Here is a 72,089-nt window from a genome sequence, read left to right on the forward strand (position 1 = left end):
AGGTTGCAGATGAGGGATAAAGTGGAGGGTGATAGGGGTGTGGGGGGTAAGGGAGAGGTTGCAGATGATGGATAAGGTGGAGGGTGATAGGGGTGTGGGAGGTGAGGGATAAGCTGGTGGGTGAGGGAAAGATGAAAGAGATGAGGAATGAGGTGGAGGGTGAGGGAGAGATGACGGAGATGAGGGATGAGGTGAGGGAGATGAGGGATGAAGTGGACTGGAGGGTGAGAAAGAGGTGAGGGTGATGAGGGTGGGGAGGGCGAGGTGGAGTTTGAGAGAGATGAGGGACAGGATGGAGGAAAGAGGAGAGGGAGGAGGGCAGAAAGAAGGGGAAGAGGTGTCAGTGTTACAGGTAACGAGGAGGTTTGTGAAATATTGAATAGAAAAAGCACAAGAACTCTTTATTATATGTATAAATTACCGAGCTCAGATGAAATAATTCCAGACCGTTACAGGGAGCAAGTTCGGAATTCTGCTAAGATTTAAAAGCCAATCTGACAGAAGACGCAAAAGTGGATGAGATTGTAAGCCTAGATGGTGTAAATAGAAAGGCTCCATTTCCCACAGAGAGGGGCACAAACTAGTCGCATAAATGCAAAGAAGTCGGACAGGAGAAAAATATCGTCAGCCGACGGGAGCTGACTGCCAGAGACTGTGGTCTCGTTTAAACGGGTGCGGGGAAGAAAGGTGAGCCGGGTTCCGGACCGAGTGCGAAGTGGGGAGCATTTCTCCCACCCGCACCGACAGGCTGCGCTTCTGGGTGTAAAACTGAAGTAGCAGCAGGAAATTCAAACGGAAAAGGAAGCGAGTACCACTGTCTCTGTAAGTTGTGGCACCGAGCGAGTTGGGAGCGCAGTCCATTGGAAGGAGTACTCGGGCTGTGCGCTACTCGCCTGCCTCTGCGCGGCTGTGCGTTAAATCCGGCGTCCATGTATCGTCCAAAGGGGTTTCGCCTCTGTCTCCTGCTCCTGAACAGTCTCCATGCCTTATCTGCGGAGCCGAGCTACCGGTTTGAGACTGACACCAATAACATCGCAGTGAGCGCCAGCGACGGCGGCAGGGTGTATGTGGCCACCGACAACTCTCTGTACCAGTTCAACCGGAGCCTGGCGCTGGAGATGAGGGTGAGCACCGGGCCGCGGTTGGACGGGCCGTGTGCGCACAGTGCACACTGCTGCGTCCCCTGGAGGTACACCACCAACGTGAACAGGATCCTGGTGGTGGACGAGAAGAACAAACATCTGCTCACCTGTGGCACGGTAAGGTGGGGCGCCTGCGAGTTGCGTCAACTGGGCAACATCAGCGACTTCAAGGAGGACATTATGGGCCGAGTGGCCACGCAAGATCTCCGAGCCTCCACCGTCGCTTTCCCAGTCAAAATCGGTGGAAAGTCTTACGTGCTGACGGCCGTCACGGCCACCGGCGAGGGTAGCAAGTTTGTCCCCAAAAGCTGCGTGGACAATAGCAGTTACTACGCGATAGAGAAAACGCAGGTCTTTCTGAGATTACTGGAGGGATCGGACTTTCTTTATTATGACATCAATTTTGAAGAACCGATTGCCTCTCTTCCGCCTTCCGTGGAGCACCAATTTGTCCAGGGTTTCTTTTGGAGCAACCGTTTCTACATTTCGCTCAATACCAACACCTCCGGCCCCCAGATTTTCTTCGCGGAAGCTCCTCTGTTACGGTCCGACGCCGTGGTCAATGTATTCTGCCGACTGACCGGGAATGGAAATCTTCAGGTTCTATCATCCGCCCATATCCGGACCCCTCTCTCCCAGTCCTTCATGGCTGTAGTCTTCTCTCGGCAGAAACGAACCCAGCACAATGCCCTCTGCATTTACAACTTGGAGCAGCTTAGCCGATACAAAGGCGCAGAGAAGGTAAGTTTGCTCTTGGTCATAATTTAACCCAGGTCCCACGGTTAACATGTCGAATTAAGGGCAAATAAATCACTAAAACAGAGTATTTCCTTGGCGTACACCAGCATTTGTCAAATAAATTTCCTGAATCCCAAGAGCACTCTGCTCATTTGAGCAGTGAGACCTGATGGACCGGTCAAGTGTGAGTAAATGGACAACAGATTAGCAGGCAGGCTTCGCGATAAAATCAGCTCACTAACTCACTGCAGAGACCCACATTAATGGTCCAAGATTACGGCCACTAGACCATGCGACAGAGTGCAGAATTAGGGCATTCGTCCCATCGAGTCTGCTTTGCCATTCCATTGTGACTGATTTATTTTCTCTATCAACCTCGTTCTCCTGCCTTCTCCCCTTTGATACCCTGACTAATCAAGAACCAATCAACCTGTTTTAAATAGACCCTATGATTTAGCCTCTGCTTCTGTCTGTGGCAACGAATTCAAATCTTGGTTGGGCGCTGAGGAATTTAACTTGATTTAATTAAATCAGGACTATCAACAGAGACGTTAATACTTGGTCATTATTTGGACCCGCTGTGGCACTGTGATTTCACTGATTTAATTAGGAGAGAGAAAAGGGGAAGTTTTAGTTCTGGGCCCTGTGAAGATTGTGAAACTTACAGGCAAAATAAGGAAGTTTTTTACAGAACCAAGAATGCAAGGCAGCAGAAAACCTGGTTCAGCGTGGAAGGGGCTGGAGTGACATGAAAAAAAATTAGGAAGGCAATGAGGGTGCAAGAGAAATGTTAGAGGGCACATAAAAGAGACCGTCAGGCCTTGGAAGGAGAGGGGATTAGAGGGATGGTGCTGGTAAAAACAAAATGAGAGAATGCACTCACACAATCTTTTTCCTGTAACTGGGAAAGCTAACTGTTTCATATTGTTTAACAGAAGCAGAAGTTTTGATTTACAGGGAGCTCAGGCTAAAACAATATAAAATTCATTTGGACAAAGCTAGAATTCCTTGTACAGTTCTGGGCACTAAAGTTCAGGAAGGACTGAAAGCACCACATGAGACAGTTTGTGAGAATTTTGCCAAGATTAATGAATGCTGGTTTGGCAGAAAAAGACAATTAGACTGAGACAGTTTGCCTTTGAACACAGCTTCTGAGGGGAGAACCTCCTGAGGTTTGTAATATAATGAGAGGCCCAGATAGTATGCATAGGAGGGGCCAAGTTCCCTCAGCAGGGAGGTCTATCAAAGGGGGCATCAAACTAAATTAATTGTTGGAAGTTGTTCCCAACCGTCCCGGAGGTGCCACCTCAACCCTCCACTGAAAATTCGGAGTAAGGATACTAAGGTCCAGAAATTGGGTTTGAATTTTAACGCTAAGAAGAGGCTCACACTTGGGAACAGTGTGTAGAAGAGGATGCATAGGTGTGTTTAAGAAGGATAAGAAAAATTCATTTGTGCATTATGTATGATGTGTGTGATCATGGTCTTTCCATGACCATGATTGTTCTCGGCAAACTTTTCTATAGAAGCAGTTTGCCATTGCCACCTTCTGGGCAGTGTCTTTACAAGCTGGGTGACTACAACCATTATCAATACTCTTCTGAGATTGCATGCCTGCTGTCAGTTGTCACATGACCGGACTTGTGATATACACCAGCTGCTCCTATGGCTTCATGTGACCCTGATCGACGGGGGTGGAGGGCTAAGCGGGTGCTACACTTTGCCCAAGAGTGACCCGCAGGCTGCAGAGGGAAGGAGTGCCTCACACCTCCTTTGGTCAAGATGTGTCTCCACCCCACCGCTCCAGAAAAGGTAGTGAAGATATAATCGAGTTCAACATTCAGTGTCCTTTTGCAAGAAATGCTGAACTGAACCTTCATCTCCTATTTCAGGAATGTATTAGATCTCACGGCATAATTGCAGGGCAGTTATTATTATGAGTGTCCTTGACAATACTTCTCCCACAGCAAAAGCCATTAACAGAGACGAGGTGCTTTCTTTGGTTTAGGAGTGCCTTGATTTTACTAGAGAGAAACATTGAAGGACATCAGCAGTCTCCCAGGTCAAAACATTTACAAGTTCCAAGTTGTCTTCAGAATCTGAATCTCAATCAGATTTAATATCACTGACATGTCATGAAATTTGTTGTTGTTTTGTTGCAGCAGTACAGCACAACACATATAAACACTATAAATTACGGTAAGAAATATTGTATCTATAATAAAATAAATAGGGCATAAAGAGAGCAAACACAGTGAGGTAGTGCTCAGGGGTTCATTATCCAGTCAGAAATCTAATGGCAGAAGGAAAAGTTTGTTCCTAAAATATTGAGTGTGTGTCTTCAGGCTCCTGTACCTCCTCTCTGATGGTAGTGATGTTCTGGGTGATGGGGGTCCTGAATGATGGATGCTTCCTTTCTGAGGTATCACCTTTTGAGGGTCTCCTTGGTGCTGGGAGGTCTGTGCCCATGATGGAGCTGGCTGAGTTTGCAAACTTCTGCAGCCTTTTCTGATCTTGTGCAGTGGCCCCTCCAAACCAGTTGGCGATACAATCAGAATGTTTTCTATGGTACATCTGTAGAAATTTACTAGCGTCATTGTGACATACCAATCTCTTCAAACATGTGATGAGATATAGCCACTGGCATATTTACTCCACATTCTTTTCTGAGAAGATGTGGAAATGTTTGGATTTGAATATCAGTGCAGTCAGGACTTATCTCTGCAGCAGTGGCAGAATATCTGTAAATCATAGAATGGATGGAAGGACATTCCAAAGGATGGCACAATAGGTAGCGCTTAGCACAGCACACCAGCTTTAAGATTGAGGTTCCACTCTTACCACTGTCTGTTAGGAGTTTTATGTGTTTGTGTGGGATTTCTCCAATACTCCAGTTTCTTCCTACATGCCAAAAATGTATGGGGCTCAGACACACAGTCCTGGTGAAGAGTATTGGCCCGAAATGTCAATTGTTTATTCCCCTCCATAGGTACTGCCTGAAGTACTGAGTTCCTTTAGCATTTTATGTGCGTTGCTCTGGATTTCCAGCATCTTCAGAATCTCTTGTGTTTCCCAAAGATATATGGGTGAGGGTCAGGAACCTGAAGGCACATTACGTTGATGCTGGAAACACAGTGACACTCGCAGTCTGTCTCCAGCACGTCCCTGGTGCAAGTGACACATTTTACTGTATGTTTCAATGTCTCGATGTACATGTGACAAATAAATCCAATCTTTAATCTCTTTCTCATTTCACCAAATCAAGATCAAGAAGGAAATAGTATTCGATCTCTTGAAGAGCATTAAGGTGGATAGGTACCCAGGACCTGATGCAATAAACCCCAGGTTATTGAGAAAGGCAAGCGATGAGATTGCTGGGGCCTTGACTGATACCTTTGTGTCCTTTCTAGCCACAGAGAAGGTCCTGGAGGACTTGCAAGTACCTAATGTTCTAGTATTCAACGAGGGAAAGAGGGATAATGCTGGGAACTATAGACTGCTGGGTCTCATGTCAGTGTTTGGAAAGATACTGGAGAGAATTCTAAGGATAGAAGTAATGAGCATTTGGAAAACCATTGCCTAATTAGGGAGATCCCGTGTGGCTTTGTGCAGGGCAAGTCGTGTTTTATAACTTGTTTGAGTTTTTTGAGGAGGTAATGAAGGTAGAGCTGTAGATGTTGTCTACATTGATGTTTGAGAAGATTCCTCATGGGAGGTCTGCAGAAGATTACGAGTCATGGGATTGTTGGTGAATTGGCCATCTGGATTCAGAACTTGCTTGCCCATAGAAGTCTGAGGGTAGTGGTTGATAGGACTCATTCTAGCTGGAGGTCAATGATTAGTGATGTTCTACAGTGATCTACACTGAGATCTCAGCTGTATGTGATATATATCAATGACCTGGTTGAAAATGTAGATATCTGAGTTAGTTACAGATCATGGACAGATTGGTGGTGGAGTGGGTAGCAGAGAAGATTGAGAAAGGATACAGTGGTTTAAAGATCAATTGTCTATTTATTTATTTAGAGATACAGTGCAGAATAGACTTTACCAGCCCAACGAGCCAAACTGCCCAACAACCCACTGATTAACCCTAGCCTGATCATGGAACAATTTACAATGACCAATTACCCTAGTTAACTGGTACGTCTTTGGCCTGTGGGGGGGGGCACTAGAGAGCCAGAGAAAACCCACGTGTACAGGGGAAGAAGGTGCAAACCTTCTTACAGGGGACACTGGAATTGAACTCTGAACTCTGATATAATAGCACCATGCTCTCTGCTATGCTAACGTGGGCAATGTGGGTGGAGAAATGAAACATAAGATAATTGATTGCATAAGTATTCACCTCCTCCCCCACCCCCTTTAATATGACACACCCAGTCATCACTTGTGCAGCCAATGGGTTTTGGAAGTCACACGATTAGTTAAATGGAGATCTGTTTTTGGAGACCTGCGTGCAGTCAAGGTGTTTTAATTGATTGTAGTAAAAATACACCTGTATTTGGAAGGTCCAACTGCTGTTGAGTCAGTATCCTTGCCAAACGTACATCATGCAGGTAAAAGAACACTCCAAGCAACTCTGCAAAAAGGTTATTGAAAAGCACAAGTCAGGAGATAGATACAAGAAAACTTCCGAGTCACTAAATACCCCTTGGAGTACAGTTAAGTCGATCATCAAGAAATGGAAAGAATATGACACAGCTGTAAATCTGCCTAGAGCAGGCTGCCCTCAAAAACTGAGTGACCACCTCGTGCAAGTAGAGGACGAGTGAGGGAGGCCACCAAGAGGCCTATGACAACTCTGGAGGAGTTACAAGATTCAGTGGCTGAGATGGGAGAGACTGCACATACAACAACTGTTTATCAGGTGCTTCACCAGTCGCAGCTTTATGGGAGAGTGACAATACGTGCAAGAAATAGAATGATACGTGCAGGAAATAGAGTGATAGGTGCAGGATATAGAATGATAGGTACATTATGTAGGCAGAAGGGATTAGTTTAGTCAGGGATTTTGATGACTATTTTAATTAGTTGGGCACAACATCATGGACCAAAAGGCCTGTTACTGTTCTATGTTCTATGAAGGGCAGCACAGTAGTGTAGTCGTTAGCATAATGTGTTACATTACCCGCGACCGGAGTTCAATTCCTGCCACGGCCTGTAAGGAGTTTCCACATTCATCCTGTGACTGTGTGGGTTTCCTCCAACAGTCCAAAGACCTACTGGTTGGTAGGTTAATTGGTCATTGTAAATTTTCCCGTGATTAGGCTAGGATTAAATTGGGGGATTGCTGGGCAGCATGGCTCAAAGGGCCTGTTCTGCGCTGTATTTCAATAAATAAATAAATAAATAAATAAATTTCCGACTCTCTTGTTCAGGGACTGGCCCTGGACCCACAGTGGGGTGGGAGAGAGGTATTTGGGGTTGCTAGAGGCCACATGCACAGGCATCTGATCCCAATTTATTCTGTGCTTCTGTGAAATTACCTCAAGAAAAGAGCTCTAGAAAATTACAAGAGTGCCAGAAAGGAGCTCAGGAATGAAATTAGGAGAGTGAGAGAGGGCCATGAGAAAGCCTTGGCGAGCAGGATTAAGGAAAACCCCAAGGCATTCTACAAGTATGTGAAGAGAAAGAGGATGAGCCATGTGAGAATAGGACCAATCAGGAGTGAGAGTGGAAACGTGCATGGAGCTGGAGGAGATAGCAGAGGTACTTAATGAATATTTTGCTTCAGTATTCACCAGTGAAAAGGACCTCGGCAATTGTGGGGATGACTTAAAGCGGACTGAAATACTTGAGTGTATGGACATCAAGAAAGAGGATGTGCTGGAACTTTTGAAAGGTATTAAGTTAGATAAGTCACCAGGACCGGATGAGATATACCCCAGGCTACTGTGGAAAATGAGGGAGGAGATAGCTGAGCCTCTGGCAATGATCTTTGCATCATCAACAGGTTGAGTACCAGAGGATTGGAGGGTTGCAAACGTTGTTCCCTTGTTCAAGAAAGGGAGTAGAGATAACCGAGGAAATTATAGACCAGTGAGTCTTATTTCAGTGGTGGGCAAGTTGATGGAGAAGATCCTGAGAGGTGAGATTTATGAGCATTTGGAGAGGCATAATCTGATTAGGCATAGTCAGAATGGCTTTGTCAAGGGCAGGTCGTGCCTTATGAACCTGACTGAATTCTTTGAGGATGTAACAAAACACATTGATGAAGGTACAGCAGTGGATGTAGTGTATATGGCTTTCACTTTCATAAGGCATTTCATAAGGTTCCTCATGTGAGGCTCATTCAGAAAGTAATGAGGTATGGGATCCAAGGAGACCTTGCTTTGTGGATCCAGAAGGCAAAGGGTGATTGTGGATGTTTTGTATTCTGCATGGAGGACAGTGACCAGTGGTGTTCTGCAGGGATCTGTTCTGGGATCCCTGCTCTTTGTGATTTTTATAAATGACCTGGTTGAGGAAGTAGAAGGATGGGTTAGTTAGTTTGTGGATGATACAAAAGTTAAGGGTGTTGTGGATAGGCTGGAGGGTTGTCAGAGTTTAAAGTGGGACATCGATAGGATGCAGAACTGGGTTGAGAAATGGCAGATGGCGTTCAACCCAGATAAGTGTGAAGTGGTTCATTTTGGTAGGTCAAATTTGAAGACAGAATTAATGGTAAGACTCTTGGCAATGTGGAGGATCAGCAAGATCTTGGGGTCCATCTCCATATGACACGCAAAACTGCTGCACCAGGTTGACGGTGTTGTTAAAAAGGCGTATGATCTGTTGGGCTTGTTACGTACCCTGTAACTGGGTTGCCAAACCAGCAGAAATGGATCACTCAGTTGGAGTCTGGATTACTAGAACTAAGAAAGTTTTATTAAAGAAACAAGCAGCACAGTACTCTAATCAAAAGGATAATGAATGCAACAGTTCAGCAATGATAAACACACATGTACACAGAATTAAGATAACAGGATCAATCAAGCTCTTATCCTTGTCTAGGGGTAAATGACCAGTTTCAAAGTGACGCAAAGTTCAGTTCAATTTAGTTCAGTTCAGTTCGCAGTAATCGCTGCCGTGGCGATGGACAGTGGGGGGAAGGAGAGAAAGAGCAAAACGAATGAATATTCAAGGCTTCCACACAGACCTTCGCAGTCAGCTTTCGGGCAAGTCCTTTGTGATGTCATCTGAGGTCACCGACCGTGACCCCTCCGTTTCCAGATACGATCATTTCTCTGCTGTGAATCTGGCACCCAGGCAAGGGTGGACACACACCAGGTTCCCACCGATCGTGCCTTTCCACCCTGAGCGTCTATGGCTTGATCCCGCGACCAGCCGTCCAAAAGCTTCCCACCGACTTGTGAGAGGCGCACCGCTTCCAGGGTCTCGTTACCTCGGGTGTCGTGTGTGTGCTGCCTTAGCGAACCTGTCCCTTTTTATCCCCCTGCTGGGGTATCGCCTGTCTATCACTTCAAACAGTTCAGGGTTCAAAGGGGGAGCCGATCTTGACAGCTCTCCTTCCGTTACTCTCTCCTGTACCTTCATTAACATCTCCAAATGCTGCTCCATTGTTTTCCTTATCTCTCTCTCTCCTGAAGACAGGTGGCAGACCAACTGTTGATCCCACTGGTGCCAGCACAGGACAGCTACATCTTAATCTATGTGTATTCTTGTCACACTTCCCCCCTTTAATGATTTTTACCGGGGGTATAAATTACAAACATGAATACATTATTTGATACACACAAATATACATCTTTATCAGCTATTTGGCTAATACAGCGAGTTTGAAGTTGTCAACACCTGACAGACAGTCAGTCATCACATTTTCTGTTCCTTTTATATGTGTTATTAATAATCCCTTAGACCAGGCTCCAACTTAGCAAACTTCGTAGTGGCCAAAAACACTGATGAATTGCGATCAATGTAACCTCTCATTGGGTTTCGTCCTGGACCACAATAACAATGGTCGTCCCATTCAGACTTAGTTTTCTCTCGCAAGGGCTTAGTAGGAGGAGGAGGGGTAGTAACCGCAGAGTTATTGCAAAGCTTCCTACAGTACCCCACCATCTCCAAGAGCCTTCTGAGGGCCCTCTTGTCTGTTGGGGTTGGGATGTCAGCGATAGCCTGCACTTTAGCTTGCATCGCTGCCAGCTGCCCCTGTGTCACCACAGTTCCCAGGTAAGTGACCTTGGTGTGGCCGAACTCATTTTTTTCAAGGTTCACTATCAAGCTGGCTTCAGACAGCCGTATTAAATTGCCAATACACACCTCTGTGTTCGTCAGCCCCCTTTTGTCACTGAATTACTCATTCTATATGGCTGTTGCTCGCTAGGCTGCCTCGCTAGTGTAACAGACACCTCCCAACGTCCCAGTTATTTGCATCGCCTCGGGACAATCAAACACACGTGTGCAAGTCGTTTAATTAATTCTCCTAAAGAGTCGCTTTGTTCGGGGATTAAGGGAGAGACCTTATCAGCAGAGCTGGCCAAAACAATAGCCTTCTCCCATCTGGTCGATACCATACTCATCTTTTCAATATGGTTTTTTTCTCTTATCAGGGGGACCCTAGCTTCATTGATTTCCGCGCTAACACCGACTAGGTTTGTTAGCATATCAAAAGCCTGTGACCGTCTCAGTTCGCGTCGGTCATAATCAATAACACCCTTCCTCCTGTGCAGCCAGTATACCTCTTTCATGATTCCACCAACTGTTTCCTCCAGCACCGCAAAATGTCCACCAGGGGGTACCTTGTGGGCCAGGTTAAAAATCTCATCCTCATAACTCTTTTGCACCACCCCCCATTCCTCATCTGTGGGTACGGTACTTGGTCTCCCTTTCTTCCTTAGCACTTCCTCCTCCGCACAATAGCCTACTAGTTCCCTTGTTAATTGTGTCAGAGAGAGCTGTCTCTGCCAAAACCATCAGCCCCTCGTCTCGCTCCTGCGCCTGCACAAATTCTTTCCTGGCTAATGCTAAGTCTGTCTCAGCTCCCCCACTACCTCTTGTTTCACTACACTCCTTCTTTTCACTTTCTACCCCCTTCTCGTACAAGGCTGGCAGAAACGTCTCAGCTAAATTTACTACCGCAGTCCCGTGATGAACCTGTGAGTCCATGGGCGGGGCCACAATGCTGGCAGGCTGACCTGTCAATCTCACTGCTTCGAACACAATTCCCCCGGTGAGGTCATTACCGAGCAAGACTTCCACGCCTTTCATTGGTAATTCGGGCCTCACCCCAATCGTGACTAGTCCAGAGACCAGGTTGCTTTGTGAGTGTATCTGGTGCAAAGGCACGGCTTCCGTCCCTTTTCCAATGCCTTTGACCTTGACCTCCCCAGTCTGGGTCTCTGAGCTAAACTCTAATACACTCTTCAGTATTAGTGACTGACACGCTCCCGTGTCTCTCCAGATCCGCACTGGAACTGGTTTTAACCCCTCCTTCACCGACACCAATCTGGCCGAGATAAACCTCTCGTGCCCTTCCTGAACTTTGGCAGACCTGTCCCATCCTAGCGGTTCATTTACCAGCTCGATACAGCCAGTCAAAATCACCGTTTTTCCTTTTCCCTTCTCCTTCTTTGGGGCAAAGCACCTGGACGCAAAGTGTCCGACTTTCCCGCAATTATAACAGACAACCCCAGGAGACTTCCTACCAGACTGCTCCTGGTCTACCTTATCCTTCTCACTAGTCCCCGGCTTACTTTCTAACTTTTCCGGCGGACTCTCCCCGCCGTCCTGACTACCCTTCTGGTAGCCTTTACTCGGGGCAAACTTCATTTTATGCGTCAACGCGTACTCATCCGCTAACTTAGCAGTTGCGGCTAACGTGGCTGCCTCTTTCTCATCTAGGTAGGGTCTCATACCCTCAGGGACACAACCTTTAAACTGCTCAATCAGGATCAGCTGTAGCAGTCTGTAAAAATCCCCCTCTACCCCCTTCGAGGCGCACCAATGCTCACAATATGTCTGCATTTCACGGACAAACTCTAAATACGTGCGGTCCCACTGCTTCCTCGCATTCCGGAACCTCTGCCGGTATGCCTCCGGGACCAACTCATAAATCCTGAGGATGGCCTCTTTCACCACCTCATACCTCTGGGCATCTTCTGTGGACAAAGCTGAGTAAGCTTGTTGGGCTTTCCCTTTCAGTACACTCTGAAGCAAAACAGCCCACTTATCCCTCGGCCAGTCCTGACTTGTAGCAACTTTTTCGAAATGGAGAAAGTACCAATTCACGTCGGTATCGTCAAATGGGGGAACCAGCCTAATCTCCTGGGTCGCCCGGAACCCTCCACCTTGGTTCGGCATGGGCCCCTGCTCTGCCCTTATCCTTAACTTCTCCAGCTCGAATTCCCTTTCCCTCTGTTTCTCCAACTGCCTCTCTTCTCGTTACAACTGCCCCTGTCTCTCTTTCTCCCGCCTTTCTAACTCTCTCTCTTGCCTTTCTAACTCTCTCCCTTGACTTTCTAACTCTCTCTCTTTCTCTTGCCTTTCTAACTTTCTCTCCTTCTCTTCTCGCTCCAACTGCCGTACCCGGAACTCGTGTTCAAGTCTCAGTTTTTCAAGCTGCACCTGTACCGCGTCTCCGGCAGGTTTTTCAATAGACACCACCTCCAGCTCGCCTTGGGGAAACACGCCTTTAGATACATAGTGCTATATGATAGCTCTGTGTATCTCCTCTCTCCTCATTATCGACTTCCCCTTAGCAAGATTCAACCATTTGGCCACAGCTACCAATTCCAATTTCCTGGCATCCTCTAATGCCTCCAAGGTCGGCACCTTTATAATTTCCTCAGCCTCCATTTCTGCTGTTTGTCTTTTCTTTCTTTTGGGAATTTTGACCCAATCAATTTACTCCGTCCCAAATTTAGCGTTCAAAATCCCGGACCAGCCCCCACTTATGTTATGTACCCCGTAACTGGGTTGCCAAACCAGCAGAAATGGATCACTCAGTTGGAGTCTGGATTACTAGAACTAAGAAAGTTTTATTAAAGAAACAAGCAACACAGTACTCTAATCAAAAGGATAATGAATGCAACAGTTCAGCAATGATAAACATACATGTACACAGAATTAAGATAACAGGATCAATCAAGCTCTATCCTTGTCTAGGGGTAAATGACCAGTTTCAAAGTGACGCAAAGTTCAGTTCAATTTAGTTTGGTTCAGTTCGCAGTAATCGCTGCCGTGGCGATGGACAGTGGGGGGAAGGAGAGAGAGAGCAAAACGAATGAATATTCAAGGCTTCCACACAGACCTTCGCAGTCAGCTTTCGGGCGAGTCCTTTGTGATGTCATCTGAGGTCACTGACCGTGACCCCTCCGTTTCCAGATACGATTATTTCTCTGCAGTAAACGTGGCACCCAGGCAAGGGTGGACACACACCAGGTTCCCGCCGATCGTGCCTTTCCACCCTGAGCATCTATGGCTTGATCCCGCGACCAGCTGTCCAAAAGCTTCCCACCGACTTGTGAGAGGCGCACCGCTTCCAGGGTCTCGTTACCTCGGGTGTCGTGTGTGTGCTGCCTTAGCGAACCTGTCCCTTTTTATCCCCCTGCTGGGGTATCACCTGACCATCACTTTAAACAGTTCAGGGATCAAAGGGAGAGCCGATCTTGACAGCTCTCCTTCCGTTAAACTCTCCCGTCCCTTCATTACACATCTCCAAATGCTGCTCCATTGTTTTCCTTATCTCCCTTTCTCCTGAAGACAGGTGGCAGACCAACTGCTGATCCCACTGGTGCCAGCACAGGACAGCTACATCTTAATCTATGTGTATTCTTGTCACAGGCTTCATCAATCATGGGATTGATTTCAAGAGCCATGAGGTAATGTTACAGCTAGTTAGACCCCACTCAGCTAGTCACCTTAGTTAGACCCCACTCAGAGTACTGTGTTCAGTTCTGGTCACCTCATTACAGGAAGGATGTGGATGCATAGTTCTAAGGTGCTTGTATGTAGGTACAAGGGGGATATCAGAGCGAAGGTTTTCACTGAGAGTGGTGGGTGGGTGGAATACACTGCCAGCAAAGCTGGTAAAGACGAATACAATAGGGTCTTTTAAGAGACTCTTAGATAGGTACATGGAGCTTAGAATAAAAGAGGGCAATGCGGTAGGGAAATTCCAGGCACTTCTAGACTAGGTTACATGGTCAGCACAACACTGTTCTATGTTCTGCTGCTGTCTAATTCCCTACACAGTGACCAGCACGACCCAGCTGGTTTTCACCTTTCAATATTTCACTTAAAGTATTAACATTTTCAGGATTTGGGAATGCTTATCTGTTGAAATGTCCAAAGGTGCCCAAATAAATGTCTGCAGGGAATGCTGCAACAGGAGGGCAGCACTCATCATCAGGGACTCCCACCATCCAGTTCATGCTCTCATCATCAGGGACTCCCACCATCCAGTTCATGCTCTCATCATCAGGGACTCCCACCATCCAGGTCATATCTCATCATCAGGGACTACCAGCATCCAGGTCACACTCTCATCATCAGGGACTACCACCATCCAGGTCATGCTCTCATCATCAGGGACTCCCACCATCCAGGTGACACTCTCATCATCAGGAACTCCCACCATTCAGGCCATGCTCTCATCATCAGGGACTCCCACCATCCAGGTCATATTTCATCATCAGGGACTCCCACCATCCAGGTCATCGACCCATCATCAGGGACTACCACCATCCAGGTCATGCTCTCATCATCAGGGACTACCACCATACAGGTCATGCTCTCATCATCAGGGACTCCCACTTTCCAGGTTATGCATCCGTCATCAGGGACTCCCACCGTCCAGGTCATGCTCTCATCATCCAGGACTACCACCATCCAGGTGATGCCCTCAACATCAGGGATTCCCACCATCCACGTCATGCATCGATCATCAGGGACTACTACCATCATGGTCATGCTCTCATCATCAGGGATGACCAACATCCAGGTCATGCCCTCATTTGCTGCTGTCATTGGGAGGGAGCTGCAGGAGCTTGGGTCCCACCCCACCTGGTTTTGGAAACATTGTTGCCTTTCAGTTCGATTCAATTCAATTCACCTTCATTGTCATTGTGCTGAGTACAGATACAAAGCCAATGAAATGCATTTAGCATCTGACCAGAAATGCTAAGAGTAGTGTTATTTACAAAATAACTGCGAATTAAAAAAAAGTGCTACAGCACTGAGACAGTACAATATGGATGCAATACTGCTTTGCGCTGTGATGAGAGGTTCAGCAGTGTCACAGCCTCAGGGAAGAAGATCTTCCTGTGCCTGCTGGTGCGGGAGCGGAGGCTCCTGTAGTGCCTACCGGATGGGAGGAGAGTAAAAAGTCCATGGTTCGGGTGAGATGCATCCCTGATAATGGTTTTCGCCCTGCCCAGGCAGTGTTTATGGTAGATGTTCTCAATGGTGGGCAATTGGGTGCCGATAATCCGCTGGGCAGTTTTCACCACATGCTGAAGTGCTTTGCAGTCCTATACGGGACAATTGCCATACCACACTGAGATGCTCAGTGAGTTGGTGAGTATGCTCTCAATGGTACAGCGGTAAAAGTCTGTCAGTATCCTGGGACAGAGGTGAGATTTCTTGGTGCTCCACAGGAAATAAAGGCGCTGTTGCGCCTTTTTCATCAGGATGGAGGAGTTCAGGGACCAGGTGAGATCCTCAGAAATGTGGACACCAAGGAATTTGGAGCTTGATACACGCTCTACTACAGTTCCATTGATGTAGATGGGGACGTGAGTGTGACTCCTGGCATGCCTGAAGTCCACAATGATCTCCTTGGTCTTCTGGGTGTTAAGGGCCAGGTCGTTGTTGGCACGCCATGCAGCCAGGTGCTGGACCTCGTCCCTGTAGGCCGTCTCATCATCCCCTCTGATCAGACCAACCATCGTAGTGTCGTCTATGAACTTGATTCAGCTGTTGAACTCCTGAACCAGCTTGGATAACTTCACTTTCCTCACCACTGAACTGATTCCACAACCTATGGACTCGACAACTCATGTTCTCTGTATTATTTATTTATTACTTGTTTTTTTTGTACAGTATTTTCAACGTTTGTCTTCTTTTGCACAGTGGTTGTCAGTCTTTGTATTTTTTCGTTGATTCTGTTGTGTTTCTTTGTTCTGCTGCAAGAAAATCATTCTCAGCATACTTTATTGTGATGTGTACTTTGGACTTTTGAACTTTGAAGTAATGGACAATGCCCATATAATGCTCTTGCTTGCATTGTGGTCATGAACTGTACAGACATGACAGGTTATATATCGGACAATTGTTTGTTTCTAGAGGAATTCCTTTGGGGCATCGTGATAGCCTGGCTGTTCGTGTAACGTAATTTTAGCACCAGCAACAGAGGTTCAATTCCTGCCACGGTCTGTAAGGAGTTTCTATTCACCCCTCCTCCCCAATAACTGTGTGGGTTTCCTCTGAGTGCTCTGGTTTCCTCCCACAAACCAAAGGTGTACAAATTGGTAGGATAATTGATGACATGGGTGTAATTGGGTGGCAGAAGCCCATGGACCAGAAGGGCCTGTTACCATGCTGTATCACTAAATAAAATTTAAAAATACCCCTTCGATGAACACTTTGCTAATGTCGTGCATTGACAAACTGCTATGGAAAGTTCGATTGCAGGGACCCAGGGAGAGCTGAGTAATCGGATACACAATTGATGATGGGAAGCAGAAGGTTGCTTTTGGACTGGAAGCCCATGACTAGTGATGTTCCCCAGTGGACAGTGCTAGGGTTGTTGTTATTTTTCATCTACATCAATGATTTGGATGCAAATGAACAAAGCATGGTTAGTCAATTAGAAGGTGACACTAACATGGGTGGTGGTCATTAACAGTGAGGATAGCTCTCATTATTACAGAGTGATCTCAGTCAGCTAAGTGGGCTGAGGTACGGCAAATGGAGTTTAATTCAGACAAGGGCAAGGTGTTGCATGTTGGGAAAGCAAAGTAAGATTAGGAGCTCCAAATGAGCATTATGGCCCCTGGGGATGTTTTTAGAACAGAGGGACCTGTGAGTACAAGTGCATGGTTCCCTGAATATGGGATTGCAGGTAGACAGGGTGGTCAGGGTGGCCTTCATTGGTAAGTGAATTGCGCATAAAAGTTGGGATGTTGCATTGCAGTTGTACAAAATGTTGGTAGTACTGCATTTGGAATATTGACTTCAGTTTTGGATGTCCAGTTATTGGAAAGCTGCTATTAAGCTGGAAAGAGTGCAGAGAAAATATTCAATGACGATATACCGGGACTTGGGGAGTGAGTTGGGACTTTTTTCAATGGAGCATAGGAGAATGAAGATCTTATGGAGGTGTAGAAAATCATGAGGGGCATAGATAGGGTCAATATGTACAGAGTTGGGGAATCAAGAACTGTTGGAAAAAGGTTTAAGATGAAAGGAGAGAGATTTTGTTGAAACTGGGGTGAGAAATCTTTCACCCAGAGGGTAGTCAGGATATGCAATGAGCTGCCAGAGGAAGTGGTTGACCACATTTAAAGGTATTTGGACAGGTACGTGGACAGGAAAGGTTTAGAGAAATATGGACCAAACACTGTCAAATGGGAGTAGGTTAGTTGGAAATCTTGGATCATTTGGACCATGTTGTGACTGGAGAATCTGAAGAAGTTGATAAATATGGAAGTGTTTTTTCATCATGAAAAACAAGCATTTGCTTGGAGATTCTCTTGGTAGAGTTTCCTAAACTCAAAGTATACCAAGACTTTATATACTTGAGGAAATTGGTGATGGTAGAAAATTCAATGCAATTTCAACAACTACAATGACTTGCTTACTTCAATATTTTCTGCCTGACAAGTGATTCCTTTGAAGTATACATTTGCAGTAGAAGCACAATGCAGTTGATAAGATGCCTTGAAGGTTCAAATGTCTTTTCTGGGGCAAACTGATTCATATAGATTGTTATAAGCTTCTAAGGACAGAGAACCTAAATGCCCGAGATTCATGTTGTGAGAGCTGACTGCCTGAGTACAAAAATATCCCAACTATTGATAGATAAGCTATGCCTGTGACCATGTTTGATGTGCTAGGTGATAATATCAGACTGCTTTGCAAGCTTCCTTGAATTTGGATACAATGGTACAAATAACTTAGCCCATAGTTGCCTGGTTTGTTACAAGTCAATTAACATAACCCCATTGTCTAATGTTTGGTTGAAGCTTATGAGAACTACCTCTTAACAGCCAGCCTGTGCTGTGGGCCTGCAGTCTGTGTTCTGTTAAACAATACGGTTTGTTTGCAAAGCTGTCCTTTTAAATTCAAGCTGATCACGACTTGCAATCTACAAGAAGAAATGAAGAATGGTTCTCACTTGAATTGATATCTGCTACATCAGAATCAGGTTTAATATCATAGAACTATGTCATGAAATTTGTTAACTTTGTGGCAGCAGTACAATGCAATACATGGTAAATATAGAAAAAACTGAATTACAATTAATATATGTATGTATATATAATAGTTAAGTAGTGCCAAAACAGAAATAAATTTTAAAAAGTTAATGAGGTAGTGTTCATGGGTTCATTGCCCATTTAAAAATTGGATGGCAGAGGGGAAGAAGCTGTTCCTGAATCACTGAGTGTGTGCCTTCAGGCTTCTGTACCTCCTTCCTGACAGTAGCAATGAGAAGAGGGCATGTCCTGGGTGGTGGGGGTCCGTAATGATGGACGTTGCTTTCCTGATACACTGCTCCTTGAAGGTGTCTTGGATACTACAGAGGCTCATACCCAGGATGGAGCTGACTAATTTTACAACTTTCTGCACCTTGCTCTGGTCCTGTGCAGTAGCTGATCCACCCCACCCCCCCATACCAGATGATGATGCAGCCAGTCAGAGTGCTCTCCACAGTACATCCGTTGAAGTTTTTGAGTGCTTTAGGTGACGAACCAAATCTCCTCAAACTCCTAATGAAATATAGCCACTATCTTTCCTTCTTCATAGCCGTATCCATATGCTATGTTCATATAACTCCATAATTCTCAAATAATCCAATATAGATTAAGGGCCTGTTTCTAGGCTGTTCGACTTTGTCTCTATTTGGGATATTCACGTCAATCATAGGCATCAAAACACTGTGAAAAACTTTGCTTTGCACGCTATCCATATAAATGACGTTGTCCGGCCCAACAAAGTGCAGAAGCTAGTGACTGGCACCATTGACCACAGTGACAGGATTGGTCTGGTAAGATCCATTCTACTCCTTGCTCAGCATTAGCCACAAACCAGTCCCTCCGTGTCTCCTGGGCCAGGAGGAATGAGAAGGGATGAAAGCTTCCAGTTAAAAGTGATCTTCTGTAAAGAGAAAGAGAGATACTTTGGGATAAGAAGGAGAGAGAGACTGAGGAGTATAAAGAAAGAAAGACACGGGGGGTGGGGTTTGGGGACAGAGAGTGTGAGAGAGAAAACAAAAGGACATGATATTATTAAACAAATTTTATATCTGCATTTATTAAAGTGCTATTGTTACTATTAATTCTTTTTATTGCCTTTTTACAGTTTGTTGTTAATTTTGTTTCCCTTTTAGAATCAATTAGACAGAACACCACTGTTTGATTACCCTGGATTGCTCTCAGTGTCAGCAACGTCGGTGCAGAACTGGACTGTACTGTTCCTTGGGACAGAAGATGGACTATTAATTAAGGTCAGGACCATTATTTACAGGTTAACTATATAGCTTTACAAAGTCCTTCCTAAAGTGGCTTCATACTGTTTTGACGGAGCTGTACATTTTATTTCAGTTGAGGATAGCTTAAATACTTTAGGACAAAACACAATGTATAAATTTTATTTAGAAATAGTGAGCCGATCTCAGGCTCCAGATATGCAAGTGTTCACTGTCTATCGCGGTCTGGGATAGTGTTGTCAGTGGAGCTGCTGTGTGTTGGGATTTCGGTCAGAAGATTTTGCTGGGATTGGCTTATTGCGAGAGTACAGTCTGCTGGTTTTGCCATTTCTGGGAACATTCCATAGGGAAAATATTGCAAATCTATGGGTTTGGTAGACTTCTATTTTTTTGTTATTTACTGAGAGATACAACAGGATACAAGATCTTCCGACCTAATGAGCCCATGTCACCCGATCACACCTACGTAACCAATTAGACCACTATCTCACTATCTCATATGTCTTTAGAATGTGGAGGGGAAACCGGAGGGCCCAGAGGAATTTCACATGGTCCCAGGAAGATTGTACAAACTCCTTACACTCAGTGGTGTGAATTTAACCACTTCCTTTGGATCTAATGTATTGCCCTTTCTCTTGGAGTCTTTCTCTTCACTGAGAGAATCCTGCCAGGATGTCACAAGGAGTGTGAGTTTAAGGACCAGTGCCAATTCCTGATTGCTCCACAGCCAAGTTTTGGGAATGACACTGACCTTAGCTTGGTCCCACCATAAAGCAGTGGCCATGTTTGACTTGTAGTTTGAAAACTCCTTTCTGGGTGTTGCACACCCATGCTCTGTTGCACACTTGCCTTGGGTCAGTTTCATGCTGTATTTACCAGTGGCCTGAGTTGGCACGATGCTGGAAGAACTCTGTGGGTCAGGCAGCATCTGTGCTGGCAAAACCTGTGAGGCAACATTTTGGGTCGCAAACCTCCATCAGGACGGGGATTGGCACTTGTACGAAGTACAGGAGCAGAACTTGTTGCACGCACAGCCATATGGTCCATAGTTTTCTAACAATTTTAGTAGATGGCAGTTCACGAGCTGCAGGCTGAGGATCCAATTTTGCTGCACAGTGGATTCCGCTGACCACTGTCACAGGCGTTTGAGTTCATGCTGCACTCCAGTGACCTGAGCATGTGATCTGAGGTGTCAGTATGAGAGAGGTCTGCACTCTTAAAGTTCAAAGTAAATTTGTTATCAAAGTACATATCTGTCAACATATATAACCCTGAGATTCATTTTCTTGTGGGCACATTCAATACATCCATTATAGAATAAATTAATAACCAGTATAGAGTCAATGAAATACCACACCAGCCTGGACATTCGATCAGTGTGTAAAGGACAACGAACTCCAAATACAAAATGAAAGAAATAATAAATAAATCAATAAACAATAAGTTGTGAGAACAGGAAATGAAGAGTCCTTGAAAAAGAGTCCATAGTTTGTTGGAAATATTCAATGATGGGACAAGTGAAGTTGAGTGACTTTGGTTCAGGAGCCTGATGGTTGAGGGTGAATAACTGTTCCTGAACCTGATGGTGTGAGTCCTGAGGCACCTGTACCATCTTCCCGATGGCAGCAGTGAGAAGAGAGCATGTTCTGGGTGGTGGGCGTCCTTGATGATGGATGCTGCTTTCCTGCAACGGTGCTCTGTGTAAATGTGCGCAATGGTGGGAACGGCTTTACACGTAGTGGACTGGTCCTTCTCCACTACTTTTTATAGGATTTTCTATTCAAGGGCATTAGTGTTTCCATTACAGGCTGTGGTGCAGTCAGCCAACACGCTCTTCACTACACATCCATAGAAGTTTGTCAATGTTTTAAATGACATGCAGAATTTTCACCACGTCCCAAGGAAGTAAAGATGCTGCTGTGCTTTCTTCAAAATTGCACTTATGTGCTGGTCCAAGGATATGTTGACCAAAATGATAACACTGAGGAATTTAAAGTTGCTGACCCTCTCCACCTCTGATCCCCTGGTTTCTCCCCCTGAAGTCAATAAATCAGTTCCTAGGTCTTGTTCATATTGAGTAAGAGGAGGTTGTTGTGACACCACTCAGCCAGATGTTCAATCTCCTTCCTCTATGCTGATTCATCACCCCTTCTGACTCGGCCAATGACAATAAATCAGCAAATTCAAAGTATGTATACATTATACAACCTTGAGATTTGTCTCCTTTCAGACAGCCACAAAACAAGAAGCACAAAAGAAAAAGAAAAAAGACCAACAAACAGCCAATGTACAGAGAGAGAGAGAAAAAAACAAATCTTCCCAACACCCTGCCTTTTCAATCCACATGGCCTGGCATTTAACCCATTTAAACATTCGCTCTAAGACCCAGCAATACGTTCTGGGCCTGGATCCCACTGCCACTGCTAATCTCCTGGGATTTTCAGGAGATTACGGTCACAATGGTCTCTAGAGTTTACAGAGAGAAACTCTCTGAAGTTTTGCGGCAGTTCTGCGGGTGAAAACACTATGTTAATGAGCGAGGTTGGAGGATAATGGCCAGACTGGTTCAAGTTGACAGAAAGGCAACAGTAATTCAAGTAACTGCACATGAAATAAAACAGTAGTGCGCATCTCTGAGCACACGCCACATTGAACCTTGAAGCAGATGGTCGACCGCAGCAGAAGACGACAAATACACACTCAGTGGTCACTTCATTGGGTTCAGGAGGTAGCTGGTAAAGTGGCCACTGAGGAATTTGCAGTGGTGTGTTGGCGTGACACCCAACAAAAACAGGAACATCCAATAATTATAAAGAATAAAGAATTATATAAACAAGTTAGAGGTTAAAGTATGAATGTAGAATAAAATGTACATAACTACATTCAGTAGTGCAGTGGATGTGATCTATATGGATTTTAGTAAGGCATTTGACAAGGTTCCACACGGTAGGCTTATTCAGAAAGTTATAAGGCACGGGATCCAGGGATTCAAAATTGGCTTGCCTTGCAGAAGGCAGAGGGTCGTGGTGGAGGGAGGGAGTACATTCAGATTGGAGGATTGTGACTAGTGGTGTCCCACAAGGATCTATTCTGGGACCTCTACTTTTTGTGATTTTTATTAACGACCCGGATGTGGGGGTAGAAGGGTGGGTCGGCAAGTTTGCAGATGACACAAAGGTTGGTGGTGTTGTAGATAGTGTAGAGGATCGTCAAAGATTGCAGAGAGACATTGATAGGATGCAGAAGTGGGCTGAGAAGTGGCAGATGGAGTTCAACCTGGAGAAGTGTGAGGTGGTACACTTTGGAAGGAGAAATTCCAAGGCAGAGTACAAAGTAAATGGCAGGATACTTGGTAGTGTGGAGGAGCAGAGGGATCTCGGGGTACAAGTCCACAGATCCCTGAAAGTTGCCTCACAGTTGGATAGGGTAGTTAAGAAAGCTTATGGGGTGTTAGCTTTCATAAGTCGAGAGATAGAGTTTAAGGGTCGCGATGTAATGGTGCAGCTCTATAAAACTCTGGTTAGGCCACACTTGGAGTACTGTGTCCAGTTCTGGTCACTTCACTATAGGAAAGATGTGGAAGCATTGGAAAGAGTACAGAGGAGATTTACCAGGATGCTACCTGGTTTAGAAAGTATGCATTATGATCAGAGATTAAGGGAGCTAGGGCTTTACTCTTTGGAGAGAAGGAGGATGAGAGGAGACATGATAGAGGTGTACAAGATAATAAGAGGAATAGATAGAGTGGATAGCCAGCGCCTCTTCCCCAGGGCACCACTGCTCAATACAAGAGGGCATGGCTTTAAGGTAAGGGGTGGGAAGTTCAAGGGGGATATTAGAGGAAGGTTTTTTACTCAGAGAGTGGTTGGTGCGTGGAATGCACTGCCTGAGTCAGTGGTGGAGGCAGATACACCAGTGAAGTTTAAGAGACTACTGGACAGGTATATGGAGGAATTTAAGGTGGGGGCTTATATGGGAGGCAGGGTTTGAGGGTCAGCACATTGTGGACCGAAGGGCCTGTACTGTGCTGTACTATTCTATGTTCTATGTACATAAACACCAGCATGTATTTACTGTGTAAACAGCTTTATAAAAAGTGGTTTAAAGTGTTTACAGAGCTGTGCAATAACTGAGGTAATAGATACAGGGTGGTGTATTGGGCTAACTAGAATAGTTGATCAGATTAACTGCCTGGGAGAAAGAAACTTTTAAGATCATGCAAGGTTTCTACTTTAATTACCAGAAGAGAGCATTTGGAAAAGACAGTGTGCTGTGTGGGTAGTTTCTGCAATGATTTTCCTACCCATTTCTTTGTCCTGGAAACATACAAGTCCTGTGGTGATGGTAGACTGCAGCTAATGACCTTTCCTGCTGACCAGCTCACTGTGGTGTTCATTCAGTGTGTTGAGAGAGGATGCTGCACCAAACCAGACAGTAATGGCTGATGTGAGGAAACTCTCTATGACGGCAGTGTAGTACAGAACCAGTATGTTCTGGGGAAGATTGAATTTTACCAAATGCCACAGAAAGTACATCCTCTGCCAAGACTTTTTGTTAATGCAGATATGGTTCTCACACATGAGGTCCTGTGAAATAAAGATGCCTAGCATCCTCAGTGCTAAAGTGATGTTAACTGTAGGGTTATTGATAATGAATGGGGGCAGAGGAGACACATTTCTCACACAGTGGATATGCATCTCCACAGTTTGAAGGTATTCTGTTCCAATTTGTTGTGAGATTTTGTAAAGACCATCCTTGTTGGCATGTCTGAATGTCTCTGGTTCACAGTGCACTTTTATGCATAGTATTACTTTGAAGAAGACTAATAACAAAAAAGAACAGAAGATTTTTTTTCAATGGCTCTTGTCTTAGGCGTCCCTCGGCCCCCATAATTAATGCCTGACTCATCGAGTTCCTTCGGTAGGGATATTTTCTTGTGATTTGTTTCTCAACGGTCTTTGACAACCTCAGCCTTTTGAAGTGGACTGACTGTAGGGTTGGGAGATACAGCAGCCAATCTGAGAATGACATACTCTCCCAATCGACTAATGAGAAATGTGAATGAAGATTAGCAGATTTATGTGATGTTATGTTATTGTAAGTCAGATACCAGTTCAGACTATGGAAGCAGTGTTGAAAATGAATTAACTGCATGATTTCTATTGCAGCTGGTTCTGGATGAAAATATGAAAGTTATTCGCCCAAGTATTCTGACTGAGCTGAGAGATGAATCTCCAATTCGCCACAGCATATTGCTTGATAAAGTGGACCCAAATTACTTATACCTGTTAACTGAGAGGATGGTAAGCTTTGTGATTAGTTTAGCCATGTGCAGGACATTTAGAACAACCATGATAGTTATAGAGTCATAGAGAAGTACAGCACAGAAACAGGCCCTTCAGCCCATCTATTCCATGCCAATACCATCTAAACTGCCTACTGCTGTCAACCTGCTGTGGGATCATAGCCCTCCGTACCTCTACCATCCAAACTTGTCTTAAATATTGAAATCAAGCTCGTATGCATCACTTGTGCAGGTAGCTCATTACTCTTACAACCCTCTGAGTGAAGAAGTTTCTCCTCATGTTTCCCTTAAATTCTTACCTTTCATCCTTAAGCCATGACCTCTGGTTGTACACCCCTCGTTATTTTGTACACCTCTGACAAACCTCCTCTCAATCTTCTATGCTCTGAAGTCCTAATCTATTCAATCTTTCCCTATAACTCAGGTCCTCCAGACCTGGCAACATCCTTGTAAATTTTCTCTCCACTCTTTCAAACTTGTTTACAGCTTTCCTGTAGGTAGGTGACCAAAACTGCACATAATACTCCAAATTAGACCTCACCAACATCTTACACGACTTCAGTATAACATCCCATCTTCTGTACTCAGTACATTGATTTATTAAGGCCAATGTACCAAAAGCTTCCAATGTGACCCTATCTACCTGTGATGCCACTTTCAATGAATTATACCCAGATCTTTGTTCTACTACACTCCTCAGTGCCCTACCCTGGTTGATCCTACAACACCTTGTACTTGTCGACAATAAACTCCATCTGCCATTTCTCAGCCCATTTTTCCAGGGTGGGATGTCTGATTGTCTCATTATTGCCACAGTTTAAATGGATTTTTTATTGCTATCGCCTCTCCTCCAGGGGTTTCACCGTGAGGTTTTCAAGTAAATAGGGTAGAAATAGAAACATAGAAAACCTACAGCCCCCATTCATTACCAAGTTGTGCTGAACATGTCCCTAACTTAGAAATTACTAGGCTTACCTATAGCCCTCTATTTTTCTAAGCTCCATGTACCTATTCAAAAGTCTCTTAAAAGACCTTATTGTACTCACTACTAATTCCACTTTTATATTTTTAATTTCGAATAGTTTGCTGCGTTTCTCTCGCTTTCCCGCACGGCATTAGCTGAGCCTCGTTCTCACTTCATTTTTTTTCTGTTCCTTTTAGATTCTGCAAACATCGATTTCATCCTGCCTTCTACCTTTTCTTCTTCGGGTTTAATTAACCTGGGTTACAAGAGGCAGCGATGGGTTACATAAGGAAGGATGATGAAATGCTTGAATTCTGTACTTGTGTAGGAAGGGCTGACAATGCAGATATCCCTGTGGCAGGGAGAAGGTTGAAGAGGATGGATGGCTTAGGTAGAACCAATACAACAAATGCCCCACACACCACATTTGGAGAGAAATATAATGTGGACCCACATAGAACCTTCAAATAGCATTTACAGCATTTTCTGTTTCTATTTCAGATTTCTAGCAAGTGTAGTATTTTGTTTTTGGACAACAAATGCCAACATTTTCCACGATGTCCAATATCCTGAAATGGAATTAAAATATTTTCAACATCTTTACACCTATTGTATTTTCACAATCCTTTCTGCATCCAATAATAGTTTCACTTCATCCACATTAAATTTGGTTTTGCCTCCCTGGTCTTTTAGGATTTATCTTGGAGTTGGACTAACACCTACTTTTGCATTATCGGCAAATGTAGAGAATCTGTTCCCTCTGCATGGCTCCAAGTGATCTTCTGGTGCCCCACTGGTTATCACACATCTAACCTTTCTTCAGTCTATGCCCATAACACCATTCATTACCAACTTGATTATTTTATGTATCCAGAGTAAAATATAGTGAATCTACCCTTCAACTATCAAAGAAGCACCCACAAATCTTTGGGCCCTGTGCATTTATGTTCTGCTTTGGCCACCTCTAGTTCTGCTTTCATTAAAATCATTCTTGCTTGAGGTTAAGGCTAACAGGGCTCTTGTTTTTTTTTCAAATTTCCCACCGAACCATTCCACATTTGTGGATTATGATTCCCTTCTTTGTGTGTGATGAGATTCCTGAAGTCTCTTTCTCTTGTTCCTGTAGGTGAGAAGGCTGAAGGTGGCATCCTGCATGCAGTACAGCTCGTGTGAAGGTTGTTTGTCTGCACAGGACCCGTACTGTGGTTGGTGTATTCTCGAGGAAAGGTCAGTTTGTGTAAAACAGATGAGTAGCAGCTAAAGTGTTCGGCACTTACACCATCAGGCAGTACTGGGATCAATCTGTTCTGTATCAAAATCAGGACAGAGCATTTGGGAGCGAGAGTATTTAGCACAATTAGATTTGTTAAGTCAAAGGGTCTGTATCCATGCTGTATTGCTGTATAACCCTATGAGTCTAATTTCATAGTAAACTTTGGATCATGTTATTCCCACTGCTGCCCAATCTCCCAGTCTTTCCATTTCTCTACTGATCAAACTACTATGGGCTATGTCATCCGGAAACCAGCCTGCTGCCTGAACTCTTCACAGTGGCCCCTTCCCACCCAAACTCACTCATTTCAGATGCAGGAGGCCAAACAAGCTGAGTTCCTGCCCCTTCCAATCCCAACTGCACATTCAAGCTGACTCCAGTAATGAGGGGCTGGATCCAAGGGACAGATGGGTCTGGGGCACTGTATGCTGAGACCTTGACCCAGGAATTCTTCATGGTCACCAGTTGTCAAAGGCCTTTTAACATTGTAGGTCACAAATAGTCAGAGTGACTGAAAAATAATTCGAATATATTTAAATAAAGAAAGCAAAAACAATAAAAATACCAATTTGTAATTAAGGTACATTAAAATTACCACATTAAAATTAAGGAAAATATGCACTCTTCACAAGATGGGCAACAACTTGGAAAGGGTGAAAGTTTGCACGCCAGTGAGGATCTAGGACTAGGCCAATTGCAAACTGATTGTGGATAGTTTCTCCCAGAAATTACTGTGTGGAGGAACAGAGGCATCGAACTTTCAGTGTACCTTGGACCTCGACACGGGACTGGGTGTGCACAGGAATGCAAAGTGTGTTGAATTCACCAAATGAATTGCCAGTACCATTCAGCCCATCTTTAGTGGTGCTATTAAGTAATGGAGACCACCTCTTACTACCTTGCATTGGCCTCGAAACATTTGTCTTGGTTACAGTAGAAGGCCAAGTCTACACCAGCTTGTACAACAATCCCACCCCCATTAATTCAGCCCTATAATCTACCCTTCCACAATAACATCACTTCTACCCAGAATCCATGACTCATTTATTTACACTGCTCCATTACCTTAGCAAGCACACAGCTTTGGGATGTGGGAGGAAGCTGGAACTCCCAGAGGAATCCCATGTGGCCACGGGGAGAACATGAAAGTGGATGTGGAAACAAAGAGCACTGAAAACCGGGATTGAGCCCAAACCTTGAGGCTGTGAGGCAGCAGCACTACCAGCTGTGCTACTCCGCCACACCTGGTTCGAAGTCAACATAATCTCTCTAGCATATATCCACTGCTGAAATTAATTTCATTTTCTTTAAAACTATTCTGATGCCAGATTTTCTCTAAGATTCTACACATTTTTAAAAGTTTATTTGAGATACTTTGCCTATAATTAGCTTTTTCTCTTCTATTTTGTTTTTTCAATAGTTTTGATTATGCGGGTGTGAACAATGCACCACTGTAGCAGTTAGAGTGACACTATTACAGCTCAGGGCTTTGGAGTTCGGAGATCATTTCTGGTATCCTGTGTGAGGAGTTTTTATGTCCTCCCTGTGAATGTGTGGATTTCCTCTGAATGCTCTGGTTCCCTCCCACATCCAAAGACTAACCAGATTATCGGTTAATTGGTCATTGCAGATTGTGCTGTGAATAGGTGAGGTGCTGGAAGGGCTTTACTGTATCTCTAAATGATAACTCATTCAGCTCCACTGTCACAAGGATCATTACAGAAAATCTTTCCTACCAAATCCAAAAGCACGTTCAACACTTCATCTCTGTGCGACAGGAGAAGACACATCATAGCACAGAAGTCTCTTTTTTATTACTTTGTACATTATTATTGCAAACTGGTGAATTATTATTCTGTATATCATTATTCACGTGGCCAAGTGGTTAAGGTATTTGACTAGCGACCTGAAGGTCGCTAGTTCGAGCCCTAGCTGAGGGAACGTGTTGTGTCCTTGAGCAAGGCACTTAACCACACATTGCTCTGTGACGACACTGGTGCCAAGCTGTATGGGTCCTAATGCCCTTCCCTTGGACAGCATTGGTATCGTGGAGAGGGGAGACTTGCAGCATGGGCAACTGCTGGTCTTCCATACAACCTTGCCCAGGCCTGCACCCTGGAGAGTGAAGACTTTCCAGGCACAGATCCATGGTCTCGCAAGACTGCCCTTACTTTATATCATTATTCTGTACTTTATTATTAGTTGAGACTACAGACTGCTAAGGGAGGGAATGTCGACTCAGACCATGAGAGGCCTGCGTCGGGCACTTTCATGGCGCAGATTGGAAGTCTGTGTGGGGCGCCACTCCTCACACAGACACTAGAGAAATGTGTGATTAAGTGCCTTGCTCAACACACAAACATGTTGCCACAGCTGAGGCTCGAACAAGCGACCTTCAGGTCACTAGATGAACGCCTTAACCACTTGGCCACGTGCCCAACTGCTAAGTGTGTTTTTAAATGCTGCTGTAACAAAAGAATTTCCCACTTGGGATCAATAAAGCAGTATTATTATTATTAAATAAATAAAGTTATACTTACTAGTGTTCTGAATGGGAAGAAGATTTTGTAAGTTGGTGGTGTACGGATTTCTTAGTAACCAGTCAGTAGTGTGGGAAGTGATTACACATGGACTCGGCATGATACCAAGTTCTCTTTTCCTGAAGCACATTTTTACCCGTTTTCATTTTACCCACAATGTAATTATGTTGAACCCTCCTTTTGTGTTGGAGTGTTGGTTTGCTCCTAAAGCTGATATAACTGAATATAGAAAATTTGTAACACTGAAGGGGTCATTTAGCTTATCATGTTAGTGCTGGTCAAAGTGGAACTCCCCAGTCTAATCCCACTTTAATAACAATGTGTGTTCTGGCCTTCAGGTCACAGTGTAGCTCAAAGTACTATAAAAATGGATTAAGATTTCTATCTTCACCATCCTTTCAGATATTGAATTTTTCATCTAACCTCTTCTGGATGGGGAGAAATGTCCCTATGCTCCCCCTAATCCTTGGACAAATTATTTTTAGCCTATGCCTAGTGTGACAGGAATACACATAGATTAAGATGTTAGCTGTCCTGTGGAATCAGCAGTTGGTCTGCCACCTGTCTTCAGGAGAGAGAGAGATAAGGAAAACAGTGGAGCAACATTTGGAGATGTGTAATGAAGGGACGGGAGAGAGAGCTGTCTAGAGCGGCTCCCCCTTTGAACCCTGAACTGTTTGAAGTGATGGATAGGCGATACCCCAGCAGGGGGATAAAAAGGGACAGGTTCACTAAGGCGACACACACGACACCCGAGGTAACGAGACCCTGGAAGCGGTGCGTCTCTCACAAGTCGGTGGAAAGCTTTTGGATGGCTGATCGCGGGATCAAGCCTTAGACGCTCAGGGTGGAAAGGCACGATTGGCGGGAACCTGGTGTGTGTCCGTCCTTGCCTGGGTGCCAGGTTCAGCGCAGAGAAACGGTCATATCTGGAAACAGAGGGGTCACGGTCGGTGACCTCAGATGACATCACAAAGGCCCACCCGAAAGCTGACTGCGAAGGTCTGTGTGTGGAAGCTGTTTTGAATATTCATTTGTTTTGCTCTCTCTCCTTCCCCCACACTGTCCATCTCCCACGGCAGCGATTACTGCGAACTGAACTGAAATTTGCGTCACTTTGAAACTGGTCATTTGCCCCTAGACAACGATAGAGCTTGATTGATCCTGTTATTTTAATGCTGTGTACATGTATGTTTATCATTGCTGAACTGTTGCATTTATTATCCTTTCGATAAGAGTACTGCGTTGCTTGTTTCTTTAATAAAACTTTCTTAGTTCTAGTAATCCAGACTCCAGCTGAGTGATCCATTTCTGCTGGTTTGGCAACCCAGTTACGGGGTACGTAACACTAGTTACTGACCCTTCTGGAAAGCGTACAAGGTCTTTCTATTTACTCCATGTAATGTTATACACTTGATTAAGTTTCCCTTAGCCTTCTCTGTTTCAAAGCAAACAACCTCAGCTTATTCAATCTTTCCTCATGCATGCATTTTCCAGTCCTAGTAAATCTCCTCTGCCCCTTCTCCAGTGCAATCACATTGTTCCTGTAATGTGTTGAGCAGATAAGTCTGTTTTCTCTTAACGTCATACTTCCTGTGTCATACTGTTGGCTGAGGCACATGTAGATGTGCAACAGTGTATTTGCCGCTAAGGCCCAGGGGCCAATATTCATTGACCCTTTCCTTAGGAGTTGGATGGTGCTTGTTCTTATGAGCCAGATAGATTTCCTAGCCAATGTTCCTGTTGTCCATTTTGAAATTACTTGCATTGCTGGAGAAACCAGCTCCAAGGTTGGCATCTTGTAAACCCTTTTGCTGAAGTCACTTGCACTCAGTGGGCCACTTTATTAGGTACACTTGTGCAACTGCTCGTTAGTGCAAAAATCTAATCAGCCAATCACTTGGCAGTAATTCAATGCATAAAGTCATGCGAGTATATTCAAGAGTTACATTCGTTGTTCAGACCACATATCAGAATGGGGAAGAAATGTGATCTAATTGACTTTGACTGTGGAATGATTATTGGTGCCAGACAGCGTGGTTTGATTATCTCAGAAACTGCTGATCTGGAATTTTCATGCACATTAATTCCTGAAGTTTACAGAGAATGGTGTGAAAAACAAAAATCTCATCTAGTGAGTGGCAGTTTTGTGGGTGAAGATACCTTGTTAATGAGAGAAGTCAGAGGAGAATGGCCAGACTGGTTCAAGCTGAGAAGAGGGCAACAGTAACTCAAAAAACTACACGTTACAACAGTGGTGTGCAGAAGAGCATCTCTGAATGCACACCACCTCAAACTTGGAGTGGATGGGCCACAGTAGCAGAAAGCCATGAACAAACACTTAATTGCCATTTTATTAGGTAGAAGAGGTAACTAATAATATGACTATTGATCGTATTACCACCATAGTCAGATAACAACCATGAAAGAGTAAAGCTTTCTGCAATATGCAAATGTTAAATTATTAACAATGTACTGTAATGTTATATCATCAGGAATATAAGATAATGATTACATTTTTATATATTAAAAGGCTGGACTTGAATGCTAACATAATAAGGGGCTGGACTTTAAAGCTGAAATGATCATATAATGCCACTCAATGCAATTTGTAACAGGTGCCCTTTTTTTAATATGTAGGTGCTCCTTTAGGAGTGAATGTCAAGAAGCAAATTGGATCAACATTGCAAAGCAAGCTGACAGCTGCCCAAAAGTCACCCTTAAACCTGCGGCAATAGATCATACTTTGTAGGAAGAGCTGGTAATATAAGACTAGCACAAACTTTAGAAATTGCCTCATGGATTGTTTCAGTGTGTTAATTTTGTGCATGCAGGTCCACTCCAGGTTACAAACATTAATTAATGGACGATATGTGAATGAGTGTTTGCGAGTCTGCTGGGATGGATTTGCTGTGGGGCTGCAGGATGGGAACGGGACATTTCCATGTGTCATCTCTCTCCCTCACCCCACCCAGGCTTGGTCGAGCTGAGCAGAACAGGAGGCGCTGAAGACTCTCACATTCACTCACTGAGGTAGGGAGGCCGGTTGGTACCTCCTGAGCCTGCTTGCCCTCCAACACAGATGTTATTACGATTCTCTTCCACACATCATTTATATTGTTTTCATATTTATGATCTGTGTGAGTTAGGAACAGTCTTAAAGAACAGAGCCTCATTGTAACCTGGGGAAGACCTGTAATTGTGATAGAACATACAACATACAACAGAATAGCACTGTACAGGCTTATCGACACATGATAGTGTGCAAAATTTGTAACCTACTCTAAGATCAATTTAACCTTTCCTCCTACATAGCCCTCCATTTTTCAATCATACATGTGGCTAAAATTTGCTTAAATGTCCCTAATGTATCTGCCTCTACTACCACCCCTGGCAGGCCATTCCACACACAGTATGAAAAAACCTCTGATATCCCCTGTATACCTCCCTCTAATCACCCATTATTAGCCATTTCCACCCTGGGAGAAAAGTCTATGTCACTCCACTCAATCTATGCCTCTTATCATCACATACACCTAAATCAAGTTGTTTTTCATCCTTTTTTACTCCGGACAGAAAAGTCCTCACTTGTTCAACCTATCTTTATAAGACATGCTCTCTAATCGAGGCAGCATCCTGATAAATCGCCTCTTCACCCTCTCTGAAGCTTCTACATCCTTCCTATAAAAAGGCAACCAAGAATTGACAGAATACTCCAAATGTGGTCCAGCCACAGAGCACAGAAAATTTTGTCATACTCTCATTTAAAGGATATTCAAGCGTCAGAAAATAGCCAGAAAGATTTACAATCATCAGAGAGGACTAGATGCATTAGGCTATTTTCCTGGGAAAAGAAAAAGTTGAGATACAAATGAGCTCTTTTTGAGGAAAGTACAGGATTTTGAGTTTGGTTCATAATAAATGTAATAGGGTCCTGATTCAGTCCTGATGAAGGGTTTCGATCCAAATCATTGACTGTTTATTCCTCTCTATGGATGTTGCCTGATCTGCTGAGTGCCTCCAGCATTTTATGTTCATTACTCTGAATTTCCACACATGCAAAATGTCATGTTTATAATGTAATAGGAATCCAGGGAGAAATTGTTTTTGTCCAAAGATTAGAATGTACTTCACTCGAGTACAAGGAGTAAATTAATTAAACAACAGATTATTTCAAGGAAAGTGTCACTAAAGGTGTTGTGGAAATGTACTTGTAGTAACAATATGTCAATTTGTCTATAACAAAATGGAACCCGAATTGTGCCAGAGTGCCTTGCTAATAGTGTCTGTGCAACATTATGGTGTTGGACTTTGAGTATCTGACAAACTGCAGAAAGACAAGCGGATGCATTACTGGAAGGATGCCAAGTACACTTGATTAAGCAGATGAACAGAATGTTTTTGAACTGAAACTAACACTTGGAAATACAAGAGTGATTATGCAGTCTGCTTTTTCAAAGCTATGACTGGCTCATATAGTGGTAATGGTCTTCCCTTGCAACAAGTAAATTAAACGCTCTTCTGATTGATACACTCTGAGTTATTTGTTGTTTGTTATAAGGTGTAGAGAAAAGGTCCTGGACCATGTGAAGCAGAAAGGTTCAGTGACGTGAAGAGAAAATGGAAGAGGCTCATGTGGGCTAACTGGTCGTGATACCATTTAAACTCTGTTACACACCACTTCCTTCATTCCCTTCAGTTTCCTGATAAAAACCATTGGTACTGTTTTACTTCAGGATATTTCCATACGATTGCACAGCCAAACACCTGAGCAATCACATTGTCAAGTCCTCTGATGATATGACAATGATATCACCAACAACAACGAGATGCCCTCCAGAGAGCAGGTGGAACAATTCTAGGCCTAATACCAAGCAGATTGGCTCTTCAATATCAGCAAGATGAAGGAGATGGTTATTGATCTCAGGAGAACTTGCACCACTCACACTCCTCTGGAAAATGTGAGTGTTTCAAACTTCTAGAAGTGCACATCTCGCACAACCTCTCATGCTCCCAGAACCCATCCTACACAAACAAGAAAGCTCACCAACACCTTTACTTTCTGAGGAGAGCTGGACTATGCACATCAATACTCACAAACCTTCTGTAGATGCGCAGTACAGAGCATCCTAATATGAGAATACATTGGCAATCTTCTATAGATGTGTGGTGGAGAGTTATTGACTGGCTGCGTCACAGCCTGGTATGGAAACACCAATACCCTTGAATGGAATATCCTACAAAAAGTAGTGGATGCTTGGAGTGTTGTCGTAGGTAAGCAGCATTCATCATCAGGGACTCCCATCACCCAGGCCATACTCTCTTCTCGCTCTTGCCATCAGGATACAAATATCTGAGGCATGTAAGAATGAAACAGCAGTTACCATGGGGGACTTGAACTTGCACATAGATTGGGTGAATCAAGTTGATCGAGACAGTCTTCAGGACTTCATAGAATGCATCTGTGATGGCTTTCTTGAACGGCATGTTACTGACCCTACAAGAGAACGTGCTATCTTAGATCTGGTCCTGTGCAATGAGGCAGGTAAAAGTAGTGATTTTGTAGTTAGGGATTCTCTTGGAAAGAGTGATCACAGTTTGATTTTCTGGAGGGTGCAATAGTTTGATTGAAAACCAGTGTATTATGCCTAAACAATGTAGATTACAATGGGAATGAGGGAGGATTTGGCTAGTGTAAACTAGGAACACAGGCTATATGGTGGGATGGTTGAGGAACAGTGGAAGACTTTCAAAGAGATTTTTCACAGTGCTCAACAAAAGCAAATTCCAGTTCAAAGCAAAGACAATAAGCGTGGGGAGAGCCAGTCTTGGTTAACTAAGGAAACAAAAGAAGGTATCAAACTAAAAGCTCGTGCATACAAAGTCGCCAAGAGTAATGGGAAACTGGAAGATTGGGAGGACTTTAGAAAAAGCAACAAAGAACCACAAAGTGAGCAATAAAGAAAGGCAAGATAGAGTATGAAAATAAAATAGTACAAAATATAAAAACAGACAGAAAAAGTTTTTATAATTATATGAAGTGGAAAAGGGTGGCTAAAGCGAACATAAGTCCCTTTGGAGGATGAGAAGAGGGAATTGATATTGGGTAATAAGGAAATGGCCGAGGCTTGGAATGACTATTTTGTGACAGTCTTCATGGTGGAGGACACGTCTAAAATGCCAAAGAAAGATGTTATGGATGCAATGAGAGGAGAGGACCTTGATACTACAGCTAAAGCGGCCAGGGCCTGGGTGGGCCAGTGAAGGAGTGGAGCTTTGAGGCTTTGACTCGAGAGGCTTCGAAGAGAAGAGGCGGAGGACAAGCTAGCTCACAGTTAGTTTCTACAATGTCTCCTGAGACGATGATGTGCCTCTCATGTGAGATGTGGCAGTCTTGCGGGAACTCCCCTCTCCCGCAGAGTCACATCTGCCAGAAGTGCATACGTCTGGGCGATCTGGAAGACCGTGCAAGGAATCTGGAGCAGCAGCTAGATGACCATCGACTCATAAGGGAGAATGAGGCAGTCATAGATAAGAGCTACAGGGAGGTAGTCACACCTAGGCTGTCGGAAGCAGGTCGTTGGGTGACAGTCAGAGGGGGGAAAGCGAAGGTGAGCAGACAGGCAGAGCACCCCTGTAGCCATTCCCCTGAATAATAAGTTTACCGTCCTGGTTACTGTTGGCAGGGATGACCGACCAGGTATGAGCCACGGTGGCAGGGCCTCCGGCACTGAGTCTGACCCTGTGGAGCAGAAGGGTGGGACTGAGACGAGGAGAGCTGTCGTCATTGGAGACTCTATAGTCGGGGAGCAGACAGGAGATTTTGTGGACGTGAGAAGGACACCCGCATGGTTTGTTGCCTCCCGGGTGCCAGGGTCCGGGATGTCTCTGACCGTGTGCACGACATCCTGGTACGAGAGGGAAAGCAACCAGAAGTCGTGATACATGTTGGGACCAATGACATAGGCAGGAAGAGGGATGAGGTCCTGAAGTGTGAGTTTCGGGAACTAGGCAGAAGGCTGAAGAACAGGGCCTCAAGGGTGACGTTCTCAGGATTGATGCCAGTGCTACGTGACAGTGATGATAAGAATTGGAGGAGTTGGCAGTTGAATGCATGATTGAGGGGTTGGTGCAGGGAGCAGGGTTTTAGATCTTCAGATCATTGGGATCTCTCCTGGGGAAGGTGGGACCTGTACAGATTGGATGGGTTGCACCTGAACTCGAGGGGGAGCAATATCCTTGCAGGTAGGTTTGCTAGCATGGTTCGGGAGGGTTTAAACTAATTTGTGAGGGGGATGGGCCCCAGAGCGATAGAGCAGTGAAAGAAGTGCATGGAGTAAAGCCAGATCTAACATACAGAGAGGCTTTGAGGAAAGAGATGCAGAATAAACGGTGTAAAGACAGTAAGGTAGAAAGGCTGAAATGTGTGTATCTCAATGCAAGAAGCATCAGGAGGAAAGGTGATGAACTGAGAGCTTGGATACATACACGGAATTATGATGTAGTGGCCATTACAGAGACTTGGCTGGCACCATGGTAGGAATTGATTCTCAATATTCCTGGATTTCAGTGCTTTAAAAGGGATAGAGAGGGCGGAAAAAGGGGAGGAGGGGTGGCATTATTGGTCAGGGATACTATTACAGCTACAGAAAGGGTGGGTAATGTAGCAGGATCCTCTTTTGAGTCAATATGGGTGGAAGTCAGGAACAGGAAGGGAGCAGTTACTCTATTGGGGGTATTCTATAGGCCCCCTGGTAGCAGCAGAGTTACAAAGGAGCAGATTGGGAGGCAGATTTTGGAAAGGTGCAAAAATAACAGGGTTGTTATCATGGGTGACTTTAACTTCCCTAATATTGATTGGCACTTGATTAGTTCCAAGGGTTTAGATGGGGCAGAGTTTGTTAAGTGTGTCCAGGACGGATTCCTGTCACAGTATATGGACAGGCCGACCAGGGGAATGCCATACTAGATCTAGTACTAGGTAATGAACCGGGTCAGGTCACAGATCTCTCAGTGGGTGAGCATCTGGGGGACAGTGACCACCGCTCCCTGGCCTTTAGCATTATCATGGAAAAGGACAGAATCAGAGAGGACAAGAAAATTTTTAATTGGGGAAAGGCAAATTATGAGGCTATAAGGCTAGAACTTGCAGGTGTGAATTGGGATGATGTTCTTGCAGGGAAATGTACAATGGACATGTGGTCGATGTTTAGAGATCTCTTGCGGGATGTTAGGGATAAATTTGTCCCGGTGAGGGAGATAAAGAATGGTAGGGTGAAGGAACCATGGGTGACAAGTGAGGTGGAAAATCTAGTCAGGTGGAAGAAGGCAGCATACATGAGGTTTAGGAAGCAAGGATCAGATGGGTCTATTGAGGAATATAGGGAAGCAAGAAAGGAGCTTAAGAAAGGGCTGAGAAGAGCAAGAAGGGGGCATGAGAAGGCCTTGGCGAGTAGGGTAAAGGAAAACCCCAAGGCATTCTTCAATTATGTGAAGAACAAAAGGATGACAGGAGTGAAGGTAGGACCAATTAGAGATAAAGGTGGGAAGATGTGCCTGGAGCCTGTGGAAGTGAGCGAGGTCCTCAATGAATACTTCTCTTCGGTATTCACCAATGAGAGGGAACTTGATGATGGCGAGGACAATATGAGTGAGGTTGATGTTCTGGAGCATGTTGATATTAAGGGAGAGGAGGTGTTGGAGTTGTTAAAATACATTAGGACAGATAAGTCCCCGGGGCCTGACGGAATATTCCCCAGGCTGCTCCACGAGGCGAGAGAAGAGATTGCTGAGACTCTGGCTAGGATCTTTATGTCCTCGTTGTCCACGGGAATGGTACCGGAGGATTGGAGGGAGGTGAATATTGTCCCCTTGTTCAAAAAAGGTAGTAGGGATAGTCCGGGTAATTATAGACCAGTGAGCCTTACGTCTGTGGTGGGAAAGCTGTTGGAAAAGATTCTTAGAGATAGGATCTATATGCATTTAGAGAATCATGGTCTGATCAGGGACAGTCAGCATGGCTTTGTGAAGGGCAGATCGTGTCTAACAAGCCTGATAGAGTTCTTTGAGGAGGCGACCAGGCATATAGATGAGGGTAGTGCAGTGGATGTGATCTATATGGATTTTACTAAGGCATTTGGCAAGGTTCCACACGGTAGGCTTATTCAGAAAGTTAGAAGGCATGGGATCCAGGGAAGTTTGGCCTGGTGGATTCAGAATTGGCTTGCCTACAGAAGGCAGAGGGTGGTGGTGGAGGGAGTACATTCAGATTGGAGGATTGTGACTAGTGGTGTCCCACAAGGATCTCTTCTGGGACTTCTACTTTTCGTGATTTTTATTAACGACCTGGATGTGGGGGTAGAAGGGTGGGTTGGCAAGTTTGCAGACGACACAAAGGTTGGTGGTGTTGTAGATAGTGTAGAGGATTGTCAAAGATTGCAGAGAGACATTGATAGGATGCAGAAGTAGGCTGAGAAGTGGCAGATGGAGTTCAACCTGGAGAAGTGTGAGGTGGTACACTTTGGAAGGACAAACTCCAAGGCAGAGTACAAAGTAAATGGCAGGATACTTGGTAGTGTGGAGGAGCAGAGGGATCTCGGGGTACATGTCCACAGATCCCTGAAAGTTGCCTCACAGGTGGATAGGGTAGTTAAGAAAGCTTACGGGGTGTTAGCTTTCATAAGCCGAGGGATAGAGTTTAAGAGTCGTGATGTAATGATGCAGCTCTGTAAAACTCTGGTTTGGCCACACTTGGAGTACTGTGTCCAGTTCTGGTCACCTCACCATAGGAAGGATGTGGAAGCATTGGAAAGGGTACGGAGGAGATTTACCAGGATGCTGCCTGGTTTAGAGAGTATGCATTATGATCAGAGATTAAGGGAGCTAGGGCTTTACTCTTTGGAGAGAAGGAGGATGAGAGGAGACATGATAGAGATGTACAAGATAATAAGAGGAATAGATAGAGTGGACAGCCAGCGCCCTTCCCCAGGGCACCAATGCTCAATACAAGAGGACATGGCTTTAAGGTAAGGGGTGGGAAGTTCAAGGGGGATATTAGAGGAAGGTTTTTTACTCAGAGAGTGGTTGGTGCGTGGAATGCACTGCCTGAGTCAGCGGTGCAGGCAGATACACTAGTGAAGTTTAAGAGACCACTAGACAGGTATATGGAGGAATTTAAGGTGGGGGCTTATCTGGGAGGCAGAGTTTGAGGGTCGGCACAACATTGTGGGCTGAAGGGCCTGTACTGTGCTGTACTGTTCTATGTTCTATGTTCTATCACTAAGAGGTTGTGCTGAGCAAACTTGTGAGCCTAAAGATAAACAAGTCCCCTGATCCTGTTGGAATGCATCTCAGGGTACTGAAAGAAATGGCAGAAGTTATAGCAGAGGTTTTGATGATAATTTACCAAAATTCTCTGGACTCTGGGCAGATCCTGGCAGATTGGAAGATGGGGAATGTCATGCCACTGTTCAAAAAAGGATATTGGCAAAATCAGGTAACTATAGGCCAGTTAGCTTAACATGTTTGAAGCTATCATTAAAGAAGAAATAGCAAGGCATCTGAAAAGAAATGGATCCATCAGGCAGATGCAGCATGGATTCAGCAAAGGCAGGTCCTGTTTGACAAACTTACTGGAGTTCTTTGAGGATATAATGAGCGCAGTGGATAAAGGGGAACAGATGGACATTATTTACTTGGATTTCCAGAAGACGTTCGATAAAGTGCCGCATAAAAGACTTATCCATACGATAAGGATGCATATAGTTGGGTTTGATGTATTAGCATGGATAGAGGATTGGTTAACTAAAATAAAGCAGAGAGTTAAGATACATGGGTATTACTCTAGTTGGCAATTAGTGGTGAGTGGTGTGCTGCAGAGGTCAGTGCTGGGCCCGCAACTGTTCATGACATACATTAACGATCTGGAAGAGGGACCGAGTGTAGTGTATCCGAGTTTGCTGATGATACTAAATTGAGTGAAAAAGCAAATTGTGTAGAAGATACGGAGAGCCTGAAGAGAGATATAGATAGGTTAAGTGAGCGGGCAAGGGTCTGGCAGATGGAATAAAATGTTGATAAATGCAAGGTCCTCAACTTTGGAAGGCAAAATGGAAGAGCAGGACCTGGACCCATTTTAATTTGCCTATCACCACAATAGGTCAACGGCAGATACAATCTCAATGGCTCTTCACATGGCCTTAGACCACCCGGACAATACAAACACCAATATCAGGACGCAAACAACAGGAATTCTGCAGATGCTGGAAATTCAAGCAACACACATAAAAGTTGCTGGTGAACGCAGCAGGCCAGGCAGCATCTCTAGGAAGAGGTGCAGTCGACATTTCAGGCCAAGACCCTTCGTCAGGACCCTTCCTAGAGATGCTGCCTGGCCTGCTGCATTCACCAGCAACTTTTACCAATGTCAGGATGCTGTTCATCGACTATAGCTCAGCATTTAATACCACCATTTCCACAATCCTGATTGAGAAGTTACAGAACCTGGGCCTCTGTACCTCTCTCTGTACTTGGATCCTTGACTGCCTAACCAGAAGACCACAAGCTGTGCGGATTGGTGATAACATATCCTCCTCGCTGATGATCAACACTGGTGCACCTCAGGGGTGTGTTCTTAGCCCACTGCTCTACTCTCTCTATACACATGACTGTGTGGCTAGGCATAGCTCAAATACCATCTATAAGTTTCTGATAATACAACCATTGTTGGTAGAATCTCAGGTGGTGACGAGAGGGTGTACAGGAGTGAGATATGCCAACTAGTGGAGTGGTGCCGCAGCAACAACCTGGCACTCAACGTCAGTAAGACGAAAGAGCTGATTGTGGACTTCAGGAAGGGTAAGACGAAGGAACACACACCAATCCTCACAGAGGAATCAGAAGTGGAGAGAGTGAGCAGTTTTAAGTTCCTGGGTGTCAAGATCTCTGAGGATCTAACCTGGTCCCAACATATCGATGCAGTTATAAAGAAGATAAGACAACTACTGTACTTCATTTGGAGTTTGAAGAGGTTTGGTATGTAAAACATCTATAGATGTACCTTGGAGAGCATTCTGACAGGCTGCATCACTGTCTGGTATGGGGGGTGGGGGGGACTATTGCTTGTGACCGAAAGAAGCTGCAGAGGGTTGTAAATCTAGTCAGCTCCATCTTGGGCACTAACCTACAAAGTACCCAGGATATCTTCAGGGAGTGGTGTCTCAGAAAGGCAGCGTCCATTATTAAGGATTCCAGCACCCAGGGCATGCGCTTTTCTCACTGTTACCATCACGTTGGAGATACAGAAGCCTGAAGGCACACACTCAGCGACTCAGGAACAGCTTCTTCTCCTCTGCCATCCAATTCCTAAATGGACATTGAACCTGTGAACACTCCCTCACTTTTTTAATATATATTATTTCTGGTTTTTGTACAATTTTAATCTAGTCAATATACACATACAGTAATTGATTAGTTTATTAATATTTTTTTCTTCTTCTTCTGTATTATATATTGCATTGAACTGCTGCTACTAAGATAACAAATTTCACAACACACGTCAGTGATAACAATCCTGATTCTGATTGCTTAAATGATAAAAAATTGCAGCATGCTGCTGTGCAGAGGGACTTGGGCTTGTGCATGAATCACGAAAGGTTGGTTTGCAGGTGCAGCAGGCTATCAAGAAGGCAAATGGAATGTTGGCCTTCATTGCGAGAGGGATTGAATTTAAGAGCAGGGAGGTTATGCTGCAACTGTACAGGGTACTGGTGAGGCCGCACTTGGAGTACAGTGTGCAGTTCTGGTCTCCTTACTTTAGAAAGGACGTACTGGCTTTGGAAGCAGTGCAGAGGAGGTTCACCAGGTTGATGCCAAAGATGAGGGGGGTTAGACTATGAGCAGAGATAGAGGTACTGTACTCATTGGCATTCAGAGGGATGAGGGAGATCTTATAGAAACATATCAAATTATGAAAGGGATAGATAGGATAAAGGCAGGAAAATTGTTTCCACTGATAGGTGAGATTAGAACTAGGAGACGTAGCCTCAAGATCCGGGGGAATAGTTTTAGGATGGAGATAAGATGGAACTGCTTTTCTCAGAGGATGGTGAATCTCTGCCCCATGAAGCAGTGGAAGGTACCTCAGTAAATATATTTAAGACCAAGTTGGATAGATTTTTGCAAAGTAGGGGAATTAAGGGTTATGGGGAAAAGGCAGGTAGGTGGAGATGAGTCCATGGCCAGATCAGCCATGATCTTATTGAGTGGCAGAGCAGGCTCGATGGGCCAGATGGTCTACTCCTGCTCTTATGTTCTTATGTACTGGAGCCTCAGGACTCACGCCACCAGATTCAGGAACAGTTATTACCCCTCAACCATCAGGTTCTTGAACCAGTCGGGACAGATTCATTCAACTTCACTTGCCCCATCACTGAATTGTTCCCACAATGTATGGACTCACTTTCAAGGTCTTTATTTATTATTATTACTTCACTTTTGTATTAGCAGAGTTTATTTAAATTTGCACATCATTTGTTTGTCCACCCTGTTGAGTGAGGTCTTTCACTGATTCTGTTATGGTTCTTGGAGTTACTGAGTATGCCCACAGGAAATGGATCTCAGGGTTGTATATGGTGACATGTATGTACTTTGATAATAAACTTACTTTGAACTCCGAATATTGCATCGCTGCATGATAGGAAAACTGCACTTGCTGGAGAAGGAGGCTTTACAATGGGTAACCAAAACTGCCCAACACACCACCAGCACCAGCCTCCCCACCAACAAGGAATGACATATTGCCGGAAAAAGACCAACAGTATCAAGACCACCTATCCTGCTCATGGACTGTTTGTCCCACTCCTATCAGGGAGGAGGCTATGCAGTATCCACATCAGGATCACCAGACTCAAAAACAGTTACTTTCCACAAGCAGTAAAGCGGATCAACACCTCCACCCACTAGCTCACCTCACCCCACCCCACCAGCACCACTACCTTATCATTTGCTCGCAGATTCTCCTCATGTTCAATCATTTGTGTAATTGAAGCCCGGAATTAAAGCTTCGAATCTCTGACTGTGATGCGATGTGTCATTACACTGACACCGGGAAGGTTTGTTTTCTCCACTTTTCTTCAGATTACTTCTTCAAGATTCAAGATCAATATTCAGGATAGTCTATTGTTACTCTTCAGTCCACAAGTGTAAGGGCGAATGAACTGATTGTTACTCCAGATCCAATGCAGCTTGAAAAAATACAATAACCATAAAGAACACAGTAAAGAAACAAAACGTGATGTGTACGTAGAGATGATGGATTGTGTTAATAGATGTAGGTGTTGATCAACCTGACAGCTTGGGAGAAGTAACCGCTTTTGAGTCTAGTGATTCTGGCGTGGATACTGCGTAGCCTCTTCCCTGGTGGGAACTGGCTAGCCACTGTAACTGCCAGGAATCCAGTAGAAAGAAGTTGCCTGTCCTAGACAGGTGGGCAGCTAATTTACAAAGGACTGTTGTAACCCATGATATCACTACATCCTTACCATGCTTCCAGTTTATCTCTCGGGTTTGGAGAGCCCAATTACCACTGAATACATCACAACAATATAGGCGGTAAGAACGGGGCCAGGAGGGGACCAGGTTTCTCTCTGAACCAAGGCAGGCAGTTTCCACTTCAGCTCCAGTATTCACTCCTATTTTCACTATGAATGGTTCTGGTCACCTGCCTGTTTATTCTCCTTGGTGCAAGATTGCAGAACTCTGATATACAAAGGGTTCCAGGTTGGCTGAGTGCTTGCTTCCTGCTCCGAATTTCCCTGTTTATAAGTAAACCCCCACTTCCCCAGAGGTGGGGTGGGGGCTGCTCCCTTCGCATCCCATTGGTCCTTCCATCATTCCCACCAGACTCAGACAGGGAACTGCAATTGAAGCTCAGAGCTAAACAGGTAATAGTTCCCAAGGCAGTGCTCTTTCCTGGGAATTCCTGCCCATTCCACAACATGTAAATTCTCAGTTAAATCAGACATTAAAATTCCACAGGGAAAAGATTTTAACACATTTACCTTTTCTCTTCTCCTCCCCTGCATATCATCTCTCTCTTTATTCCTTTCCAGAGATACCGCCTGACCTGCTGAGTTTCTCCAGCATATTGCGTGTGCAGGGGCGGCGCTAAGGTGGTGCTAGCTGGGGCTACAGCCCAGCAGAAATTACAATAGCACCACCATAGCGTCGCCAAGAAATTAACTGCAGCTGCTTTGCTTTCTCTGTATAGTTTTGAATACAGCTTTTTTTCTCCAGCTGATCTAGTGAAACAGCGCCCCCAATTACCATAGCACCCATGCAGCAATAAAGTCATAAACTCTGTCAGGTGCACTCTACACTTCTGCTTCTTTGTTCGCTGTCCTCAGATCAGTGCAGCTGATCTCAGGTCACTGAAGGTGGTGACGTCACTCACGTGGGAGTACATCCAGGCGCGGCGCAGATCCGTGGTCTCGCGAGACTAACGGATGCCACACGCGCACGTTGTGCTTTTGCAAGCTGGCACGTGCATTATTTTGGCGGGCGTGAAAAATGGATCGATTTTTAGTCAGAAAACGACCTCATCCGGAGGAATCAGTGGTGTCGCAGTCTGAGCCTGTCTTAATTGAAAGTGACATGCAGAAAGGAGTAAGTGGGGATGAGGACGACAGCGGTTCATCGAAGGAGTGTGAGGTGAGGTAGAGGAACAAGAAATGGAGCGGGACTCGGAAGAGAAGGTGGATGAAGCTGCTCTTGGTGCGAGTGGAAATACTGTTAGTGTCAGCCAGCAGCCTGAAGAAGGACCCCGTCGGCCAGCATTGAAAAAGTACCCTTCGCAACAGTTTGGCAATCAGCAAAGGAGTTTTATTCGTGGCTGGTTTGACTGGCTGGAATATTCCATCACAAAAGATACTACGTTCTGCTTCGCACGCAGGCATTTCCTGTGTGGAGGACATGGGCTCCATTCTGAGTCTACCTTCACTGTCACCGGTTACCGCAACTGGCGGAAAGCTACAACAGCTTTCAAAACCCACCATGTAAGTGCAGCCCATAAGTTTGCGATGGAGGCGCGGGTCGAATTCAGATTGAGAAAACAAGATGGTTCAAGATTGGGAAATATGCTTGATAAAGGACATGCAAAGTTTGTCCAAGAAAATGGTGAGCATATGAGAGCAGTGGTCGAGTCTCTACGCTATACTGCGTGCCAGGGCATTGCCCAGCGAGGACACCGGGAGAATGATGGATCTGGCAATAGGGGAAACTTTGTTGAGTTGCTCAGTGTAATTGGGAAGTTTGATAAGACTGTAGCTAAAAATATAGAGGACAATCCTGGAAATGCAAAAAACACCCATCACGATACCCAAAATGAAATTATGGGTATTATGGCAGATATGTCAGACGTCAAATAAGTGCAGAAATCAAGGAGGCTGGACATTTTGCCATCATGGTGGAGGAAAGTAAAGACTTGAGTAAAAAGCAGCAAATATCAGTGGTGGTGCGGTATTTGAATACGAAACAGTGCTTGAAGAATTCTTGCACTTCACTCTAGCAGAAGGGTTGGACGCAGAGTCGCTTCTTAAAAGCATTGAACAGACACTCGCCCGGTCGGTGTGTTATTGATAAGAAATCGTCTATGGGTCAGTGTTATGACGGGGCGGCAGTGATGTCCGGGTGCAATAACTTGATACAAGAGAGGTTCAGGAAAGAGGTTCCGTAGGCATTATATATACACTGCCATGCTCACAGACTGAACCTTGTTTTAGTGGATGTTGTGAGCAATGTACCACAAGTGGGTGAGTTTGTTGAAACTGTGCAGCTACTTTACAACTTCTTTTCAAACTCTGTTGCCCACGATCTTTTCATGAAGAAACAGAGAGAACTAGAATCAACTGCACAGCCCGTGGAGTTGAAGAAATTGTCAGATATACGCTGGGCATGGCAGTATACAGCTTTGTGGGCTATAAGGAAATCACTCCCTGCCACTCTAGCTACACTACAGGATATTATGGGTCAACCAAATGCACGGAGGCCAGATCTGTAAATGGACTGATTGACGAGCAGTTCGCTTTACTTCTCACTCTGTTTGAGGATTTCTTCCGAGTCACCAAGTTCATGTCAGACCAGCTACAATCTCCCAGTTTGGAGCTGTCATCCTCTGTAGCCTTGGCTCAGTCTGTTATCGATGCACTTTCAGCAAAACGGGGAGAGGAATTATGGAGTAAAATTCAGACAAGAGCTAGGGACCTGTGCGTCAAGGCTGGTATACAGAGCAGAACACATGAAAGGAGACAGGCCCAGCCACCCCGCCACCTACATGATTTTGTTGCTGAGGCCCAAACTGAACACACACCTGTCACATCCTCTGATGACCTTCGCAAGCACTGCTTCTATCCAGTTATAGACAGACTACTGACTGAAATGTAAAGACGGTTCTCAATTGAGGCTGAGGGTGTTCTGACTGGAGTCTCAAACACAAGTTCTTCCTAGACAAGAATTGTCTTTGGCCAATGGCCCAATACTATGGAGTGACTGAAGTGAACCTGACTGCAGAGCTACATCAGGTTCGGAGTCTGCTGGAAACAAAACAAAAGCAAGGACAGACAGTGACATCAGAAAATCATTGATGCTTTCGCCACCAATCGCAACAACAGACGGATTGTGCTTCTCTGAAAACATTAATGGTGAGTGCAGTTGATTTTTTAAAAATTTGGGCCAAGACTAATGCTAATTATTATTATTATTATTTCGTGGTGGATACCCCATAGTCCTTATGTTTCCTGCAAATCCTAAAATATTACATATGTAATGCGAATAGCAGTGGGTTCGTTGAAGAGCACACATTTGACGCTGACTGCAGGATTGGTGCGTGATTCACATTGTCAGCTGTTGCTCGGATGCTCTGTTTGTTTTTTTTTGTTTATGCTCCACGTAGCCCAGGTTGTCTCCGATGTTGTTGACACTGTAACAGTTCACTTCTATATTAGATCTATCAATTGCTGTTGCCTGTGAATCAACAGAGGCATTTATAGTAGGCACATAATGCTTGAAATTGACTTTTTAACGCCACGCGTCTGGCCTTGCGAATACATATTACCATAGGGTACATCCCTCAGCACCATCACTGAAACATTCAGCCCCTCCGTAGCACCAGCAAGAAAAAAATCTCTGGCGCCGCCACTGTGCGTGTGATATCAAAAGGTTCCTTTTCTCCCTTTGTACTGAATGTGTTAATTCTGGCTGTCATTGGTGTGCGTTGGAACATAGGTGCTCTCCATCTCGTAAACAACGTACAAATCAGGTAACAGTCATCAACATTATTAGATCATAAGACATCGGAGCAGAGTTAGTCCATTTGGCCCATTGGGTCTGCCCAGCCACATGATCGTGGATTATCTCTCTCAACCCCATTCTCCTGCCTTCTCCCATTAACTTTTGACACTCTTACTAATCAAGAGCCTATCAAACTCTGCTTTAAATATAGCCAATGACTTAGCCTCCACAGAGATATGTGGCAATGAATTCTACAGATTCACCACTCCCTAGCTAATGAAATTCCTCTTCATCTCCGTTCTAAAGACATGTCCTTGTATTCTGACACTGTGCCCTCTGGTCCTAGACTCCCCAATGAAAGGACACAACTTCTGCACATCCTCTCTATGTAGGCCTTTCAATATTCAAGAGGTTTCAATGAGATCACTCCCTCATTCTTCTAAACTCCAGCGAGTACAAAACTGGAGCATTAAACATTCCACATTATGTTACCCTTTCATTCCCAAAATCATTCTCATGACCCTCTCCAATGTCATCACATCCTTTCTTGGTTGAGGAGCCCAAAACTGCTCATAATACCTGAAATGCAGTCTGACTAATGCCTTATAAAGCCTCAGCATTACATACTTTCTTTTATATTCCAGTCTCCTGGAAATGAATGCCAACATTGCTTTTTCCTTACTACCAACAAGTGAATGTTTATACAGTCCTGTCCCAGGACTCCCAAGTACCTTTGCACATCCATTTTCTGAATTTGCACCCCACTTAGAAAATAATCTACACCATTATTCCCTCTACAAAAATACATGACCATACACTTCCACCTGTCACTTCTTTTACACATTCTCCTAATCAGTCCAAGCCCTGCTTCTTCAACACTGCCTGCTTCTCCACCTATCTTTGTATCATCCACAAACCTGGCCACAAAGCCATCAATTGATGAAACTGAGTCAGCAGATTCAAGTCCCATATCAGAGCCTTGATGACATAATCCGGGCTGGCATTCCAGTGCAGTCTAACAAGAAAAGGTGCTGGTATTCAGATGTAGTCTTTGGGATATGGTCCAGCTGTGGGTCAATGGTACTAGGCAGAATGATAGATTTCCATGGATTAAGTGGGCAGAGGAGCCTATTCTGTGCTGTAGTGCTCTATAACACAGTGTGATGTTAAACGCTGGGTCCATCTTTCTTCTTAGGTAGGTATAAAGGCTCCCAGGTCACTATCTTGATGAAGGCTAGGGGAGTACTCCTGGTATTTATCTCCTAGTTAATGCTTATTGAAGCAGATTATCTGCTCACTTAACTTGGCATTGTTTGTGGAAGTTTGCTGTAATACTTCATTGTCACGCTTTTCAGGTGGCTCTGGAAGTCCAACCCCAACAGCACAGGGGCACACAGTTGAGGCAAGACCAGTAACTTAAAAGTCCCGATATTCTGTGCCCTGCACCACTAGCGTCGCTGTACAACCCCCCCGGATGTCTGTTGTATGCGACCCGGAGGCCATGGCGACCCTCTGACTTACCGGCCGTATCATGAGTCCACAATGCTGCACCGTGGCCGGGTGGATAAAACTCTCCGTGCTGCCTGTGTCAAACAGGCAGCTTGTCCTGTGCCCCTCCACCAGGCTGTCCATCATTGACCTTGCGAGCTGGTGGGGAGCGCTTTGGTCGAGGGTCACGGAAGCCAGGGTGGGGTCGCTGTCTTGGTCCGGCGCGGTGGGGTGGCCCGTGAGCACCCGTTGGTCGTAGGCGGTGGGAGGTGGCGCCGACCAAGATGGCTGCCCCCATGTCTCGCACGTGGTGGCGGCGTGCAGGGAAGATGGCGGCAGGGAAGTTGGCGGCCCCCACGTCTCGCATGTGGTGGCAGTGTGCAGGGAAGATGGCGACCCCCACGTCTCGCACGCGCTGCTGCTCAATCCCGCTCGCGGTTTTGACTTACAGACCTTGGCGAAGTGGCCCTTCTTTCCGCAGCTGGAACAGGTAGCTTGTCGGGTCGTGCAGTGTTTCCGGGGGTGCTTCTCCAGTCCGCAGAAGTAGCACTTCGCGGACTCACGACTGGCTGCAACCGAGGTCAATTCGCCGGCAGGTTGTGGGGTCTGCGGCGCCCACGAGGCCATCGGGGGATCACATGCCTGGAGAGCCTCGGAGTTATGCAGAGCGGCCTCCAACGTATCAGCCAGCTCGATCACCGAACTTAGGGTAAGATTGGCTTTTTCCAGCAGCCGCTGGCGCACGTACACTGACCTGGTCCCCGTGACGAAGGCGTCTCTCACTAGGAGTTCTGCATGCTGCACCGCCGTCAGCTCCTGGCAATTGCAGGCTCGCACGAGTGTCTGTAGGGCCCGGACAAACTCAGCACTCGATTCCCCGGACCGTTGTTGCCGTGTCGCTAAGCGATGCCGAGCATAGACGCTGTTTATCGGCCGCAGGTATTGTCTTTTGAGTGCATTCATCGTGCCGTCATAGTTCGGCTGGTCTCTGATCAGCGAATAAACCCGTGGACTGACCCTGGAGAGTAGAACTCTGCGCCTCGTTACGGGGTCGGTCGCTTTAATCTCCTCTAGATACGCCTCGAAGCAGGCCAGCCAGAGTTCGAAAGCGTTTCCAGCATCAGGCATTTGTGGATTGAGGTCTAATTTTTCTGGTCTCAGGGCCTGTTCCATGTTTTAAAATGTACAGCGAATAAAATTGAAGCACCTTCAATTACTCCAAAAGACTGAGGTTTGGTAAAATACTGAAAGGCCTTTATTCGCTGTACAGTACGACCTCCACAGTGAGTGTCTGCCCCCGGACTGAGGGGGAGGGGCAAGGTGAACACCTTTATACAGGACTCAATGGGAGGAACCACAGGGGCAGTCAGCAGAGGGGTGTGTCCAGACAGGCAACCGAGTTACAACATATATACATGGTTTACCACAGGAAGCTTGCTGTGTGCATGTTTGGGTGTCTCCCCCATTACAACAATGATTTCACTCAATGACTGGTGTCTCTGAGGCTGTGAAAGGTACTGTGTAAATGCAACTCAAAGGTGAGGTGTGCATTTGAGAAGGGCAAATATAGCAAGGGAATGTAGAACTGTAGGGTAATGAGAAGTGTAGAGGGACTGAGAGATCTTCAGAGGTAGCAGGATAAGTGATGAGTGTGTGGAGGATTGGGCTGGTATTGGGAGAGTTGGCGACATTGGAGGATGCAGCATCATCAGGGTAGGGGTAGGGGTAGAGCCAGGTGGTAGTTAGCAGTAAACACAAGCGATTCTGCAGATGCTGGACGTCCAGTGGAAGACACACAAAATGCTACAGGAAACCAGTAGGTCAAGCAGCATGTTGCTCACAGATGTTGTGATTATTTAACAACCCATTTCCTGTTTCAGTGGTTCCTCTAGCTTTTGAGCACGATGAACTCTGTCTTCCAAGGCTGTCTTTACGCAAGTTAGAAGCTGACTGCTTTCTAAATTTGCTAATTGCTCAGTATTCTATCAGAAATACTTTCCCTGATACTCTGTAAAAAGAGTATTCAGTCCTGATGAAGGGTCTCGGCCCAAAATGTCAACTGTTTTTTTCTCTCCACAGATGCTGCCTGACCTGCTGAGTTCCTCCAGCATTTTGTGTGATGCTCCGGATTTCCAACATCTGCAGAATATCTTGTGCTTATGGCAAGGGGACCATCGTACGGTCAATGCACAGAAAATGCTGGAGGAACTCCGCAGGTCAGACAGCATTTGTGGAGAGAAATAAACAGTCGATGTTTCAGACTGAGACCCTTCATTTGGACTGAAAGGAAGAGGGAATAAGTCAGAGTAAGACGTTGGGAGGAGAGGTTATAGTACAAACTGGCAGGTGATAGGTGAAGGGGAAGGTGGATGGGTGTGGATAAAGTAAGAAGTTGGGAAGTGATAGGTGGAAAAGCTGAAGAAGAAGGAATGTAAGAGGAGCGTGGACCTCCCCCCCCAAACAAATTTCTCATACACAATGTCCATATCCCTCCATCCTCCTCACATTCATGTACCTATTTAAACGCCTCTTAAAAGCCTCTAATGTATTTGCCTCTACCACTGTACCAGGCAGCGCATTCCAGACATCCACCACTCTCTGAGTTAAAAACTTACCCCTCACATCCTCTTTGAACCTGCTCTCTCTCACCTTCAATGCATGTCCTCTGGTATTAGACATTTCTACACTGGTGTAACCCTCAGGCTCGGGCAGCACATGCTTGTCGAGGGGAAAACAACTTCTGGCCCCGCCAAACTGAGAAATTTCGTTTCTGTGGATGCTGCGTGATGTGTTGCCCGGTTACAAATCTGCACCACAAGATATCAGACAGTACACCATATTCAATTAAATGATTGAACTTTATAAATCTTAATCTGGATAGGCGGTTAGTAAAGAAAATAAAAAGTAAAAGGGCCCATTTTAATGAAAAAGTCAAAAGTTCACGTTGGAACTCACTGCTACGGCTCTGCATCAACCATCGACCTTCTCCGAGCATCACCAAACATCGGACCCCCGCTCCTGGTCCACTCCGTCCGGTCGTCTACCAGCTCTCTCCACACGCTTCTTCCCTCTTCATCTCTCCTCGGCCAAAGATCACGAAAAACCCGGCTCCTAGAAAGAACAACATTTCTCCTGTTGGATAACGTACATTCCAAAGCCCCGTTATCTCCAGTCATAACCCAAACATTGCTGTTACAGAGAAACCATTACGGTAGCAGTGGAACATTACAGAGAAGCCATTACATTAGCATCTTCTGCACCCTCTCCAAAGCCTCAACATCTTTCCTGTAGTGGGACAACAGAACTGTGTGCAATACTCCAGATGTGGCCTAACTAGAGTTTTATAAAGTTGTAACATAACCTCTTGACTTTTGAACTCAATGCTTTGACTAATAAAAACGAGCATTCCTTAAGCCTCCCATGAGGGACTATGTCAAATCCATGTAGACAACATCCACTGTCCTACCTTCATCAATCTCTCTCGTCACCTTGTTAAGAAACCCAGTTAAGTTGGTAAGACATGGCCTGCCACGTACAAAGCCATGATGGCGCTCCATAATTAGGCCATGGGTTTCCAGCATCTGCAGAATATTTTGTGTTCACCATGAGGGTAAAAGCTCATATGATCCTGCATCTAAGGAGGAATGATGGGTTAGTGAATATTTACAGTAGGGGCCTTCCAAAGGTAATTGGATACATAATAGAATGAGAGTAACATTTCAGGGCTTTGAGGAAAGAGTGGGGCTATGGAATAGAACTGATTAGATTGCTCTTTAGAAGTAGATAGCATATTGATGGTAACATGGGCTCCCCCTGTTCTGATTCTATAGTGAATCTGGGTTTATAAGAGGCACAAGGCTGCAATCTGTTGGCCTGATTTTGGGGTAACGAGGGTTTGAAGATAATCTAAATTCTACTATAATCCAGGAGCCAGATTCTGAGGAAGACAGGCTAGGAATGAGCAAATGATCACAGCACCTGAAACATACAAGGTATTTGGAATCCCCAGATGATGAAGGATATTGAAACACTGGTCAGGAAAAATTGAGGCAGATAGAAACATAGAAAACCTACAGCACAATACAGGCCCTTTGGCCCACAATGCAGTGCCGAACATGTACTTACTTTAGAAATTACCTAGGGTTACCCATAGTCCTCTATTTTTCTAAATTCCATGTACCTATCCGGGAATCTCTTAAAAGACCCTATTGTATCCGCCTCCACCACTGTCGCTGGCAGCCCATTCCATGCACTCACCACTTTCTGCATAAAAACTTACCCCTGACATCTCTGTACCTTGAAAGGTGGCATATATCAGGTATATGCAGCTGTGCACAAGTGAATTACAGTACTTCAGGAGCACAACTGATGCTGGAGTACACTTAAGAAGGACTGGGGGAGGGGGGGGGTCACTTGGGGTCTTGGTATGGGGTAGACATGTGTCCCGGGAGATGCGCCTACCTTCACCTTTTACCTCACCCAAATAGTAGTTAGTTCTTATTTTTTAAGTGAGTGAAGTGAGCTGTAACGGGCTGAACGAAATGACGAAGCCAGGTAAAGGGAAGAAACAAGAAAAGGGTGCAGGAGAAGAAGATTCTGGCGAGGGTTTTGCGAAGCTAGCGGGCCCGGGAGAAGCTGAAGCCAGTGTTGCTAGGGCCCCGGGCGCAACTACCATTGAAGAACTCCTTGAGGCGGTAAACAAGCTATACAGTTTGGTAGACGGGAGACATACAGAGCATAATAATTCAATCATGATCCTAACAGTGGCTCTTACCGAAATCAGTAAGCGTGTTTCTTTAATGGAGGATGCCGCCGAATCGTGTGAGAGGAGAATCGAAGAGTTGGAGAGGCGGCTTGATGGCCTAATACCCCAAAACACACAGCTACAGGCTAAGGTGGATGACCTTGCAGCTCGGTCTTGCCGTCAAAACATTCGCAGTATTGGGGTTCAGGAGAAAGCCGAAAACAATAAGCCGACGGAATTTGTAGCCATGTTGCTTCCGAAGTTGCTGGGGGAAGAACACTTCCACCAGCCGATTGAAGTGGACCATGCCCACCGGAGCCTAGCACCTGCTAAAAATGACAGGCCAAGAGCTATTATTGCGAGGCTACACCACTACCAGGTTAAAGAGCTGGTGCTACGGTTGTCCAGGGAGAGAGCTCTGCTGCTGTATGACGGGCGTATGGTGTTCATTTACCTGGACTTAACCTTGGCTACCATGAGGAAACTCCAAGATTTTAAGCACATTAAGGAGAAATGCAAAGCCAGGAAAATTAGGTGTGGATTCCAGTAACACATATAAAAGTTGCTGGTGAACGCAGCAGGCCAGGCAGCATCTCTAGGAAGAGGTGCAGTCGACGTTTCAGGCCGAGACCCTTCGTCAGGACTAACAGGACTAAGGGTCTTGGCCTGAAACGTCGACTGCACCTCTTCCTAGAGATGCTGCCTGGCCTGCTGCGTTCACCAGCAACTTTTATGTGTGTTGCTTGAATTTCCAGCATTTGCAGAATTCCTGTTGTTTGTGGATTCCAGTATCCGGCGAGGTTTGTGGTTACAGTTAACAATAGCACCCGTACATTCAGCACTGCAGCGGTAGCAGATGAGTTCCAGAGCCGAGAAGTTAAAGATTGGCATTCGGACACCGTATCAACCTAAAAACGGATTAACGCTGGGTTACTGGATTCGTTGTTGATCGATAGTGGCTTCATCTGGAGACTGTTTGTTATGTTCAGCGCATGAGGAACTGAAAAATAAGCTCACACTTAGACATGGGTGAGGACTGATAGTTATTCTTTATTTTTATATTTCATAGTGCGTTTGTGAAGAGATGTTTCTCCCGTGTTTAGTGAGTAATGGGTAGGTATCTCGCTATTCCGGACCATGTGTTGGCTCTTGGATATAGCTTTGACTCTAGGTTAGGGGTATGGAAGTACTACTCCTGGTGCGTTTTTATTTTTGGGAGGGTTTTTTTGTGTTTCTCAAGGGGTTGTTACAGCACATCTATTTGTTCGAGTTACAGTTTGTGTTATGCCACGACCATACAGCATATTTTGTTTTGTTAGGCAACAGATATGACATCTAATTCGCATATACACAGCATTGGTGAGACTAAACTTGTCAGCTGGAATGTACGGGGGATGAATAGTCCACTGAAGAGAGGGAAGGTGTACGCATATCTTTGTACACTCAAAGCTGATATTTGTTTTCTCCAAGAAACGCACATTAAGAAAACAGCAGTGAAAGTGTTTTGTCCCTCCTGGGCATCTCAGGTCTACCGGTTGAATATTAGTACTAAAACTAGAGATGTTGCAATCCTAATAAAAAAACCCATACTGTTAATTCACACACAAACTATCGCTGATCAGAGGGGCAGTTATGTAATAGTAAGTGGAATACTGTATTAAATTCTATACCATTGACACTAGTGAATGTGTACCGGCCCAACTTTGATGATCCAATTTTTTTTCAGAACCTCTTTAAGGCCATGCCTAATCTGTCTGACTCTAACATAATTGTAGGTGGAGGCTTTAATTGCATTTTAAACTCCCTCCTAGATAGACAACGTCCCCAAGTTTGTTCACTTAAAAATAGTGTAACACTTAATAATCTCATGCAATTGTATAACATAGTGGATATTTGGAGGCTTCTTAATCCCACGAAGAAGGATTTTTCATATTTCTCCGCAGTACATAAATCCTACTCTAGGATTGATTATTTTCTGTTAGATTCGAAATTGGTCTTGTCAGTAGTCGGTTGCACTTACCATAATATACTTATATTGGATCATACTCCTTATATTGGATCATACTCCTGTCTCCTTTATACTCAAATTGAACCACAAAAGAGGTGAATATAGTTGGCGTTTAAATAATGCTTTGCTAAAGGATAAAGATTTTTGCTCTTATCTTTCAGATAAGAATGATCTATACTTAAGCAGCAATGATGTGGGCGGTGTTGATGATTCCACTCTTTGGGAGGCCATGAAGGTGGTTATTAGAGATTGCATAACAGCATATTAGACAGCAGAAAAAAAGAAGATTCAAGAAAAGGTTAATTGAAATAGTTGGCAAATCTGGAAGCTTCTTACAAAATAAACCAGCAAGCAGAATTACTTAATAAGATCACTGCCTTATGGTATGAGCATAATTCTATAATGTCCAAGAGTGTTTCAAAACTACTGACACAAGTCAGACAGAGGTATTTTGAGCTTGGTGAAAAGCCCCATAAGTTATTACCCCGTCAGTTAAGACAGATGCAGGCCTCCAGGGCCATACATCTTATAAAGGCAAAAGATGGCTTTTTATTGACGGACCTGGAAAAAATGAGTAAGTGTTTTGCAGAGTCCTATGCTAATATTTACCAATCACAAGGCGGTCCGGATGTTGAAGCAATGGAAGCATTTTTTGATAATCTGAATCTGCCCACGCTGTCAACAGATTCAGTAAATACACTTGATGCTGATATAAGCCTAGATGAGATCAAGAAGGTCATCTCTTCCCTCCCCAATAAGAAGGCAGCGGGTTCACATGGTTTTAGCATGGAATTCTTCAAAGTATTTGGTCCAAAATTGTCACCTCTACTCTTATGAATGTTGAATCACTCTAGGACAGGTTCCAGATTGCCACCCGCTTTATGTAAAGCCAACGTTTCTCTGATTCCAAAACCAGGCCGTGATGCCAAGGTGGTTTCATCATATCGCCCCATTTCGCTGCTGGCCATTGAAACCAAAATTCTTGGGAAAGCATTTGTTCTATTATTCATCCAGGTCAAACTGGCTTTATGTCAGGTAGACATACGTATTTTAATTTGCGTCGTCTTTTCAATATTTTATATACAAAACATGCAGAAGAGGCTGTAATCATTTCATTAGATGCGCAACGTGTGTTTGACCAAGTGGAATGGCCATATATGATGTTTGCACTTAAGAAGTTTGGATTTGGACCATCTTTCATTAAATGGATTGAGATAATTTATTCACACCCATCTGCTTCTATTATCACTAATCAGAATATATCCTCCCCTTTTGCAATTCATCGTGGAACTCGTCAAGGCTGCCCCCTTTCTCCGTTTTTGTTTGCAGTTATCATTGAGCCACTGGTTATTAGCACCAGACAGGACCCTTTGGTATCTCCCATTGATATGCATGGACATAAACATCACCTTTCGTTATACACTGACGATGTCCTTTTATATATCTCCAGCCCACAAACATCAATACCCGCCCTTCAGACTCCTAGTAATAATTTTGGTAGTTTCTCAGGTTTCTCTATTAATTGGGATAAGATTGAACTAATGCCAGTCACTGCAGTGGTTAATACAGCGTATTTACAGTCCATTCCCTTTAAAATAACTTACGATAATTTTTCCTATCTTCATGTGACTATTACAAAAAACCCAGATGACCTTTTGTAAGTGAATTGGCGAAACAAAGTTAATCAGGTTAAACACAATATTGACTTTTGGAAAAACCTTCCAATTTCTTTGGTGGGGAGGGTTAATGCAATCAAGGTGATAGTACTGCCAACAACAGGAATTCTGCAGATGCTGGAAATTCAAGCAACACATATCAAAGTTGCTGGTGAACGCCCTCCCCCTCCCCCTCCCACTTTCAAATCTCTTACTAACTCTTCCTTCAGTTAGTCCTGACGAAGGGTCTCGGCCTGAAACGTCGACTGCACCTCTTCCTACAGATGCTGCCTGGCCTGCTGCGCTCACCAGCAATTTTGATGTGTGTTGCTTGATAGTACTGCCACAATTTCTTCATCTTTTCCAGTCAATTCCATGTTTTATTCCTCTGTCATATTTTAAGCAATTGGATTCAATTATTATACCCTTCATTTGGAATTATAAAGCCATTAGAATTATATATAACCATATAACAATTACAGCATGGAAACAGGCCATCTTGGCCCTTCTAGTCGGTGCTGAATGTTTACTCTTGCCTAGTCCCACCAACCTGCACTCAGCCCATAACCCTCCATTTCTTTCCTGTCCATATACCTATCCAATTTTTCTTTAAATGACAATATCGAACCTGCCTCTACCACTTCTACTGGAAGCTCGTTCCACCAGCCACCACTCTCTGAGTAAAGAAGTTCCCTCGTGTTACCCCTAAACTTTTGTCCCCTAACTCTCAACTCATGTCTTCTTGTTTGAATATCCCCTACTCTCAATGGAAAAAGCCCATCCACGTCAACTCTATCTATCCCCCTCATAATTTTAAGTACCTCTATTAAGTCCCCCCTCAGCCTTCTACGCTCCAAAGAATAAAGTCCTAACTTGTTCAACCTTTCTCTAACTCAGGTGCTGAAACCCAGGTAACATTCTAGTAAATCTTCTCTGTACTCTCTCTATTTTGTTGACATCTTTCCTATAATTTGGTGACCAAAACTGTACACAATACTCCAAATTTGGCCTCACCAATGCCTTGTACAATTTTAACATTACATCCCAACTCCTATACTCAATGCCCTGATTTATAAAGGCCAGCATACCAGAAGCTTTCTTCACCACCCTATCCACATGAGATTCCACCTTCAGGGAACTATGCACCATTATTGCTAGATCAGTCTGTTCTACTGCATTCTTCAATGCCCTAACATTTACTGTGTATGTCCTATTTTGATTAGTCCTACCAAAATGTAGCACCTCACACTTATCAGCATTAAACTCCATCTAACAACAGGAATTCTGCAGATGCTGGAAATTCAAGCAACACGCATCAAAGTTGCTGGTGAACGCAGCAGGCTAGGCAGCATCTCTAGGAAGAGGTACAGTCGACGTTTCAGGCCGAGACCTTTCGTCAGACCCTTCGTCCTGAAGGGTCTCGGCCTGAAATGTTGACTGTACCTCTTCCTAGAGATGCTGCCTGGCCTGCTGCGTTCACCAGCAACTTTGATGTGTGTTGCTTAAACTCCATCTGCCATCTTTCAGTCCACTCTTCTAACTGGCCCAAATCTCTCTGCAAGCTTTGAAAACCTGCTTCATTATCCACAATGCTACCTATCTTAGTATCATCTGCATACTTACTAATCCAATTTACCACGCCATCATCCAGATCGTTAATGTATATGACAAACAACATTGGACCTAGTACAGATCCTGAGGCACACCACTAGTCACCAGCCTCCAACCAGACAAACAGTTATCCACCACTACTCTCTGGCATCTCCCATCCAGCCACTGTTGAATCCATTTTACTACTTCAATATTAATACCTAACGATTGAACCTTCCTAACTAGCCTTCCATGTGGAACCTTGTCAAAGGCCTTACTGAAGTCCATATAGACAACATCCACCACTTTACCCTCGTCAACTTTGCTAGTAACCTCTTCAAAAAATTCAATAAGATTTGTCAAACATGACCTTCCTCGCACAAATCCATGTTGATTGTTCCTAATCGGACCCTGTCTATCCAGTTAATTATATATACCGGCTCTAAGAATACTTTCCATTAATTTACCCACCACTGACGTCAAACTTACAGGCCGATAATTGCTAGGTTTACTCTTAGAACTCTTTTTAAACAATGGAACAACATGAACAATACGCCAATCCTCTGGCACCATCCCCGTTTCTAATGACATTTGAAATATTTCTGTCAGAGCCTCTGCTATTTCCACACTAACTTCCCTCAAGGTCCTAGGGAATACCCTGTAAGGACCCAGAGACTTATCCACTTTTATATTCTTTAAAAGCGCCAGTACTTACTCTTTTTTAATCGTCATAGTTTTCATAACTTCCCTACTTGTTTCCCATACCTTGCACAATTCAATATCCTTCTCCTTAGTGAACACCGAAGAAAAGAAATTGTTCAAAATCTCCCCCATCTCTTTTGGTTCCACACATAGCTGTCCACTCTGATTCTCTAAGGGACCAATTTTATCCCTCACTATCCTTTTGCTATTAATATAACTGTAGAAACCCTTTGGATTTATTTTCACCTTACCTGCCAAAGCAACCTCGTATCTTCTTTTAGCTTTTCTAATTTCTTTCTTAAGATTCTTTTTACATTCTTTATATTCCTCGAGCACCTCTAGTGTTTTTTAGTGTTTCACTAAAAAAAACACTTGTCAAGGCCCAAGGAAGTAGGTGGTTTTGCCCTACTGGACTGCCCACCTATCCATTCTTGCATGGTGGAAAAAAGGCCCACGTCTAACTCAGACTCGTGCCCAGCATGGTTCTCATAGAGCAAGTGCTTTGTAAGAAGACTTCCTTACCAGCTCTCCTTAATAGCCCCACTGCAGTTAATAAGTCACATTTTAGTAACAGCTTTGTGGTTGGCAGCAGTATAAGAATTTGGAAGCAGATTCAACTACACATTAAGGCCCCAAAAACTTATACTGACACTCCGATTTATGACAATCATTCCTTTTTGCCTGGCCTGAATGATACTGTTTTTTCTACCTGGAAACAGAGAGGCATCTGTAGTGTAGATGACTTGGATATTAGTGGAAACTTTGTCTTATTTGCGCAGTTACAAGCAGTTTACTGCATCTAGTTTTTTTATTGATAGTTACAAATTCGAGATTATGTTAGGAAATATATACCTAACTTTGAAGTTTTAGACAAACTTGGAGGCAATAAATAAATTTGATCCTGTTACTGGTAGTGCGGTATTCTATTTTTATCAGATCCTACATAATGGAGCTCCAGTAAATATTGCAGGTCTTAAGCAGGCATGGATGGATGAATTGGGTATAGAACTGAGAGAGGAGGTCTGGGATGAGTGTTTAAAGAGTATACTTGATTGTCTGACCTTAACCGAACACAGACTTATACAGTTTAAAACAATACATAGATTCTATTATTCCAAAGAAAAGTTTCTACCCTGATGTTTCACCAGTTTGTATTAGATGTAAATCTGTGAACAGTCACTTGTCACATTCTTTTTGGTCATGTTGTAAGCTTTATGCATACTGAAAAAGTAATTTTCACTGTTTCCCTGAGGCTTTTGGGAAGCGGTGGGAACCAGACCCACTTATAGCCAACCTTGGAGCAACAAGCTCCCTATCTTCAGCCAATAAGTATGAAAAAATGGCTGTATTGTTTGGAATGGTGATTGCTAAGAAGTTGTGTGGGCATGTGGCCAAGTGGTTAAGGCATTGGACTCGTGAGTTCGAGCCCCAGCCGAGGGAACGTGTTGTGTTCTTGAGCAAGGCACCTAATCACACATTGCTCTGCGACGACACTGGTGCCAAGCTGTATGGGTCCTTACGCCCTTCCCTTGGACAACATTGGTGTTGTGGAGAGGGGAGACTTGCAGCATGGGCAACTGCTGGTCTTCCGTACAACCTTGCCCAGGCCTGCACCCTGGAGAGCGAAGACTTTCCAGGCGCAGATCCATGGTCTCTCAAGACTTATGGATGCCTTTCTGTTAAGAAGTTAATCCTGAAAATGTGGGAAATGGACTCTGCCTACGTATGATCTGTGGCTGAGAGAACTGGCAAATACTTTACATTTGGAGAGACTGAGACTATGTATTGAGGACAGAGGGGACATCTTTGAAAGGATATGGTGCCCTGTATTGGACTTTCCTATAGGGTTAGGACAGAGGTTTTTTGGTGTAGTGCACCTCTGCTGTGTATGTTTACTTTTGCCTTTATATTTTTCTCCCTTTTGCTGCTCAATATTTAATTTGATTTTGTTAAAGTCATGGTTTTTCTGGATGTGCTGTATTTTTGTTGTCTTTTTTGTTTATAATAAATAAAAAGAATATATATAAAAAGGAGGACTTGGGGAGAGCAATAAAGGACATGAGATAACTTTGGCAGATAATAAAGGCAAATCTGAAGATATTTTACAGTGTATAATAAGAGTTAAAGGGTAATTTGGGAAAGCCTAATTCCCTGAAGGCCAAATGTGGATGTCTATGTGAGGAGCTAGCTGTTATGTGAATATTTCTCATCTGTTTTTACTGTGGAGGTGGTTGTTAAGCTAAGGAATTAAAGGAAATAAATTGCCATGTATTGGAACATATTCACATTACAGCTCCCACAGCAAGCTGTAGATATGGTACAGTCACAATGTTTAAATGACATTTAGACAGGAATATGGATATAAAATATTTATGGGATACAGACTAAAGGCAGGCAAATGGGACTAGCTCAGATAGACACCTTAGATGGTGAGGACAGGTTGGGTCTAAAAACTATAGGACTCCATGAGAGATGTGGGCAGCTCTGAAAATTCAGATCCCACCAAAGTCTGTGCAATGAGTGTTTTTTTTCATTGTCAGGACTGGACCAAATGTGCTAAACAAACTAGAGTGAAACATTCAGAAATGTAGCATTAATGAAATATTTTCAAAGAAGCTTCATCCTGAACGTACAATGAATGCGTGAACTCTACCTGACCATTTTTTTTCTTTTTCTGCACTACTTATTTAATTTATGCTTATTGTAATTTGTGCTTTTCATTATTATGTATTGCAATGTTCTGCTGCAGCAAAACAACGCATTTCACAACATAAGCCAGTGGTACTAAACCAGATTCTGATTCTGATATTACAATGCTTTACAGAATTCTACCCTGAAATGTATATTTAATGGGACAGTTGAATACGAAGCCAAGTGGGTTAACGATTGTGCCATCCAGTGCCCCAGGCCTCAAGTAAGTAGAAGTTCTTGCAATTAATTAAATTTCTTCTGATTAATTTTGTGTTTCTTTATCTTTCCGTGTTACACTGTCAGAATCAACAGACTGGGCAAGTGGACACAACAGCAGCAGATGCAATTGAATCTGTGGTAGTGTGAAAGAATGCATTTTGGGGAGGCAATCAGGATAAATATAGAAATACTGCACAATATGCATCAAAACCGGGATGGTGGAATGTCTTTTCACAGCTCTCTGTAGCAGAATCGATGGGTAAATTAGGCAAGAGGCGGATCATGGAACAGGAGAGTAAAGGAACTTGTGGAAGTGAGAAAAGTTTGAATTAGGCCACAGACAGAGCACTGTTTAAGTCTGATCATGATAGAGAGGCTGGGGCAATGATTGACAAGTGTATTGTCTGGGCTGAAAATGTTCAGTTGTTTGCAAAAATTGTAAAAGCTGGATCAGTTTTCCTTTAGCACAAATGAGAATGAGGGAAGATTTGACTTAGGTTTATAAAAATATGAGAGACAGGTCTAGACAGCAAAAAGGTTAATTAACTGAGCTAGCAAACACAAGAAAATCTGCAGATGCTGGAATTTCAAGCAACACACATAAAAGTTGCTGGTAATCTCCCCCTCCCCCTCCCACTTTCAAATCTCTTACTAGCTCTTCTTTCAGTTAGTCCTGACGAAGGGTCTCAGCCTGAAACGTCGACTGTACCTCTTCCTATAGATGCTGCCTGGCCTGCTGCGTTCACCAGCAACTTTTATGTGTGTTAATGAACTGAGCTAGCGAGTTTAAGTTATTTGAGAGAAAAATTATTGACAACTTTAGAAAAATCAAGAAAGGCTGGAACACTGAGTGACTCCCATCATATTTACAAAATAGTTGATGATCACTTAAAAGCAGTGGCAAGAAGGCCAGGGACTGCGAGACGGTGAGCACGATTGGCTTATGAAGACTTTTTTTTCCACAGGCATGGGTATGAGGATTTGAATGATCTTCCTCTATGCTGTAAATTTCCATAATTCTTTGAGAAATAATGGAACATAGTGATCACAATACAGGTTTCCCCCACTATCTGAAGGTAGTGCGTTCCTATGAAACAGTTCATAAGCCAAAATGTCATAAAGTGAAGAAGCAATTACCATTTAGTTATATGGGAAAATTTTGTGAGCTTTCGCAGACCCAAAAATAACCTACCAAATCATGCCAAATAACACATAAAACCTAAAATAACAGTAACGTATAGTAAAAGCAGGAATGATATGATAAATACACAGCCTATATAAAGTAGAAATACTTTTCCACAATCATTACTGAACTGTTCTCCGGAGCGAAAATCTCACGCAAGCGCCGTTGGCAGAAAATCTCACACAAGCGCTGTCGGCAAAAACGCGCAAGCGCTCTCCAGTAACCTTTAAGCAAGGGAAATTAGGGATAGTGTCAATTCCAAAGAAGAAGCATACAAATTAGCCAGAAAAAGTGGCTCACCTGAGGACTGGGAGAAATTCAGAGTTCAGCAGAGGAGGACAAAGGGCTTAATTAGGAAGGGGAAAAAAGATTATGAGAGAAAACTGGCAAGGAACATAAAAACTGACTGTAAAAGCTTTTATAGATATGTGAAAAGAAAAGGATTGGTTAAGACAAATGTAGGTTCCCTATGACAGAAACAGGTGAATTGATTATGGGGAGCAAGGACATGGCAGACCGATTGAATAATTACTTTGGTTCTGTCTTCACTAAGGAGGAAATAAATAATCTTCCGGAAATAGTAGGGGACAGAGGGTCCAGTGAGATGGAGGAACTGAGGGAAATACATGTTAGTAGGGAAGTGGTGTTAGGTAAATTGAAGGGATTAAAGGCAGATAAATCCCCAGGGCCAGATGGTCTGCATCCCAGAGTGCTTAAGGAAGTAGCCCAAGAAATAGTGGATGCATTAGTGATAATTTTTTAAAACTCTTTAGATTCTGGACTAGTTCCTGAGGATTGGAGGGTGGCTAATGTAACCCCACTTTTTGAAAAAGGAGGGAGAGAGAAACCAGGGAATTATAGACCGGTTAGCCTGACATCGATGGTGGGGAAACTGCTAGAGTCACATTTGGAAAGCGGTGAAATCATCGGACAAAGTCAGCATGGATTTGTGAAAGGAAAATCATGTCTGACGAACCTCATAGAATTTTTTGAGAATGTAACTAGTGGAGTGGATAGGGGAGAACCAGTGGATGTGGTATATTTGGATTTTCAAAAGGCTTTTGACAAGGTCCCACACAGGAGATTAGTGTGCAAACTTAAAGCACACGGTATTGGGGGTAAGGTATTGATGTGGATAGAGAGTTGGTTGGCAGACAGGAAGCAAAGAGTGGGAATAAACAGGACCTTTTCAGAATGGCAGGCAGTGACTAGTGGGGTACCGCAAGGCTCAGTGCTGGGACCCCAGTTGTTTGCAATATATATTAATGACTTGGATGAGGGAATTAAATGCAGCATCTCCAAGTTTGCGGATGACACGAAGCTGGGCAGCAGTGTTAGCTGTGAGGAGGATGCCTAGAGGATGCAGGGTGACTTGGATAGGTTGGGTGAGTGGGCAAATTCATGGCAGATGCAATTTAATGTGGATAAATGTGAAGTTATCCATTTTGGTGGCAAAAACAGGAAAACAGATTATTATCTGGATGGTGGCCGATTAGGAAAAGGGGAGGTGCAACGAGACCTGGGTGTCATTATGCACCAGTCATTGAAAGTGGGCATGCAGGTACAGCAGGCGGTGAAAAAGGCGAATGGTATGCTGGCATTTATAGCAAGAGGATTCGAGTACAGGAGCAGGGAGGTACTACTGCAGTTGTACAAGGCCTTGGTGAGACCACACCTGGAGTATTGTGTGCAGTTTTGGTCCCCTAATCTAAGGAAAGGCATTCTTGCCATAGAGGGAGTACAAAGAAGGTTCACCAGATTGATTCCTGGGATGGCAGGACTTTCATATGATGAAAGACTGGATGAACTAGGCTTATACTCGTTGGAATTTAGAAGATTGAGGGGGGATCTGATTGAAACGTATAAAATCCTAAAGGGATTGGACAGGCTAGATGCAGGAAGATTGTTCCCGATGTTGGGGAAGTCCAGAACGAGGGGTCACAGTTTGAGGATAAAGGGGAAGCCTTTTAGGACCGAGATTAGGAAAAACTTCTTCACACAGAGAGTGGTGAATCTGTGGAATTCTCTGTCACAGGAAACAGTTGAGGCCAGTTCATTGGCTATATTTAAGAGGGAGTTAGATATGGCCCTTGTGGCTAAAGGGATCAGGGGGTATGGAGGGAAGGCTGGTGCAGGGTTCTGAGTTGGATGATCAGCCATGATCATACTGAGTGGCGGTACAGGCTCGAAGGGCCGAATGGCCTACTCCTGCACCTATTTTCTATGTTTCTATGAAGCTGCCAAATCATATCTAATAACATGTAAAAATACATAGCCGATATAAAGTAGAAATAATGTATGTACAGTGTAGTATCACTTACTGGAATTGGGACAGCGCCGAGCACACTGATGATGTGTCAGACTGAGTCGTCGCAGGTTGGCTGGTCCAGTAGCCCCTCACCCTCCAGACCACTGAGCGAATCATTGCTGCGAAGAACGCAGGGGTCCAGCAGTAGCCGGGAGGTACACAGCACATCTTTAAGAAAAAAGCCGAAGCAAACATGCTAATTAATTAGGTGCCGCCCGTAATTGTCGGCCCAGATCAGTGCCGATTTCCGATTGCGTCGTCTCTGATCTGGGCCGACAATTATGTGTTGGCGGCACCTAATTAATTAGCATGTTCGGCTTTTTTCTTAAAGATTTGCTGTGTGCCTCCCGACTACCTTTGCATTCTCCGTGAATCGGTATCTGTCTGTGGCCCGGGGGTTGGGGTGGTGGGACACTGGGGTGTTATCTCGTTGCCTGTTTCCATTAGAGCAGGCAGCTAATCTTCTTCTATCTCTGCCCGCCTTGATGTCGAAGGTCGAGGTTCGTCGTCAGCTGTGGCTGATGTGGAAGGCTTGCTTGACTGCTGAGCCTCGCGTATTTTTCTATCACACAGTTCTTTAATAAGGACTCAAACCATCCTGCAAATATCTCCCAAACCGGCGTACCCTTTCAAAATTAAAGTCGTACTTTATCATTACTCATTCGGTTTCGATTGTTATCCTTTTTTCTTCCAATTGCATCAGCTCTTCATCTGTCAGTTCTGGGTGATGGGATGCCAAAACCTCTTCAACATCATCTTTGTCAACGTCCACAAGCCAAACTCACGTTGTCCTTACTTTGTTCACCACGATCAAAATGCTTAATTATGTCTAGTTTTACCATAAGTGTAACACCCTTACGAGCTCTTTCAGGCTTTTCCAATACCATAGAACTCATCTTGCAAACGGCTGCTCACAGGCTCGTGTTTAAGCAATGTCGGCGAGAATCCGGGGGAGAGTAGCTGCTCGGGGCGCGCTGCCTTTTATCGCGCACTGATTTTTTATCGCGTGCTGAATTTTTTTTCGTAACAGTGAAAACACCTTCTGAAAGCGAAAATAGGGTACTAATGTAGGTCTTTTGTAACAGTGAGGTTTCGTAAAGCGAACGTTTGAAAAGCGGGGGACACCTGTAGAGTGTTTAAGATTGAAATTGGGAATTATCTGGTAGTGATAAAAAAATGGTGTCTTAGATTGGAACAAGGAAATTCTGAGGAAGTTAACAAATAATTAGGTTAAAGTACAAGAATATTTTAAAAATAAACAGATAGGAAAAGAACTGGAGACAGGGAGAAATAAATCCTTATGAAGATGATCAAAAAGGTCTAAGAATAGATTTTCCTAAAAGTCAAAACAAGCAAGCAACTGTATAGGTGCCATGGCTTAATTAAGAACTAAAGAAAAGATTGAATTTAAGGAATGATACACTCTCATGAGTACAGAATTTTTCACATCCTGCCTGCTTTTCATGAAATATATTTCAAGAGCTATAATTGCAGAGTCTTTCAGCAGAGAAATAGGTCCCTTAGCCCAAAGACTCACCGACAGTCACTCTGAGTGAGCTGCTGAAGTCAGTGGCTGTAATTGGAGATGAAGTTCATGGCTCCACAATCTCTAAGGCCTTCCCCATAAAGAGTATTTATTGAGGAGTGGCAAGGAAGGTGCCCTGGCTAAAAACAAAGTACATCCTTGCCCATTAAACCTTTGCAAAACCTCACTTGGAAGATATTGTAATGATGTGGAAAAAAGTCTTGTGGTCAGATGAGACTTACGTGGAACTTTTTGGCTCAATACTAAACATTATATGTGGCATAAACCTAATAGAGCACATCAGCCAGGTAGCACCATTCCTGTTGTGAAGTATAGTGGAGGTAGCGTCATGCTATGGAGATGCCTTTCAGCAGCAGGGACTGGAAGTTTGGTCAGGATTGATGGGAAGATGTATGCTGCTAAATACAGAGAGATCCTGAATAAAAACCTGTTATTCTCTGCCAGAAAGCTTAAACTGGGGAAGAAGTTCATCTTTCAGCAGGCCAATGCTAAAGCATCCATGGAGTAGCTTCAAATGAAGAAAATTGATGTCCTTGAGTGGCCCAGTCAGCATCATGAACTTAATCAGATCCAAATCTCTGGCAAGATCTCAAGCTTGCAGTCCACCACCGGTCCCCAAAAAACAATGGCAGAACTTGAGCACTTTTGCCAGGAAAAATGGGCAAAACTTTCTTCATCACATTGTGCAAAGCTAACAGAGATTTATCCAAAAATACTTCTGGCTGTAATAGCTGTGAGAGGTGGTTCAACTAAGTACTGAGCAAAGGGAGACAAATACGTTTGAACTGCTGACATTTTAGCTTTTGAATTTTTAGTTTTTAATGCTTTACTAATTTCCCTGTTCTTTCACTGTACTGTGAAAAAGGAGCATGTGATTCATGAATAAACATTCTCAGTTAAATTGATCAAAATCTCTGTAATACTCATTTATGTGAAGAACGGGTTAGAGGCTGAATACTCTTACAAGGCACTGTATATACAGGCCTCTTAACAATAGCCAGGACGTGGGCTACAAATTACAATGGGATATACAACAAACATGTAAAAAGGGCAATGTTATGATAATCATGGGAGATTTCAATCTGCATGTAGATTGAGAAAATCGAGTTATTGCTGGATCCCAAGAGAGGGAACTTGTAGACTGTCTATGAGATGGCTTTTTAGTGCAACTCATAGCTTAGCCCACTAGAGGAATTGCAGTTCTGGATTGGATGCTATGGAATGACACAGATTTGATTGGGAGCTTAAGGTAAAGGAACTTTCGAGAACAAGTGATCATCATATGATAGAATTCAGTCCTGCAGTTTGAGAAAGACAAGCTAAAATCAGGTGTGTCAGTATTACAGTGGAGTAAAGGAAATGACAGATGCAAGAGAGATTTGCTGGCCAAAGTTGATTGGAAAGGGACACTAGCAGGGATGATGTCTGGTGCTTCTGGGGGAGGTTTGGAAGATGCAGGAAAAAGACATCCCAAAGATGAAGAGGAATTCCAAAGGGAGGATGACAGAACCATGGCTGATAAGGGAAGTCAAAGACAGCATAAAAGCAAAGGAGAGGGCAAAATTAGTGGAAAAGTGGAGGACTGAGAAGCTTTTAAAAACCAACAGAAAGCAACTAAAAAAGCCATAAGGAGAGTAAAGAGGAAATACGAGGGTTGATTGATAAGTTTGAATAAACCTCTTTTTTCGCAACTTCAACTCACCGACTACGTGTTGTTATTCTAGCGCTGTGTGTAGCACACCGCTACATTTGGTGACCCCGATGGCCCAAACGATATTTGGACCAGAGATGACCGAGGCCGCATCTGTTCATGCAGTTTCGTTAAAACTGCCAAGCTTCTGGATGCTGCGACCCCGCTTATGGTTCGAACAAGCAGAAGCGCAATTCCACATTCGGCAGATAACCTCGGAGTCCACTTGTTACTACTACGTGGTGAGCTCCCTCGACCAGGAGACAGCTGCACAAGTTGAGGAGTTTATACAGTCGCCCCCGGAGGATGGCAAATACACAGCAGTCAAAGGCGCAAAAGCACTTTTGGACTCTCACAGCATGAGCGAGCTGCCTGTTTACTGCACCTGGATGGTTTGGGAGACAGGCCGCCGTCAGCATTAATGAACGAAATGCTGGCCCTGGCTGAAGAACACAAACCCTGCCTCATGTTTGAGCAGGCGTTCCTAGAGCAACTGCCCGAGGACATGTGTCTGCTGCTGTCCGACGCAGATTTCAGCGACCCCTGGAAGGTGGCGGCCCAGGCAGATGTGCTGTGGAATGCCAAGAAGGAGAGAGGGGCATCCATCGCACAGATCACCAAGCCGTGTGCCCAACGGCAGACCAGACCAGGCCCGGCAGCAGAGCCTACAAAACCCGGCGTCGGGAGTGAGGAGCCCAACGAACAATGGTGCTTCTAACACCAACAGTGGGGCACAGAGGTCCGCCGCTGTAGACCACCCTGCAAATTCCTGGGAAACGCCAAGGCCCAGCTGCCGCTGATGGCTACGGCGGCTGGCCATCAGGACAGCCTCCTGTACGTCTGGGACAAGCAGTTGGGACGCCGCTTTTTGGTCGACACTGAAGCAGAGATCAGTGTTTTACCTCCAACGAGTTACGACACCCGCAACAGAGAACCGGGACCCACCCTGAGGGCCGCAAGTGGCAGCACAATACGGACCTACGGCACCCGCACGGTGTGGCTACAGTTCAGCTCCAGCCGGTTCATGTGGGACTTCACACTGGCCGCTGTGGCCCAACCACTCCTGGGGGTGGATTTTCTGCGGGCCCACAGCCTGCTAGTCGACCTGCAAGGGAAGTGACTAGTCCACGCCAAGACTTTTCAAACGTTCTCCCTGGGTGAAGCCAAGTTGCCAGCCCCACACCTGGACTCCATCACACTGTCCGACGACGAATTCACCAGGGTCCTGGCGGATTTCTCATCAGTTCTGACACCGCAGTTCACGGCAGCCATGCCCAGACACTGAGTACAGCACCACATCCCGTCCCAGGGACCACCCTTCCACGCCCGTGTTCGAAGGCTTCCCCTGGACAAGCTCCAACTGGCGAAGGAGGAGTTCAAGAAGATGGAGGAATTGAGGATCATACAACGGTCCGACAGCCCATGGGCCTCCCCCCTGCACATGGTGCCCAACGCAACAGGGGGCTGGAGACCTTGCAGCGACTACTGCGGACTGATCGAGGCTACAACGCCAGCTACCCTGTGCTGCACATTCAAGACTTTGCAGCAAACCTACACGACGCAAGGATCTTCTCCAAGGTAGACCTTGTCCGGGGGTACCATCAAATCCGGGTACATCCGGATAACATCCCCAAAACAGCACTCATCACCCCATTCGGCCTTTTCGAATTCCTCCGAATGCCGTTCGGCCTAAAGAATGCCACATAGACGTTCCAGCGCTAATGGATGCGGTGGGACGCGACCTGGACTTTGCATTCATCTATTTGGACGACATCCTCATAGCCAGCAGTAGTCGTCAGGAGCATCTGTCCCACCCCCGTCAACTCTGCGGTGTGTGTCTGACAGAGTGATCAGCAGCACTGGGGCTCCACAGGGGACTGTCTTGTCTCCCTTTCTCTTCACCATTTACATCTCGGACTTCAACTACTGCACAGAGCCTTGTCACCTTCAGAAGTTTTCGGATGACTCTGCCATAGTTGGATGCATCAGCAAGGGAGATGAGGCTGAGTACAGGGCTACGGTAGGAAACTTTATCACATGGTGTGAGCAGAATTATCTGCAGCTTAATGTGAAAAAGACTAAGGAGCTGGTGGTAGACCTGAGGAGAGCTAAGGTACCGGTGACCCCTGTTTCCATCCAGGGGGTCAGTGTGGACATGGTGGAGGATTACAAATACCTGGGGATACGAATTGACAATCAGCTGGACTGGTCAAAGAACACTGAGGCTGTCTACAAGAAGGGTCAGAGCCGTCTCTATTTCCTGAGGAGACTGAGGTCCTTTAACATCTACCGGACGATGCTGAGGATGTTCTATGAGTCTGTGGTGGCCAGTGCTATCATGTTTGCTGTTGTGTGCTGGGGCAGC

At 44.5% G+C, this 72,089-nt stretch overlaps 1 protein-coding gene across 1 annotated transcript; it reads left to right on the forward strand.

Annotated features, from left to right (window-relative positions):
- The first annotated feature begins 681 nt into the window (after positions 1 to 681).
- LOC140186605 (plexin-D1-like) lies at positions 682 to 34,140 on the forward strand. Its single transcript, XM_072240947.1, has 5 exons — positions 682 to 1,883; positions 19,435 to 19,551; positions 24,702 to 24,836; positions 26,929 to 27,029; positions 32,256 to 34,140. Exons 1-5 carry the CDS (start codon positions 930 to 932, stop codon positions 32,365 to 32,367), a joined length of 1,419 nt encoding a protein of 472 aa, XP_072097048.1. The 5' UTR covers positions 682 to 929; the 3' UTR covers positions 32,368 to 34,140.
- The last annotated feature ends 37,949 nt before the right edge of the window (positions 34,141 to 72,089 follow it).

The sequence above is a fragment of the Mobula birostris genome, chromosome 23 (genome assembly GCF_030028105.1).
Source record: "Mobula birostris isolate sMobBir1 chromosome 23, sMobBir1.hap1, whole genome shotgun sequence".
NCBI lineage: Eukaryota > Metazoa > Chordata > Chondrichthyes > Myliobatiformes > Myliobatidae > Mobula > Mobula birostris.

Coding starts and splice junctions, on each gene's coding strand:
- LOC140186605 (XM_072240947.1), top strand. CDS start 930: ATGTATCGTCCAAAGGGGTTTCGCCTCTGTCTCCTGCTCCTGAACAGT. Junction 1,884..19,434: donor GATACAAAGGCGCAGAGAAG/GTAAGTTTGCTC, acceptor TTTCCCTTTTAG/AATCAATTAGACAGAACACC. Junction 27,030..32,255: donor TGGTGTATTCTCGAGGAAAG/GTCAGTTTGTGT, acceptor TTTAATATGTAG/GTGCTCCTTTAGGAGTGAAT.